Source organism: Schistocerca serialis, chromosome 1 (assembly GCF_023864345.2).
Source record: "Schistocerca serialis cubense isolate TAMUIC-IGC-003099 chromosome 1, iqSchSeri2.2, whole genome shotgun sequence".
In the NCBI taxonomy this organism is placed as follows: domain Eukaryota; kingdom Metazoa; phylum Arthropoda; class Insecta; order Orthoptera; family Acrididae; genus Schistocerca; species Schistocerca serialis.
The window spans coordinates 50,844,783-50,916,871 of record NC_064638.1 but is presented as its reverse complement, the minus strand read 5'-3'; the positions used below and the strand labels follow the sequence as shown (position 1 = coordinate 50,916,871).

Genomic DNA, 72,089 nt, shown 5'->3' with positions numbered 1-72,089 from the left:
CGGCTACTGCCAAAATGGAAGGAGACAAACTCCTAAAGAAACCACACCAAGAATTGTTAAAAATACATCTTCTGTCGGTATAGTGTATTAGGAAACTTCATCAATACTGACTCCAAGGAAAGTTTGCTTCATTACCAGTCAATACACACATCGATAGAGAATGGAATATCAAAACCGGTATCATTGAAGAAGCCCTCGAAGCACTTGGTAGAAGGAAGAAAACCGATGGGGAAAACTACACAATCTGGAACACAGAAATTAAAGATACGGTTAAAGGGCAACACAGACCTTGTCTGAAGTTTCTACAGATGAAAACGTCAGAAAGTTTGCAGACGTACGAACAATTACTGTGCGAAGCACACCAACAGTCATGGGACCCATTTATAAGCGTCTTAGAACACGATGTACATGGCAGACAGCAATGTGCATACGAGGTCATGAAAGCCCTCAACAAGAAAGACGCTGCGACACTGAACATGATACTCAATAAGCAATTGATAAATTATACAGATCTGTGGTGTACACTGAAGGCTGGAAATGACACTCGAGAAAATATGTACAATGAATCAGTAGAAGCAATTACTACGGACCAACTACATCACGGCTTGAAAGGTATGAAATATAGGAAAAAAAAAGAATAGATGGAATACATACAGAGCTAATTAAATATGGGGAGGGTTACCACTAAATAAGACTGTACAATTAATAAATGAATGTTGGCTGAAATCCAGATCCGCAGACCATTGGTATATAGCAGAAGTGATCTCCTTCCATGAAAGGGAAAAACAGTGGTTGTAGAAGCTTTCGCGGCATAAGTCTCCGGAACACTGGCTACAAGCTAGACAGATAGATCAATAACCGCATGCAGAATATTACAGAAACTATTATTTCTGAAAATAGTAAAATAATAAACTCCCTGAAAAGTAAAAGCTCTTACGGAATTGATGGCATTTCCAGCAAGGTACTTTGAGTTTGGTCCCCACAGATAAGTAAGATTATCAGCCATGTATGTAATAGCTCTTTGGAGCAGGGTGTTTTCCGCAATAGACTGAAATATGCCATTGTAAAACCATTACATAAAAAGGGGGATACGTCAGATGTCAACAACTACTGCCCAATCTCTCTTCTGACAGCTCTACCAAAAAATTTTGAGAAAGTAATGTATTCAAGAGTAGCCTCCCATATTTATAAAAATAAAGTACTAACAAAATGTCAGTTTGGTTTTCAGAAAGGCTATTCAACAGAATATGCTATATACGCTTTCACTGATCAAATATTAAATGCTCTGAATAACCGGACGTCACCCACTGGTATTTTTTGTGATCTATCAAAGGCCTTTGATTGTGTAAATCATGGAATTCTATTAGATAAGCTAAATCATTATGGTTTGAGGGGGGCAGTGCACAAATGGTTTAATTCATACTTAACTGGAAGAAAGCAGAAAGTTGAAATAAGTGGTTCAGGTAATGTTACAACAACAGCTGATTCCTCAAACTGGGGGGCTATCAAGTATGTGGTCCGACAGGGTGGAGTCTTAGGTCCTTTACCGTTCTTGATATACATTATTGACTTACCATTCCACATTGATGGAGATGCAAAGTTAGTTCTTTTTGCTGATTAGACAAGTATAGTAATAACATCCAAAAACCAAGAACTAAGTGATGTAATTGTAAATTATGTTTTTCACAAAATTATTAAGTGGTTCTCAGCAAACGGACTCTCTTTGAATTTTGATAGAACACAGTATATACAATTCCGTACAGTAAATGGCACAATTCCAGTAATAAATATATTCTTTGAACAGAAGTCTGTAGCTAAGGTAGAATTTTCAAAATTTTTAAGTGTGTCCATTGATGAGAGGTTAAACTGGAAGCAACACATTGGCGGTCTGCTGAAACGTCTGAGTTCAGCTCCGTATGCTATTAGGATTATTGCAAATTTTGGTGATAAGAATCTCAGTAAATTAGCTTACTATGCCTACTTTCATTCACTGCTTTCGTATGGCATCATATTCTGGGGTAATTCATCGTTGAATAGAAAAGTATTCATTGCTCAAAAACGTGTAATCAGAATAATTGCTGGAGCCCACCCACAGTCATATTGCAGACATCTATTTAAGGATCTAGGGATTCTCACAGTAACCTCACGGTATATACATTCACTTATGAAATTTGTTGTTAATAATCCAACCCAGTTCAAAAGTAAGTGTGCATAGCTATAACACCAGGAGAGAGGATGATCTTCACTATGCAGGTTAAATCTGACTTTGGCACAGAAAGCGGTAAATTATGCTGTCACAAAAGTCTTTGGTCACCTACCAAACAGCATCAAAAGCCTGACAGCCAAATAACATTTAAAAATAAATTAAAAGAATTTGTAGATGACAACTCCTTCTACTCATTGGCTGAATTTTTAGATATAAATTAAGGAAAATCCTTAAACATTAGTATCATGCAATATTTTGTGTAATGTAATATGTTGTACAGACATCTTTTATTAACCTGACACGTTCTACATCATTAGGAAATGTCGTATTCATGATCTATGGAACAAGTATTAATCTAATCATAATGGTTTTATGTCGTTCATGCAAAGTCATTGTGGTTGCAATTGAAGACATGATATGAAAAACACACATAATTTAATGTAGAAACCCATATGGCCTTATCGATGTGCAGAAGGCCTTTGAACGTGTGAGCCGTGATAGCCTATGGAAGATTATGTCGGAACAGTGATACACGTACCACGTGACAGAGGTAGTGGAAAGTCGTTACAGTAGCACGTGCATTGCAACAAACTCAGGAATCTGTTAGAAGAAATAATTACCAACCGAGGCGTTAGGTAAGGATGTGGACCATCACCTACGCTTTTTAATACCACAATGACATTATCGCAAATGCCAATGTTCAAAGTAAACAAAGGAATTAACATAACGAATGTCCAATATCTGAATGTATTTCGGACTCGTCTCCAAAAATCAGTGTACCAGCTAACGAAGTTCAATATACCAGCTGAACGGAAATACATCTTTAGAAAGTCTATTAACAAAACAAAAATAGTATTCTGAGGAAAATCTCCAGTCACATGAAAAATTGTTTAGGATTATTCAGTTTTAGAACAAGTGTCAGCTCTTATTTAGGCTGTGTTGTAAGTTTTGATTTGAACCCTGATATTGAAAATAAAATACACAAATTTGAAGCTGTCTGTGGCACCGCTAGCAGAACACTGGGCTATAAAGCACAAAGAGACACCGTCGTGATATTCTGTAAAGTAACGGCAGTTCCGGTGCTATACCACACAATCGAAAGTTTGATTACCACAAAAAAAAAAATAAATAAATTGAAACAGCAGAGATCGGGTTCTCTAAGAAAGACGAAGAGCTGCACAAGAAGATACGATTAAAAACGAAGAACTAGAAGAGAAATATTTTCAGCATCAATGAAGAAGTTAAATATCGTGAATATTGGAAGCAAACACCTCATGAGAATTCCAGGTCACAGAATTTCTGATGATTGTGAACTACAAGCAGAATGGGAGATATTGGAAGGCCTGGAAAAAGATGTGTATGATTTTGCCTGAGAGGTCGTAAACAGGCGACAGCCTCATTCTTTAAAGAATGATAGTGTGTGTAGGTGGCTTGTGGGATTTTCTTTGCTTAAAACAGCTTGAATACGTGCATAAAAATCACTCGTAGGTGCAGCTCCATCCTGTGATTGTGCAATAAATTTAATTACGTTTGGTAGTTTTATCTTAAAGTAGACCGACGAAGAACGAGCGACCTAGTTTTTACAGGTTCGAAGCCTACGAACATTTCGTATACGTTACCACCTGTTTTAGAAAACACTTTCGCCTCTTCAAACATTAGGACAAAATACTGGGCTCCTTTCACTTCATATGAGACATTCTAGCATATTGCTAAGGTTATAAGAATTTTATTTGGTGTATCGTGAGGCATTTATTTTTCCCTTTTAGATTTACATTTTTCCTAAGACAGATCCTTCCTTAAAAGTTCCAATGAAAGGAAAAGAAAATGATTTGCACTATCTTTCTACTCATTATGAACTCTTCGAACAAGTCCCTTGAGAGCTGTGTATCGAAGTAAATCGGCAGTCGCTTCCATCCCCCCTTCGTTTTCTTGAACCTCTAGAACATGTCTTTGATCTAGTAGAGCAGCAACCATTACATTCACTCCCACCTATTACTTGCAAGTTATAGAACATGAGAGAGTGTAATTCCTGAACTACAATTGCAAAGCTTGTGCTTAAAAGTAACAGGATGTAAATATATTGTCATATACCAGTATAATTTTACTGTACATCAGAACGAAATCAGAATGGATGCAATTCATTGAGTTAGAACACAGCCTGAGTTCAGTAGATGACAAAATGCATAGCACTGTTTACGGGATTACCGAAAGGTTGCGATCCCACCTGTCTGCTTTGACTCCTGACACTATGAATATATCGGAAATCAGTGTTTCAAGCATAAATAATGTGTCCCTCATAGAGCCACTCTTTGCGTCCGCGAACAAACTTAAGTAACATGGGCAATAATGACGTCTAAAAAGTCAAATTAATGGGCCAACCACGAGAAGTAGAAATTCTCGGTGGGTACAAAAGACAGTAAGAATAACACCTTTCCAGACAAGAATTAACCGAAAAATCAAGCACACGAAATACTGCACAGTAAGCACAATCCAAATACGCAATATCTGTATTGCTTCAACGACACCCTTGATGCCAGATACCCACACCCATCTGCGAAACCGATACCGCTTATTTCACTTGGCCTATATGGAAGAAAAAGAAAGCCCATAATGACAATAACACTAAAAGTGTCAAACTCGTTACGTAAACCATAACGTACCATATCAAACACGAAGACCACACTAAAACAAACGAAAACACTCCAGAAATAGTACAAAAATATGACCAACCAACAACGGTAAACCGATGTCGACAACACCTACCAACCATTGTCTAACAACTGCCAAATACTAACAATAAAACACCTTAAATTAATGGAAAGAATCGTCCGCTATTGGTCGAAATAGTGCTGCAAACTAATCACAGACAACTTCTTTTCCCACTGCAGCAAGCATTGACCTGCTCGTAAATTTCCTTATTTCGGACACCGAATTTTATATGCATTCCCTGTCACCTTCCCGAAAATTCTGAAAACTTATTATGAGACGTTTGGTGGGTTTCCAAACTTATCTTCTCACACCCTTCACCCAGAGCTTTTCGAGTTGTATGGATACGAAATCAGAAGTCAAATGACGTAAGCAAAACATCTAATGCGAAAGTAAACAGCACATCCACTGCTGACAAGAAAAAAAAAAAAAAATCAACCATCTATCGAATCGAAACAGGCAATATATTAATGTAAAATATCTGTTTTTGATGTTTACTGTAAAAAAATATTCGCAATGGGCAAGAACGTCAACTAAAACATGAACACTGTAGTTTTCTTAAAACTTAACATACCTGCAAAATACATTTTACAAGAAATATCAGTTAACTTACCATGGCTCTTAACTTGATGAAGAATTCCTCTCTTCCTCTCCAGGCAACAAGAACTTCTCTCTCTCTCTCTCTCTCTCTCTCTCTCTCTCTCTCCAAACAACAAAAACGCCTCTCCCTGTCTCTCCAAACAACAAAAACGCCTCTCCCTCTCTCTCCAAACAACAAAAACGCCTCTCTCTCTCTCTCTTTCTCTCTCTCTCTCTCTCCAAACAACAAACACGCCTCTCTCTCTTCTCTCTCTCTCTCTCTCTCTCTCTCTCTCTCTCTCTCTCTCTCTCTCTCTCCTCTCTCTCTCTAAACAACAAAAACTCCTCCTCTCTCTCCAAACAAACAACAAACACTCCACCTCTCTCTCCAAACAAACAACAAAAACTCCTCCTCTCTCTCCAAACAAACAACAAAAACTCCTCCTCTCTCTCCAAACAAACAACAAAAACTCCTCCTCTCTCTCCAAACAAACAACAAAAACTCCTCCTCTCTCTCGAAACAAACAACAAAAACTCCTCCTCTCTCTCAAAACAAACAACAAAAACTCCTCCTCTCTCTCCAAACAAACAACAAAAACTCCTCCTCTCTCTCCAAACAAACAACAAAAACTACTCCTCTCTCTCCAAACAAACAACAAAAACTCCTCCCCTCTCTCCAAACAAACAACAAAACCTCCTCCTCTCTCTCCAAAACAACAAAACCTCCTCCTCTCTCCAAAACAACACAAACTCCTTCTCCAAACAACAAAAACTACTCCTCTCCCTCCAAACAAACAACAAAAATTCCTCCTCTCTCTCCAAAACAACAAAAACTCCTCCTATCTCTCCAAAACAACAAAAACAAAACAACTCCTGCCAACTCTGTGCACACAACAAAACGCAGTAATACTCGATGCGCGCGAAGCTAACCAAGTAACACCAATAACCCACAGCTGCTAGTTTCACGCCTTGCAGCCATCAGGCAGGTCACGTGACTCGATAGCAGCGCCTCTCGTGGCGCCCCACCAACCGGCCGTCTCATAAATTGGCTGTATGTCGGTGTTTTGACTGACCGACCGACCGACGACCTTTTATTGTCGAGATGTCGGGCGCGTCCAACCACTTGACAACCAACCCAAGAAATTGTGTCGTGTGTAGCGCGATCGTGCCAACCGCATGAGTAAAACTCCTGTTCTGACAGCTCTCTGAATTAAATTCTGTTGTAATTTACATTTAGACATCCGAGGCGGACGAAACTTTAAGGACTGAATTTTTAGAGAAATTCAAAGACTGCAGATGTTTTCGCGACAAATCGTGCGAGGAGTATAAGAATAGAGATGCAAAAAATGAGGTACTTATTTCATTTTTTAACGAATCCATAATGGTTTCTCTATGTGCAACACGAGATTAAGTCTGTCGATCTTCTTTAATTCTGTTTTTAGATTTTAATTTCCCTGTAGACCAAACTGTGGGATCTTTAATTTTTATTTGTTTATTTATTAGAATTCTAACGCCGAGCGAGGTGGAATCGCATTCGAGAGGACGACGGTTCAATCCAGCGTCCGGCCATCCTGATTTAGGTTTTCCGTGATTTCCCTAAATTGCTCCACCCAAATTCCGGGATGGTTCCTTTGAAAGGGCATGGCCGACTTCCTTCACCATCTTCCCCTAATCCGATGAGGCCGATGACCTCGCTGTTTGGGCTCTTCCCCCAAATAACCCAATTCAACAATTCTAACAGCCGCTAAATGTTTCATTTCTTACGTATCTGTTGTATTTACTAGATGATGCGCTCCGCCCTCAAGTGTAATCTTTCTTGTTCAAATATGAAATGAGTTTCTGAAATTTGCAGGTCATCTATTCTACTACATCCGTAAATAAGTTAAAAATATTTTCATGGTAGTCTTTTGTTTTAGTTATTTTACTTCATCATGATTTATTTCCTCTGTCAACTGTTGGTCACGTTGCACGTTTCAGAAATAATTTTAGTTAATAATTGTAGCGGTATGACAGTACTGAATCTTAGGTCTGCCGCCAATGGTGAGAAATTGTAATACAGCTAACAGCCTCTCCTCGGAGTTCATCACTTCTCTCAGGACTGCATTATTTTTCCTTTAAGAATGGTTCTATTACGTCCAGCAGCTTTGAAATGCATGATTCACCCCTTCTTAAATAATCAAGAAAATTATAAGATCTCACCCTGAACATGGGTGAATTTCTTCCCTTGCCACTCCTTTGCCCACAGCTTTGTATCAACTTTTTTCTCTTCTTACCTTCTCTATGAAAAACCAGGCGCGATCTCGTAGAACAAAAACGCAATGAACTGAAGAGAAAACAAACAGGGCGGCACTATAATGACCGTGGGTAGTCGGTTCAGACGTGTGTAGGTTGCGACCAATTTGGTCATTCTGTCATCCGATAAATTGGTGTGTGTATGTAGGAGCCTTGTATACGCAAATATTGTTCATTGAGACCCTAAACCGATGACAAATCCGCATTTCCTGCTTCCCGACGCTGAGCTGCCTCTCTTTCCTTTATGGCGCACAGTTTCTTAGTGACACCAATTTCCGTGGACAAATTGTGGTTCCATAGATCTGGACAAATATTTATTTCAATTTCGTAGCTCGGGGGGTGGAGGTTAGTTTAACGTGCTGTCGACAGCGAGGCCATTAGAGACGGAGCACAAGCTCGGACTATGGAAGAGTGGACTAGGAAATCGGCCATGCCCTTTCACAGGAACCATCCCGGCATTTTCAGTAAGCAATTTAGGGAAATCACGGAAATCCTATACCTAAATGATCGGACGCAGGTTTGCACCGTAAACCTCCCGAATGCGAGTCCAGTGTGCTAACCCCTGCGTTACATCACTCAATAATTTCATAGTTGTTTGAAAGAACTATTCTGAGGTTACAAGCAAACTCCCGCGAGAAATCGTGGTCAGCCACCCAACCGAACTTTCCTCAAGCATTGCCAGTAACTCCCCAGCGTGTGTCGCCAGTGATCTGTCGTAACGTTGCTTCGGTATACTACATACCTGGCAAGATATAGCACTGAAATCCTTCAATACTGAAGTTAGAAGCCTATTATGAGACATCGGAACCTGCTAATGTGAAATCTAGATTTTCGAGCTCTTTCTCTCATTCAGTTACAGTCAGAGTCTCACTGTCAGTAAAGGACCCTATCCTACACATGCGCCGGTTTATCGACCGACCGATAAATTGTGCGTGTGTAGCTTGTTGACCGACCGACCGATTAACTGTACGCCTGTAGGCTTGTTGGTCGAAAGACCGATTTTTCTTTGCGGTGGGTTGGTTAGGTAAGACTAGCAAACAGCCGCACCCGCCTGCCCACGCCCCCATTCGCCGTAAAAATTGTGTAGTCTGTCCTGCAAGCCGCCCGACAACAGTTCCTTTTCAGTCACTATGCGCGGGGTTCAATGCAGTCCAAATGTGGCTAACATGGCGGTGTGCGAGGCAGACGGAATTGTGATGACAGAGTTTCTGGAAAGTTTTCGAGTCTTCAGATATCTGTGGGACATGGCGTGTGAGCAGCACAGCAATAGAGGGGTAAGAAATGAAGTGCTTCTTTCATTTTTAACGAATCCGTAGTAGTATCATGTGGCAAATAGAGAACATAAAAAATACACACTTTTGTGAATAACCGTTAGTCGTCTGTCTGTTTCTCGATTTTGTTTCCAATACTCACCGGAAATGTCAGATAACCTGGGTCGACAGAAGCGTCCGATCCAACGCGTCGGCTTTGACCCGTGACGTAAGGGTGTTGTCCTGTGTGACGTCATGACGGCGCGGAGTTTGGTTTGAGTGTGGCTGTCTCCAGTTCTGTTTTATCTTATTTTATTTACTTTTCTGATCTGTTCGTTCTATCTCGTGAGATTTTTTTAAACATTTAAAAACACTTATTACTTATTTTAATTATATGTTTCCTCGAATTTCTGTTTTAGTTTATTATATTTATCTTTCTGATCTGTTCGTTCTATCCCGTGAGATTTCTTTTTAAAAAAGACAAAAAATACTAATCAGCTACTGAAGCATCTTTATCTTCTATGGGTTGCAGGCGTTATGACCCCTGGGGAGGTGGGTGGGTATTCATGCATGGCTGTCTTCACTTACACGTTGTAGCTACGCAAGGCGTCTAAATTTGTTTATATTTAGTTTGCCCTCCACCCAAAACACCCCATTTCCCGCGCTTGTCCCGTTAGTGTCATTAGGCTTCTTGTGGAAAGTGTGTGTGTTTTTGTTTTCGCCATATTTGTGACGTATTGGGTCAAGGCAGACGGGTGGGATCGGACGCTTCCGTATTTCCGATAACCTTAAATAGAGACAGATTGGATTTTTATTTCGTTTCCGATACGTATCGAAAATAACTAATAACCGAATTATAGACGGTACACGGACTTTTATTCATGAAATCCACTATGTTCATTATTAGAAGTGTTACAAAAATTCAACCTATCGTCACCGCTTCTGCTATGAAGAGCGAAGTGGAGGACTTTTCGTACGTTCTGACAACTGTTAAGTGCTTCATTTCTTATGAATATGTTGCTGAATTTATTACATAATATGCGCCGCCGCCATTTGCTGTCATCCTTCTAATCTGAAATGAGTTTCTTGACCTTACAGGGGATATTATTATTACATACGAACATAAATTCATAAAGTTTACGTGAATATAATTTAATTTTCGTTTCGCTTCTTCATCACGAATATTTCCTCAAGCAACTATGAATCACCTTGCAGAAGTATCATTCTAGATAATTTTGGTGATTATTTGCGCTGAATCTGAGGTCCTCGTAAATTCCGCCAGTGGCTAGAAATGATATGTAGCTATCGTTTGACGACGTTCAGGAGCTCCGAAATGCATTTTCCATCCATTCTTAAATAATTCCGAAAATCTTCGGGTCTCTGCTCCGTAAGTAACAAAGCGTAGGTGCATTTGGTCCATTGCATTAGCCATTTCTTTACCCACAGCTCTATCACGGCTTTTTCTGGCCTTGTTAGTTCCAACGGCCAAGCCAAATCCCAATTCTTTTCCTGGCCATGGCCCAGTCCTAGTTAATGTTTGACTCCAAAAACGCTAAACGTGCCTTCATCCCTGTGCAACTACATCCATCACAGGCTTCTCATTCATCGTGTATTTGTAATAATGCAGAGTGAGGAAGTATTTGCAGTAACAAGTAAAACTGTAACCAATGCGTAAACGCAGAGGAAACGGGAGAGTCCAAAAAGCGAAGTAAGGAATAAATATTTGTAAACTAAAACAAATTCTACGTGTCACACGTAAAGTGATCGTTTCTGTGTTTCCAGTCGCGAACAACTCGTTTAAGGAAATACAGTTGTATGAAATCCCACACAGACACCTCCTTCAGGAATGTAGGTTGTATAAAGAAACAGCGAAGTTTGTTGCAAATTGTGCTAAAGGGGTGACTCCTTTTAGACGTGAGAGGTGCTTCTGATGACAATTGCTAAGAAATTGGATAAGAATTAATTAATCTAGGTGCAAATTATCGAGAAGTCAGCGTTTCAGATGTTATGTCAAATATTTCTACTGTAAGTATACATGCCAAAGAAGCGGCTTCTTGCAGTCCGAAACCGTAGAAGACCTTGTGTTATTAAGTTATTAATAAAAAATTGTCTCCAACGGTTGATATACGTAGACTGATCGTATAAAAGGTGCATTATTTGACACAGCACATTACATCAGCACAGATTGGTGAATAACGTTCTATTTATAACCGAATTCCCGGATTTCTCGGTTAAAATTACTTTCTCCCGGGTGTAAATACTTTTTCCTTGTTAAGTGACAGGATACTTTTCCTTGGAACTGTAAAAATTAACAATCCTTTGAATGGTTATATACATCGGCGTAGTACTTCTCGGCCATTTAGAAAACCAAACTCAGTAAAAAAAATTAAAACATGTACGCTGCATATTTTCGTATTACGAAAGTGTAAATTTATATTCCACCAAACGCAGCATGTCACTTTCCGAAGCATTGAAAGAAAGACTGCAATTCGCGTTTGTAGCCAGTCATAGCTCATGTCACGAGATCTCGCCAGGCGATGACAGCGGATATTCGAACATAGGACACGTGAGAGCAATATCACTGTTAAGCAGCGCGTACACACAGATAGGAAACGTTAATGGTTTAAATTAATATACTTATTATTACTATAAGAAAAGCACAGTTTTCACATATAATCTTGATCTCTATGATTAATAAGCTGCAAGAGAAGCTAAGCTTTCACATATAATGTTGATCTATTTTGTGCGTGTTACACTTAGGACATCGCACAAATGTGCCAGAAATTTTTTTAATACAGACATGACTGTCTGATTTTCTGAGCTCGAAATTTTTCTAAATTTTCGTACTCAGACTTCATTTTTAAATGAGTCGAACTCTCCGTGATTTAAGGAATTTATCGTAAATTCTCGCACATAGTTCATCTTATATATAAGGAAATTTATTTTGAAAGTAACGCTTTTCAAACAAGCGTTCTCAATATTTTCCCGGGACCTGTTAGAAATAGGTTTGTTTCAGAGAGCGCCAGATAACAGGCGTCACCGCGCTTGCGCAGCTACTAGGATACTGGAAGCTCGTATGTTTGTAGACGTAAGACATTAAACGTTCTTACATTGTCATAAAAGAAACAAGACATCAGAGGATACTCCAAAAGCATCGGAATTTCGTGAACCACACCAAAACGCGTAATTCGGCTTGAAGTGCACATTCGTATGTCCAGATTCGGATGTAAATTTTCTTGGAGTGCCTGTAATGTATTATTTCATGTTTGGTTCTTCATTATGACATAATTTCATACGGGCTAAAAGATGAAAACATGCACTTTTAAAATGCAGCGAACAGCTGAAACCAGCCATTAGTGTGGAATTAAACACTTCGTTTCAGATAAATTGACTGCATCAGCGGAAAAGATTGCTAAAAGCCAAATCTATTTAGCAAATCGACAAAAAGAACTTCATTTTTCTGCAAGGCGATTATGCTTGACTGTCAGAAAGGTGGAAATAAAATCTGAAACTGATAACATATTTTAGCCTTCCGTACTCATGTCAATGTATTTTAATTCACTTGATAGCTCCTGGCCACAGAAACCTATTTTGTTTTCACTTGACGTGAGAGCAATAAACGAAGAGAAAACAGCAAAATCACTTAACGTAAGCGTCGGTCACGTGAAGATTATCATCTTTCCCACTAAAACTGAGACTGCTTTGTGCATCAGAAAAAAATCTAACCATCAAAATTGGATGGGGTAATCTGTAACCGGGAGAACAAGAACTCTTCAGAAAATTTGCGTTCTTTATTCCCTATAGCTAAAACTTGCTTTTTTGTAACATAAAATTAAATACAGGATAAATGAAACCAATAGAGGAGACAAGCACGTCAGTACACATTTCTTCAATCCTTAAACCTAGCATTTTTTTCTCTAACTGTTACAGATTTACATGACGTGCTTTCCTTTCTGGGAAAGAATTTATTACCTCATCAAAGATCGTTAAATGTTTTGCTACGCGGAAAGAGATTCTTTGTCTAGGTACTGAAAAAGCCGTTAATACAAACAGTACCCAAGACTTGTGTGGTTTCTGAATCTGATTACGTGTTTTGTCACTGTCTGCTAGATAAAACGAAATAGGCTTGTCTAATATTGTAGCTATTCTAACAAACACCAATCAAACGAGAATGTTTTGGCACAAAGGACATTTTTATAACACGAGAAAATGTAATTCACGAAGTACCAGTTTCAAATGCTTATGAGACCTACTACAAGCAAAAGCTTTGTTCGGAACTAGTTTCAAATTTCATTCATATGCTTCAGCTTCTCAAGCATGAGATCGAAAAGTAGTAGTATGAAAATTTTATATAAATTTGGGATCGTCACTGCTCGGGATTAGCCGAGCGGTCTCAGGCGCTGCAGTCATGGACTGTGCGGCTGGTCCCTGCGCAGATTTGGTGGAATATAAATTTACACTTTCGTAAGACGAAAATATGCAGCGTACATGTTTTCATTTTTTTTACTGAGTTTGGTTTTCTTAATGGCCGAGAAGTACTACGCCGGTGTATATAACCATTCAAAGGATTGTTAATTTTTACAGTTCCAAGGAAAAGTATCCTGTCACTTAACAAGGAAAAAGTATTTACACCCGGGAGAAAGTAATTTTAACCGAGAAATCCGGGAATTCGGTTATAAATAGAACGTTATTCACCAATCTGTGCTGATGTAATGTGCTGTGTCAAATAATGCACCTTTTATACGATCAGTCTACGTATATCAACCGTTGGAGACAATTTTTTATTAATAACTTAATAACACAAGGTCTTCTACGGTTTCGGACTGCAAGAAGCCGCTTCTTTGGCATGTATACTTACAGTAGAAATATTTGACATAACATCTGAAACGCTGACTTCTCGATAATTTGCACCTAGATTAATTAATTCTTATCCAATTTCTTAGCAACTGTCATCAGAAGCACCTCTCACGTCTAAAAGGAGTCACCCCTTTAGCACAATTTGCAACAAACTTCGCTGTTTCTTTATACAACCTACATTCCTGAAGGAGGTGTCTGTGTGGGATTTCATACAACTGTATTTCTTTAAACGAGTTGTTCGCGACTGGAAACACAGAAACGATCACTTTACGTGTGACACGTAGAATTTGTTTTAGTTTACAAATATTTATTCCTTACTTCGCTTTTTGGACTCTCCCGTTTCCTCTGCGTTTACGCATTGGTTTCAGTTTTACTTGTTACTGCACACGTGTGTGTGTGTGTGTGTGTGTGTGTGTGTGTGTGTGTGTGTGTGTGTGTGTGTGTGTGTGTGTCCTTATGCTAATTTAGGTAAATTTAATTAGGCTAAGTAGTGTGTAAGCTTAGGTACTGATGACCTTAGCAGTTAAGCCCCATAAGATTTCACACACATTTCAACATTCTTTTGGAATCGTCTTATTCTTCCATAATTTGTGATTTCCCGTCTCTTCTCCTCCTTCATTCTAATAAACATTATCACTAATTATGTAACTTACTCTACGGTTAACTTCACTACCCCTGCCACAATCAACAGTTTAGTTATCCCGCGTTTATTCACCGATTAGGCATTATTACATGTTCATACTACACGTTTTCCGCATGACTCCCAGAATAGAACTCAGGCGGCTGCTACCGGGGACAGTAGAACTGGTAGAACTGGTTCTACTAGTGCAGCGGTCTGGCCTAATATTTTCTATCAAAATTTCATTTTCTTGGAAACACCAAGTAGAAAATATGTAATCTTTCTTACCTATCGATCCTATTAGTCGTTCACTTCCACTCTGGTAGTCTGAATCTATGGATTCCGCTGGAAATTATAAGAACGCTGATTATTCGCAGCCGGCCGAGATGGCCGAGCGGTTCTAGTCTCTACAGTCTGGAACCGCGCGACAGGTACGGTCGCAGGTTCGAATCCTGCCTCAGGCATGAATGTATGTGTTGTCCTTAGGTTAGTTAGGTTTAAGTAGTTCTACATTTGCTACATGTTGAAGAGGAGTACTGTAATCCAAGAACTGTCAAGAAACTTATTACTTCCTCCCTAAGGTATCTCATGAAATGATCGTCATGTCAGAGCTATCGCAGGTGTCAGTGCAGAATTCGAGCATAGGGCGGTTTTGATGTACCCGAAAGAATCATTCTCAGAAGGTAGCTGATGTCGACGTTTATCGGAAGCTAAGAAGCCCAATAAAGCATCTTCCCTGACAATCACATGCTGAATGGCTGTATTTTTAAGCACACCTCTATACAGACTCACAAGACGAAAAAGTATCGCTATAAACGCTTTGAGGTCTACCTGCATATGTGGATGACGAAGCCGTCGTCGACTCCCCTATCCAGCACGCTCTGGACGGCCCCCCTCGTGCAGACGGACAGCCCCAGGACGTTGACGTCCAGTGTGTGCCTCCACTCGGCTGTCTGTCCATCTGGGAACACAGGATGCTGTCGTCATCAGTCAGCAATAAAGCGAAGGACGAGGACTGCAGTGAAACCCTGTGTACCGACACATCATTCGAAATGCTTATGCTGTTAAAGTTAGTGATCCTGTATACAATGAAGCTACTCAGAACAGCCACTATTTTAAATGTAGTGACAGAGCATCGCCGTTTAAGCCGATTCTGTAATCCTCGTCACAAGAAGTCGAGTGCAAACTGTTGTATCTACATCTTCACAGCCACTTTATGTCACCAGTATTATCAATTTGAGACGCTGAAGACGGGTCCAACCTGTAGAAGTCGGAGGGTGTCACATCTGCACTGTGCGAAGTGTAAGAGATCTTGATACAGTCTAAGAAGGTGCCAGATTAGCTGCCAAAGATTCGTGCGGTTTGGCATTACCATTGTGAATTTGAACCGCTTCCGTGTTCTTTTGTAATCTCTTCGTGGTAGTGACGGCTTTATGCTTGTAAAAGGTGAACGTGTCCCTCGCTATTTACGAACAGCGGCATTACAGAAAATCAATAACTGCGTCCTTATCATTCCAAAATAGTAATTATGAATTTTTTTGCCGATGGCTACCTCTTACATTTGTTTAGTATTCGGAAGGTGATGCGTCGCATGTACCTGGACCTTTCTCATTCTGGATTATATACAGGGTGGTCGGATGCAGTCTGAAAATCTTTTGAGGGTCTTGCAGTGTAGGCTGAGTTGAGAAATAGTTGTTAAGAAAAGAACTCGATACGTTCAGAAATAGTAAGCACTGAAGGTCCTTGAGCGCACAAATTCAAGCGGCCCTCTAGATGCAGCTAGTATCAGTTATTATAGCATGGAAGGCAACATTCGAGACTACTCAGCCTTCGGCTCTGGTTCGATCCTTACTGCCTTCCCATGTCCAATTATTGTGTCGCTCTCTTGCTCGGTATTCGGGAAACAAACGATCATGTTTGGCGACACTGTCTCTGGCGGGCCTCTTGAATTTGCGTGCTCAAGTTGCAACGGCCTGATTTCCTTTTGTCTTTTACTCGGACACGTTGCAACGTATCGAATTAATTCTCAGCACAACTTACCCTGCAACAGCATTACGTGCTATTCGGACTGTTTAGCACAACCCTGTATATTCACGTTTCGTCAAAGGCCAGTAGATGGGATGCAAACATGTCTTTATTGGCTTCCAACACTTGCAACCTTCTCTTTATCGGTCTCAATCCAATATGTTCACACTTTCCGATATTACAAATTTTTTTTCACTCTACGTAATGCTTTTGGAACGCAGACCATGTTTTTAGAAAGCTCTCAGGTTCTTAAACCATTGTATGCGTAAATAGACTCGTCGCCTCGCTGAGGATTTGTGTCAATGATTTTAGTTTAAAGCGTCCCACTTTTGACACTATGAAACAGTACGTAACACTGTAATTCCTTTACTATCAAAAAATTTTATTTCATTATATTTCATTAATCTCATATTTTATTTTTCAATTTTAGTATTGCGTTAATATTTTGAAGGAATCATCATAAATCATTTGTAGCTGATATTTTATCAGAAATGTGCCTAAAATCCAACATCCAATAAATTTATGAATTTAAACTACAAAGAACACAGCTAAAACAAAACAAGTCGCCTCTAGTGAGAAGATCGTAAAATATTTCAATCGTACTGTGCGAATGGAACCTGCTGCGTAATCGAAAAAGACTCAACTTATACAAAAATTAATGAAACTAGTTCTGTAGGTTAAAAATAGCTATAATACCAAAGGTATACATAATTGCTTCGTTACAAAATGGTAAATACTAACAATATTGATGAAGGAAGTTAATGCAAGTCGCATCACAGAGGTGCTCTGCTAGTACACAACCTGACACATCCAGGTCTTTCACCTGCCTTGGTCCACTGTCTAGTAGATGAACGTTCGTTTGTCTCGCTATTTACAAACTGCGTTTGAGAATCAAGGTGGCTGTGCCAAACTTATACTAATGAATGAGGCAGGGAATTATTCCATTGTATAACCCTGGTTAAAAATAGATAAAAGTAGGAGGGTAGATGAACAAGCATTAGCTCGCCCTCTCGGATCAATCCAACAAGTAAAACTGCATTAATTTGGTATGTAGTGTCTCTCTCTATCTCTCTATTTGTTTAGTCGATTCCCACTCTCCATGACCCCATGAACTAGAGCATGTCGATTTCTTCAGTCCTGCATTTTCTCCTGCAGAAGTTCCGAAACCATTACTGATGTGACGCCATCGATTCATCTCATCCTTGCCCGCCCTCTTCTTCTGCCTCCGATCTTGCCCAGCATTACCGTCTTTTCTATCGAATGGTGTCTTCTCGTAATGTCCCTAAAGCAGGTCTGTTTTTTTGCTTCTTTATTATACCGTTTAAGCAGCAGTCTGGTTTTTATTTACTGTATTCATACTCTTTTCAATCCATGGAACTCTTAAGAATTTTCTTCCAATACCACAATTCCACGCCGTTCAGCCTTTCTTGCGATTCAGGTCTTACATCCGTATATCACAACTGACTATACAGATTTTTGTTGTAAAGTTACGTCTCTACTCCTTAAAACACTGACCGTGTTGTAATTCCCCTCTCCTCAAAGCGGTAACGGTCTCTTGATTTCGTAGCTGCATTCAACATCACAGAAATTACCTCCATTTTTGCTCCTCCCGTATGCCATGAAGTGATACGTGCAGTTGCATAATTTTCGTTTTCTTGACGCTCTAACTCAGATCAGCCTCTGTACTTCCTCCTTTCACCTTAAGTAAGAGGATGTTTAACTGTCTTCCACCTTCTGCAACCGGCCGGCCGAAGTGGCCGTACGGTTCTATGCGCTACAGTCTGGAGCCGCGTGACCGCCACGATCGCAGGTTCAAATCCTGCCTCGGGCATGGATGTGTATGATGTCCTTAGGTTAGTTAGGTTTAAGTAGTTGTAAGTTCTAGGGGACTGATGACCACAGCAGTTTAGTCTCATAGTGCTCAGAGCCAAGCCTTCAGCAACCAGTATGCTGTCATCTGCATTTATAAGATATCTATCTCAGCTATTTGAATTCCAGTTTATTCTTCATCTATCCCAGCATTCCTCATAGTGTCCACTGTTGAGCCAACTGACTTTGATCCTTTCCCGTCGCAAGGTTGAACTCACCTTGGTAGAGTTACAGGCATGTAAAGTCGGAGCGGGGACGGATGGAGAATCATTCTGGGGGGGGGGGGGGGTTACTATCGCAAATAGGGTGACTGACGTTTGATATGGGCTGATAGTTATGCCCGATACCTGGGACCGAGATTCATACCAACCACTCCTTAAGAAGGTGCGTATTAACACGTTAACGTTAAAGGCCGGCAGTGTCAATAAGCACCATTCACGTACGTAAGCAATTGACAACAATAACTAAAATCTTACGTCACATTTTAATTATTTCATCTGCCTTATTCTTTACTATGTCATATTCATTTGTTTAGGAATGACTGTACTAATATGAAAGGCAAGAACATAGGAATGCAAAAGCGAATTTTAGATAAATCCTCAAGCATTTCTAATTCCCTGCAGTAGTTATTCCCTAATTCTAGTCGCAAATTCTAGCTGCAAAGGCATCGTGCTACGCAGTTCCCTTCTTTTGTTTGGTGAAAACAATTTTTGGTTTCTTTTCTGTATCCGTGCGACGTTGGGCAGATTTGATGGTCATAGACGAGGGGCGTTCAATAGGTAACGCAGCGTTTCTTTTCTGAAAGCAGGTTGGTTCTATTCAGGATTCTATTAAACCTTATTATTCCCCACTCTTTGGGCACAAATCACAATTTTTCAACATTATTTCCGTTCAATGTGAAGGCCTCGCACCACCTCGCTGGGCTCGCTGGGAGAGGCAGTATGCTGACATGGTACGACTCTACTGGACGACATCGGAGGCATTGGACCCAACAAATGTCGGGAGGTGCGAGATCCTGGCCGTACGGTGGCTGAGGAGCAACAGCCCAACGAAGTTCTGTAGTCTCGGGTGCGCATACTTGTGTGAGGGCTTAGATTGTCTCGGAGAAGGAGCAGTTTGTTTGCATTTTAGTGGCGACGAGCACACTGAATTCATTCAGTTTCCTGAAGGTAACAGAACACAGTTCAAAGTTGATCGTTGCCCCGTGAAGTAGGGCAGCAAACAGAATAACCCCTTGAGAATCCCAAATGGCCGTCGCCATGACTTTATCGTCTGAGGATGCGGCTTTGAATTTCTTCTTCACAGGAGATGTGGTGTGGCGTGACTCCATGGACTGCTGCTGTATTTCCGGCTCGAAGTGATGAACCCGTGTTTCATCGCCTTTGTGGTTGTTCTTACAAGTAATTGCCTCGATCAACCTCTTGACGGGCAAGTAATTCCACGCAGATGGTTCTTCGTAGTTATTTTATGGTCTTCTGTCAGTCGGCAAGGAACCCACATCTTTCAGAACTCCAATTCAAGAACGACTGCGTATTTTATTGCGATCCGTCGATCAGCTCGAATGAGAGTGGCTACTCGTTGCAACAGATGAAGCGTGACAGCTGTGTGCGGCCGCCCAGACCGCGGGAGATCGCAAGGTTTCGCGACCTTATTTGCGATGACAAAGCCTCATCCTACGAATAATCTTACTTTCGTTCAGCGCCAGGTCTTCGTAGACATTTTGCAATCTATTACGAATACCTGTGAGTCTCTGGTTTTCCGACGAAGGAAATTCAACAACAACTCTCTGCTTGCAACGCACCACTTGTTACAGACGCCATTTTGAATTCTACGTATGGCGCCGCCAGATGTTGAAACTTCATAAAACTAGAGGGGTGAAGCGGAAATATTCCACCATGTCCCACAGGAAATTCCGCATTTTGCCAGCCGGAATTGGATGAGATAACGAAGTGTTGCATTACTTGTTGAACGCCCCTTTTATGTATCCTAAAGTTGAAGCCACTGAGTGGTGGGAAAGTAGATTTGATGGAGTCGTCCATCTTTAGTACAAAATATAAGAGACTAGCAATGCACTGGTTGAAGTAAGCGAAGACGAAAATACGAACATAATGGGTGCACGTGAGGATGGCAATTTGGCTGACTTTATCAGTGCTTTCCTTTGTTGTAAGAAGGCCAATATTTGTTCTGTCTCACGGCGAAATAGCTAGCCAAATGCAAACCAGTATTATTGCGGGTCCTATTTCACATGCTATCGTCTGTCCACTTAGTCTTGTTTCTTGAGAGCCACAGTTCTGTTAGGAATTTTTTGACTTAATTCTATACGTTTCGTGCCTTTTGCAACTTCTGCCATAGTCGGCGATCTACCACTGTTCAGCGTTGCAGCGAACAGCCGGTCAGTGCGCGACTAACAGGTGAGCGGGTATTTCTTTATCTTTGTGGTATGCTGTCAATATATACCACACGTGAAGATAACAATCTACGTACATACGCACTGACACAAAACTTTTCTCTCCCGCCTATCATGTGAATTACAGGAAAGCAATCGGTACGAAACGCAAAGCGTGCACATTAGACGTAATGCGAGATCTCTATTCGCCTCTGCTCCCTGCCTGTCACACCCTCCCCCCTCCCACCCCCGTGGCGGTCTTTGTGCTCCTCCCTCCGCACTGCACGCTCGCCTCTGCTCACGGAACGAGAAAGAGGGAACACATTTTAGTTGTACACTCTGCAACTGACATCACTTAATTCTGGTTGACGTATTTAATTTTGGAGTTATAGTTCAAAATAATTTAGACTGTAAATCTTTCACTTCTGTTGTACTCACTTGTTTCCCATATCTGGCTCTGTCTCAAATACGTATTTACATAAAAAAGAGCTATAATTATGTGTGGTATGTGAAAATAAGACGTCAAGGACTAATGACCGCCTGTAAATAGAAGATGGGGCGCTTTCCTGCTTGTTTCTTCGTCACTACTTCTACAGGGTTATCACAAAGTCCCATTAACCCCTATGTATTGCAGGGAAACTACATTGTTCTCTTTTTCTTGTAGGCAGTCACATATATCTAAATCATGGCTGATGTGCGCACTTGCACCATCTAGGAACGGATCGTGATGAGCATGTGTGTTCACGAACGACCTCATACAGCAAAATCAATAAGAAATATTCGTCTAGATTTCAATGCAATGTTTCATAAATATTCCCTACCAAACCTAACAATTTTACGGTGTGAGAAAAACCAATTTCATCTCAATGTATAAAACATGAGATGCGATCAGGAAGACTATAAATACTAATGCAAAATTATATGAAGGATGCAGTGTTTGTCGAACATTCGCTAAAAGAAGTCCATTCGTAAGCGGTCATTGGAATTGGGAGTCCCATACTCTACATAACAAAATCATCTGAGGAATGATTACAAGCTAAAGGCATTCAAACCTTCGTTTGCAAAGGAAATGAATGGTAACGACACCCGAAAAGTCATTGGGCTTGTGTGGGGGTGAATGCTTGATGACTTAGCAACTATTCCTTCAAGGCACAAATTGTTTTTCTCGGACAAGTGTGTAATATATCGCAGTGCAAGAGCCAGAAACGTTTCTGGAGTAATGAAGACCAATATTTTTATGACGAACTTGACCACAACCCACAATATGTCATGACATTGGCTGCAATGTCTGTAACCCACTTGGTTGCTCCATATTTCTTCAACGGTTCTGTGAATCACACTGCGTATCTCACCATGTTACGCGATTTGTTTATTCCGTATTTGCAAGATCGGGGACTGCACGGTCGTATGTGGTTCCAGCAGGATAGGGCACCAGTCCATTCTGTTATCGCCATTAGAGAAAGCTTCAATGATACATTTCATTACAAACGGACTGGATGTCGTTCTGTCCATTCGCGTGTACCTTTGGATTGGCCGCTTCGAAGTCCTGATCTGTCATCCTGTGTGCAATAAGTTTTATGGGGTTCATTAAGCCGAAGGTTTCTGTCACACGTTGCGAGACAGATGAATTCTGTTCGACGTACGTTTACTGCCATCATGCCAGCAATTTGGAGAATTTCACATCTTACATGCTGAGAATATACGAACATGCCATAGGGGGAATGGGACTTTGTGATCACTCATGGTCTTCCGAGTAATCCAAGCTTCAAAATTCTAAGCTGATTGACGGCTCAGCTTTTTTTTTTTTCTTTTTTTTTTTTTTTGTCATCAGTCTACTGACTGGTTTGATCCGGCCCGCCACGAATTCCTTTCCTGTGCTAACCTCTTCATCTCAGAGTAGCACTTGCAACCTACGTCCTCAATTATTTGCTTCACGTATTCCAATCTCTGTCTTCCTCTACAGTTTTTGCCCTCTACAGCTCCCTCTAGTACCATGGAAGTCATTCCCTCATGTCTTAGCAGATGTCATATCATCCTGTCCCTTCTCCTTATCAGTATTTTCCACATATTCCTTTCCTCTCGGATTCTGCGTAGAACCTCCTCATTCCTTACCTTATCAGTCCATCTAATTTTCAACATTCATCTATAGCACCACATCTCTAATGCTTCGATTCTCTTCTGTTCCGGTTTTCCCACAGTCCATGTTTCACTACCATACAATGCTGTACTCCAGACATACATCCTCAGAAATTTATTCCTCAAATTAATGCCGGTATTTGATATTAGTAGACTTCTCTTGGGCAGAAATGCCTTTTTTGCCATAGCGAGTCTGCTTTTGATGTCCTCCTTGCTCCGTCCGTCACTGGTTATTTTACTGCCTAGGTAGCAGATTTCCTTAACTTCATTGACTTCGTGACCATCAATCCTGATGTTAAGTTTCTCGCTGTTCTCATTTCTACTACTTCTCATTGCCTTCGTCTTTCTCCGATTTACTCTCAAACCATACTGTGTACTCATTAGACTGTTCATTCCGTTCAGCAGATCATTTAATTCTTCTTCACTTTCACTCAGGATAGCAATGTCATCAGCGAATCGTATCATTGATATCCTTTCACCTTGTATTTTAATTCCACTCCTGAACCTTTCTTTTATTTCCATCATTGCTTCCTCGATGTAAAGATTGAAGAGTAGGGGCGAAAGGCTACAACCTTGTCTTACACCCTTCTTAATACGAGCACTTCGTTCTTGATCGTCCACTCTTATTATTTCCTCTTGGTTGTTGTACATATTGTATATGACCCGTCCCTCCCTATAGCTTACCCCTACTTTTTTCAGAATCTCGAACAGCTTGCACCATTTTATATTGTCGAACGCTTTTTCCAGGTCGACAAATCCTATGAAAGTATCTTGATTTTTCGTTAGCCTTACTTCCATTATTAGACGTAACGTCAGAATTGATCTCTCGTCCCTTTACTTTTCCTAAAGCGAAACTGATCGTCACCTAGCACATTCTCAATTTTCTTTTCCTTTCTTCTGTATATTATTCTTGTAAGCAGCTTCGATGCATGAGCTGTTAGGCTGATTGTGCGATAATTCTCGCACTTGTCAGCTCTTGCCGTCTTCGGAATTGTGTGGATGATGCTTTTCCGAAAGTCAGATGGTATGTCGCCAGACTCATATATTGCCCCCAGGGGTTCCACAACTCTTTTGTGGATACGTGCGTGGCGAGCACGGGGCCCCGAGCCATTGCAGCCTTCTTTCGCTCCCGGGCTGCATTTCCTTTCCCTTCCCCTCCTTTCCCCTCCATACCCCTTTCCCCTCGCCCTCTCCTCTCCCTCTATTGGTGTCCTTGCTTATGTTGGCCCCCGCTATCCTCCTGGTTCTGTTGGTTTTACACTCCGGCTTTGTTGCGTAATAATCTCCTCCTTTTGGCATTCCTTGGTCCCCCTCTGGGGTTTGACCTCCATTCCAAAATTTCTCTTCCATAGTGTGAGCCATTTGGGGAAGAGCACCTTACCTAGTGTCTCCGACGTGTGCCCTCCTCGTACATTCCACCTTTTCTTTTACGTCGTTGTCTGATGCTAGGGTGCATAGCCAGCACGGTAGCCAGCCCGTGTGGTGGGGTCGCTATGTACCCTTTTGGTTGAGCCCCCTGAACACGCAGGGATCACACTTCTGATACCTGAGCTGTGACCTCCTCATGCATGCCTTGGAGTGGTTGCTCGTCATCCTGGAGCATCGGAACTCCCGGCAATGGCCGCCGTGCCAGACGGCCCTTGCTGTGGCTGGGTGGCGCCCGTGAGGAGAGCCCCTGATCGGAGTGGGTGGTATCAGGGCCGACGCTATGCAGATGAAACGCATACGGGTCCTAAACTCTGGCCGCTCTTCTGCGGCCGTCTCTCTGCGTGGTACTGATTCCTCAAGTACTGCTTCTCTTGCCCCTTCGGCGTTCCCTTCCGTGGCTACCCCCTGGGAGGAGGGTCAGGCCCGTCGTCTAGGGGCAAAACCTTTCCCCCGTTATCTAGTTTGCACCAGGACTGATGGAGATACTTTCACCAGTGTCAAACCTTTATTCTTTGTGGAACACATTGAAGACAAGTTCGGCGAAGTGGACTCCCTGAGCAAGATGCGGTCGGGTTCGTTACTGATAAAAACTGCTTCAGCTGCCCAATTTGAGGCCCTTCGTGCCTGTACCCATCTTGGCACAATTCCCGTGTCCATTACCCCTCACCAGTCTCTAAATATGGTACAAGGTGTGATTTTTCACAGAGACCTCATCCTTTAAACTGATGAGGAACTTCGGGACAATCTCGAACGGCGGGGTGTTCACTTTGTTCGGCGTGTTCAGAAGGGTCCTAAAGATAATCGTATTGATACTGGTGCCTTTATCCTGGCCTTTGAAGGGGATACCCTTCCTGAGAAAGTTAAGATTATGGTCTATCGCTGTGATGTGATGATACATCCCACCTCCTATGCGGTGTTTTAAGTGCTTGCGTTTTGGCCACATGTCTTCTCGCTGTACCCAGGACCCTCTCTGTGGTGACTGTGGACGTCCACTCCATGAGGGGAGTCCCTGTGTTCCCCCTCCTGTATGTGTAAATTGTCATGGTAGTCATTCTCCACGTTCAGCAGATTGCCCAGTCTATAAGAAAGAGAAAAAGATACAGGAGTATAAGTCTCTTGATCGTTTAAGCTACACAGAGGCCCGTAAGAAATATGCACGATTGCACCCTGTGTCCATGACATCTAGTTACGCCTTGGTTACATCTTCATCCCTTCCTCCCCCTTCCTTACCCCCATCCCGGACCCCTCTCCTTCCCCCCTCCCCTGCGGCTCCCACACCTTCTCCTCTGGGCGCTGCTCCCCCTCCCCAGCCGGAGAAGTGTCCCACTCCTTCGGCGTCTGCCGGTCAAGGGCGCCTCTCCCGGGATGCCCCTTCCCGGCACCTTTTCAGGCCAAAGGTCTGCTGCAGCGCGGCGACCGCGAGAGCCGCGGTCTATCGGCCCCCAGGTCGCCCGGTCTCTTTCTGTTCCTGATCTTGCTGCAGCTGGCTCCATTATGCCACACAGCCCTCCTCGATCTCAGCCTGAAAAGAAGAAGAAACATAAGTCCCGGGACAAAGAGCCTCTGGTGTCACCGGAGGTCCCTTCCCCGGCTTCACAACCGGATTCTGACCTGTCGTTTATGGATGTCGCCCCCTCCTTGTCGGTGACGGGTGGGGACCCGGCGGTATGACTGGATTTAGCGTGTTCAGCCCTCATTCAAACCATCGTTCTGTGGTTCTCCAATGGAATTGTAATGGCTACTATCGTCACCTTCCGGAATTGAAATCCCTTCTTTCGTCCTACTCAGCAGCTTGTGTGGTTCTCCAGGAATCTCATTTTACTGATGCTCACTCACCGACCCTCCGTGGGTTCCGTGTTTTCTGTCGAAATCGGGTCGGACCCTTGCGGGCTTCTGGTGGCGTTTGTACATTGGTCCGTACAGACATTGCTAGCACGTGGATTCCTCTCCAAACTACATTGGAAGCGGTTGCTGTTAGGGTCCACTTAGACTCTGCAGTCACAGTATGCAATCTTTATCTCCCTCCTGACAGGACTCTTACACCTGCTGCCTTAACCACCCTTCTTCAGCAACTTCCTCCTCCCTTCCTCCTCCTTGGGGATTTTAATGCTCATCATCCTTTGTGGGGCAGTGCCTTTCCATCTAGACGAGGTCTTCTTATAGACCAATTTATTGCAGACCACGACCTGTGCCTTCTTAATGATGGCTCCCCTACTCATTTCAGTGCTGGTCATGGTACCTTTTCTGCCATTGATCTTTCTCTTTCTTCTCCCTCTCTCCTCCCTTCATTACACAGGTCGCCACACGACGACCTTTGTGATAGTGACCATTTCCCGTTGATTATCACGCTCCCTTCCCACTCCCCGATGGACAGGTTATCTCGTTGGTCTTTCCACCGCGCCGATTGGCCTCTATATACTGCACAGGTCGAGTTTTCTCCCTCTTTGTCGGGTTGTATTGATGACGTTCTACGTGACGTGTCTGACGCGATTGTTCGCGCTGCTAACCTTGCTGTCCCGCCCTCATCTGGACAATTTCGTCGTCGGCAAGTCCCGTGGTGGAGTACGGCCATTGCCATTGCCATCCGTGATCGCCGTCGAGCTTTGCAACACTTTAAGAGGCACCCATCTGTAGCCAGCCTTTCTACCTTTAAGCGCCTTCGCGCTAAAGCCCATTATTTAATCAAACAGAGCAAGCGGATATGTTGGGAACGATTCGTTTCTTCCCTTGGTTCCACTGTCCCTCTGTCACGGGTATGGGCTACACTTCGCTCTCTCCAAGGTTGCCATCGGCAGTCCACCCTCCCAGGCCTTCACCTCCCAGATGGCATTTGTACGGACCCATTAGTTCTCGCAGAACATCTTGCGACCCATTTTGCAGTGGTATCAGCGTCGGCCTCCTATCCAGCTGCTTTCCTTCATCAAAAACAGCAGGCTGAAGCTGTCACCTTCTGTTTCACCACTTGTGAGTCAGAATCTTACAACGAACCTTTCACTGAATGGGAATTTCTGTCTGCTCTATCTTCTTCTCATGATACGGCCCCTGGCCCAGATTCCATTCATAACCAGCTGCTTCAACATCTCAGTGCTCCACAACGGCACCATCTTCTTCGGGTGTTTAACCGTATCTGGCTCCAGGGTGACTTCCCTTCTCAGTGGAGGGATAGCATTGTGGTTCCTGTCCTTAAGCCTGGTCAGAACCCCCTATCTGTTGACAGCTATCGGCCAATTAGTTTGACCAATGTTGGTTGTAAGTTACTTGAACGGCTGGTAGCCCGTCGGCTCACTTGGGTCCTCGAATCTCGGGATCTATTGTCCCCTTACCAGTGTGGCTTTCGAGAGGGACGATCCCCAATCGATCATTTGCTTCGCTTGGAATCCGCAGTTCGGCAGGCTTTTTCCCAGCGCCGCCATTTGGTTGCAATGTTTTTTGACCTTCGCAAGGCCTATGACACGGCCTGGCGCCATCACATCTTACAAACCCTTCATCAGTGGGGTCTTCGGGGCCCACTCCCGATTTTTATCCACCAGTTCCTGATCCATCGGTCATTCAGAGTTCGAGTTGGTACTGCTTTTAGTTCTCCACGGACCCAGGAGACGGGCATCCCACAGGGTTCTGTCTTGAGTGTCCTTCTTTTCCTCATTGCTATCGATGGACTTGTGGCCTCTGTCGGTCCCTTGGTCGCCCCTGCCCTGTATGTGGATGATTTCTGCATTTGGGTTAGTTCCTCCTCGATGCCATCTGCAGAACGGCAGCTCCAGGTGGCTATACGGCGTGCCTCTGCATGGACCCTCTCACACGGGTTTCAATTCTCTCCTTTAAAATCGCGGGTGGTCCACTTCTGTCGCCGTACTACGATCCACCCTGATCCAGAGCTCTATCTTGCTGCACAAAGATTGCCTGTGGTTCCACAGTTTCGTTTCCTAGGTCTTCTTTTCGACAACAAGCTCACTTGGCTGCCCCATATCAGACTCCTGAAGGTAGGATGTTTCCGTAAACTCAATGTCCTTCGCTTCCTTGCCCACTCCTCTTGGGGTGCGGACCGTTCCATCCTCCTCCGTCTTTATCGTGCTCTAGTTCTGTCACGTTTGGACTATGGTTGTCAAGTTTATGGTTCAGCTGCTCCTTCCACGCTGCACGTGCTGGATCCAGTCCACCATCGTGGTATCCGTTTGGCCACTGATGCCTTCCCTACTAGCCCTGTTGATAGTCTCCTGGTTGAAGCTGGGATCCCCCCCCCTTTCTGTTCGGCGGTCCCAGCTTCTGGTGTCTTATGCCCTTACTATCCGTTCTTCTCCCGCTCATCCTTCCTATTCTATCCTATTCCCAGGCCATGGACGTCGCCCGCCTGACTCCCGCCCTCGGGCGGGTTTACCGGTTGGGCTGCGCCTTGCGTCTCTTAACCGTGATTTTCGGCTTCCTTCTTTGTCCTGTCTTCCTCGCTCCCTCCCCTCCACCCCTCCTTGGTTAGTTCCTCGGCCTCGAATTCGGATGGATCTCCGCCGCGGTCCGAAAGATTCCATCCCCCCGGTCGTGTTCCGTTCCTTTTTCCGCCAAATTTTATGGGAGTTTCGGGATGCTGTTGTTTTTTACACTGATGGCTCTAAATCTGCTGATCATGTTGGGTATGCCTTCACGTCCTTTGTTGGAACGGAAAATCATCTACTGCCACCCTCATGTGGGGTGTTTACTGCGGAATTGATGGCAATTTCCCGGGCCCTTACCTTTATTAAACAATCCCAACACAACCGCGTTTTGTTATGTACGGACTCGATGAGTGGCCTTCTTGCTATTGACCGGTGTTTTTCGCGCCATCCCTTGGTCTCGCTGATCTTCACCGTGCTGCTTGTTCCATTGACTTCCTATGGGTCCCGGGCCATGTGGGTATCCCAGGTAATGAGCTCGCTGATCGTTTGGCTGGGGGAGCAGTTACTTACCCCCCGTTTTCTGTAACCCCTCCTGCAGCGGATTTACGGCTTCACATCAAATCCCACTTTGCACAGTCATGGGCCAATTCTTGGGAGGCTACTCCACTGTCTAATAAACTTCGTGCCATTAAGGTGAATCCAGGCCCATGGCGTTCTTCCTTTAGCCTCTCCCGCAAGGACTCGACCACACTGTGTCGTCTCCGCATTGACCATACCAGGCTGACCCATGGTTTCCTTTTGCGTGATGAGCCACCCCCGCTATGTGGTTGTGGAGCCTTCCAGTCAGTGGCCCACATTTTGGTTGAATGCCCCCTTCTTTTGGCTCTGCGTGCTAAGTACAGACTCCCCCACACTTTACCTTTGATGTTGGCTGACGATTCCCGGATGGTCTCTCTGGTTCTAGGTTTCCTCCGGGAGAGTGGTTTTTATTGTCAGTTTTAAAGTTTTTAATCTCCCTCTGGTGTTGGGGCAGGGCGGTGAGTGTTTGGGTGTCTCCCACTGTAGGCAGTGTTCAGAGATTCCCGATTCACCTCCCTGACTGGAATCCTCTTTTCTTTCCCTTTTACTCTGTTTTTACCCTTTCTTTTTAAGGCTTGGTTAGTTTTTCTATTCCCATACGTACTTTCTGCATTATAGCATTTGTACCTTTTAAGTCACAGGTGGTCTTGCCTATGCTGCTTCAGCATAGTGTTGGGTTCGTTCTCTTGCCAACTTCCCTCATTTGCTTTTACTAAAGACAACGTGACTGCCCTTTTAACGTTTCCCCTTTTTCCGTTTTATTTTTCTGACTATACTGAGATGTCCCGTTAGCAGAATGGGGTCTATTTGAAACAAGGGACTGATGACCTTGCTGTCTGGTCCCTTTAACCTCAAACAACCAACCAACCAACCAGACTCATATATTCTACACACCAACGTGAATAGTCGTTTTGTGGCCACTTCCCCCAATGATTTTAGAAATTCTGATGGAATATTATCTATCCTTTCTGCCTTATTTGACCGTAAGTCCTCCAAAGCTCTTTTAAATTCCGATTCTAATACTGCATCCCCTATCTCTTCTAAATCGACTCCTGTTTCTTCTTCTATCACATCAGAAAAATCTTCACCCTCATAGAGGCTTTCAATGTATTCTTTCCACCTATCTGCTCTCTCCTCTGCATTTAACAGTGGAATTCCAGTTGCACCCTTAATGTTACCACCGTTGCTTTTAATGTCACCAAAGGTTGTTTTGACTTTCCTGTATGCTGAGTCTGCCCTTCCGACAATCATATCTTTCTCGATGTCTTCACATTTTTCCTGCAGCCATTTCTTCTTAGCTTCCCTGCACTTCCTATTTATTTCATTCCTCAGTGACTTGTATTTCTGTATTCCTGATTTTCCTGGAACATGTTTGTACTTCCTCCTTTCATCAATCAACTGAAGTATTTCTTCTTTTACCCATGGTTTCTTCGCAGCTACCTTCTCTGTACCTTTGTTTTCCTTCCCAACTTCTGTGATGGCCCTTTTTAGAGATGTCCATTCCTCTTCAATTGCAGTGCCTACTGCGCTATTCCTTATTGCTGTATCTATAGCGTTAGACAATTTCAAACGTATCTCGTCATTCCTTAGTACTTCCGTATCCCACTTCTTTGCGTATTGATTCTTCCTGACTAATGTCTTGAACTTCAGCCTACTCTTCATCACTACTATATTGTGATCTGAGTCTATATCTGCTCCTGGGTACGCCTTACAATCCAGTATCTGATTTCGGAATCTCTGTCTGACCATGGTGTAATCTAATTGAAATCTTATCGTATCTTCCGGCCTTTTCCAAGTATACCTCCTCCTCTTGTGATTCTTGAACAGGGTATTCGCTATTACTAGCTGAAACTTGTTACAGAACTCCTCTTTCATTCCTTGTCCCAAGTCCATTTTCTCCTGTAACCTTTTCTTCTACTCCTTCTCCTACAACTGCATTCCAGTCGCCCATGACTGTTAGATTTTCGTCCCCCTTTACATACTGCATTACCCTTTCAATATCCTCATACACTTTCTCTATCTGTTCATCTTCAGCTTGCGACGTCGGCATGTATACCTGAACTATCGTTGTCGGTGTTGGTCTACTGTCGATTCTGATTAGAACAACCCGGTCACAGAACTGTTCACAGTAACACACTCTCTGCCCTACCTTCCTATTCATAACGAATCCTACACCTGTTATACCATTTTCTGCTGCTGTTGGTATTACCCGATGCTCATCTGACCAGAAATCCTTGTCTTCCTTCCACTTCACTTCACTGACCCCTGCTATATCTAGATTGAGCATTTACCTTTTCAGATTTTCTAGTTTCCCTACCACGTTCAAGCTTCTGACATTCCACGCCCCGACTCGTAGAACGTTATCCTTTCGTTGATTATTCAATCTTTTTCTCATGGTAACCTCCCCCTTGACAGTCCCCTCCCGGAGATCCGAATGGGGGACTATTCCGGAATCTTTTGCCAATGGTGAGATCATCATGACACTTCTTGAATTACAGGCCACATGTCCTGTGGATACACGTTACGTGTCTTTAATGCAGTGGTTTCCATTGCCTTCTGCATCCTCACGTCGTTGATCATTGCTGATTCTTCCGCCTTTAGGGGGAATTTCCCACCCCTAGGACAAGAAAGTGCCCTGAACCTCTATCCGCTCCTCCGCACTCTTCGACAAGGCCGTTGGCAGAATGAGGCTGACTTCTTATGCCGGAAGTCTTCGGCCGCCAATGCTGATTATTTATCAAAATTTAGTCAGTGGCGGGGATCGAACCCGGGACCGTAGACGTTTTGATTATGAATCAAAGACGCTACCCCTAGAGCATGAAACGAATTTTTTCAACGAATTATTAATATAAAAGATTTTTCTTCACTTGCGAAGATTTCCAATCACAAAGTAACCATAACATTTTTCCTCACGTACGCTTAAAAATAATATTTGACCGGGGAAAACATCTGAAAACCTATCACGAGCTTCTAGAATCCATTGCACGGAGAGTCGCCTCTCATTTGTTTTCCAAATGTGGACCAACAGACTTTTAAGTAATTGATCATTATGTTTTGGCTCATCAGTGTGTATAAAATAATAAGATTTTACCAATTGTTGGGAAGGCTTCGAGGAAAGCAATAGCTATCTGAGATCAGAGATAATAAAGCCGAATGGCAGTTTATTCTAGCCATAGTAACGCTATATTAATCTGTGTCGTCTACCAGGATAACTGTCTAGGCCTGTACAGCACACGCCTTGGAGACTCATTCAAACCCCAGACAGGTCAGCCCAATGTTGCGCCGCTACTGCCGCTGTTCATCAACGGACGACAGCCTTCAGTGACATGAAATGTATTCGCAGTTGCGATTATGGGCAACCATCAGCTGTGTAATGGAATGATTGTAACTGTCGTTGTACGGATATTACTACAGATCAGAACGATACAGAGTAGCAGATGGACGTTTTCTGAAGCTAATTCCACAGATTCGAATACTGTAATACGCTGATATCTCTCTCATACCGCAGCACTACAGTTACTGTAATTGTCAGCCTGTGTTCCAGTTCGAGGTAGTTCCTGCTTATACGTATATAGGACGAAATTAGGCCTCCCTCGTGTGTGTGTGTGTGTGTGTGTGTGTGTTTGTGTGTGTGTGTGTGTGTGTGTGCTAAGAGATTCTTCCTGTTTATTTTTCGTTCAGATTCCATTAGCTGTGAACAACAGCTACGTGTCCTATCTCTAGTCTCAACAACTGGTTTATGTCGCAGTGTGTTTGCTATTTCAATATGGCACTGCCTTATCTGCCCGACTGTGAACGCCTAATACTATTAGTTTTCTTTGGCTACGTAGTCTAAAGCTGGGCTCATGATAGGGCTTACCGCCACACACTGTCTTTGCTATTTCATCATGGAACTGCCTCATCTGCCATCTTGGAACGTCGTAGACGGCTGGTTTGCTTTCAGCATTTTCCCAGAGTAGCGTATGATTCTTTTCTTTGTTGTACCTGCTGCCTCTTTTCCTCTTTCATTGACTAGGCGTATCAAACTTAGTGAACTGAACAATGCTTTATCGAAAATTGTGTCAATATTATGTGACAGCTTTACTTCTTATGCTACACGCAATTTGTACAGCAAAAATGAGTAGTGGCTTCTGTGAAGGTGCGCTAGGGCGATCGTACTGGCGCCATTTCTGCTCGCGTTCCATCGATTCTGGCCCTCGTCGTATCATCCTTGCTTTGTTAAGTGTTACCTCTGGAGCTTTGAAGTAAGGAGTGGTGTATGGGAGTCACATCTGGACGGGTGTGTCTGAGTAGCTGGCGTACTGACGAATGCAGAGAGTTGAAACCGTTGACCGTTGGTTCGTAGGTCCCGCCTTTTCATGTAGCGTTTACCGTTGGTGCCGGTGAGCTGAGGGGGCAAGGAGCGGCTCTCGTCACGAAATGCATCAGTTAACTGTGGTGGACTAAATACGCCGAGATGTACTGAGCCTCTTGTTAGCAGCTACGAGCAGGAGGTCAGTATTATCCAGTCCCTACTTGGAGTCCTGAAGCTATTGGTCTCCTTCGCATGAAATCATGTACGAAGACTATTCAGTAACTACTGTACGTAAAGACTGTTAATTGTCCTACGATGCTAGCTGGCCACGAATCCGGTTCTTTTATGCCTTTCAGTGACACCTTTCGGGCCTGTGTGTGTCAGTCTGGAGGTTTCTTCAAGCGCCAAGCTTGTATTGTGCAATGTCAATCTGGTACCTGAAGTCACTGTTATCATTGATTATTTGATACTACTGAGTGTGATTTTTGTTTGTTGTAGACCTTATGGCCGAAAATTCAAAAATGGCGCTGAGCACTATGGGACTTAACTTCTGAAGTCATCAGTCCCCTAGAACTTAGAACTACTTAAACCTAACTAACCTAAGGACATCACACACATCCATGCCCGAGGCAGGATTCGAACCTGCGACCGCAGCGGTCGCGCGGTTCCAGACTGTAGCGCCTAGAACCGCTCGGCCACTCCGGGCGGCCCTTATGGCCGACCATCTGACATTTGGTGCGTAGCGAATTACAGTGTCATTCAGTCACCAAGACGCCCCAGTAAAGGTAAAAGATTGACTTTTTTTGTCTTGCTTCAATTATTATGTAATTATTCTTTTAAATGACTTTCTACATTGTTCCTTGTTATTTGTAGGAAGGTTAACTTCCAATGTTTATGAACGGGATGCCCCTATACTGAAGTTTTAATAGTTGGTTTCCTTGGAAATAATTTTAAATGTCAGCTTAAATACTACTGTGTATTTTAATTTCTGTCAAACTTGTCTGCTGTTTGTCCTTTGATATATGTTGACAGCTATGTATCGGCAGCGGTTGACGCGTTGCTGTTCTGCTGGTCCGATGCAGGGACGCGTCTTCCTTCTGCTTCGGCGGCTTTCCCGTCATCGCACGAGGTCTAGGTGTTGGCAGGTCACACACGCTTCTGCGGATCTCCCATCTCAACCTCAAGCTGAGCAGTTTATTGCCATTCTTTTGGTATCATGGCTTTGGTCATTTTGAGAAAGTAATTTTGTCAGTGTTTCTGTTATTGCAAGATTCTTGTGGGAATGTGATGAAAGCCTTTGGGCAAACTGAGCAGAATTTTTTGATTTCTTTAAAGATATTATGGGTTTAATTGTCATTACCATTTTAGTAGGGGCCCGGTAGTTTATTTTGTTTTAGGGGCCCAGTAGCTTATTAAGGACTTGATTTGTGTGTAACAGCGTTGTAGCCAATTAGTCAAGTATTACAGTTTGCACAGTTTCTACACGACGATTGCGTTTGGCCAGCTTGTCCTTTTCTTGTTTATATGGGACGAGAATAACAATGTCTTATGGCACCAAAGTGTTGTCGTTTTTCTTACGCTCCCCATTATTGTTAGTAAAAGGAATATTTAATATGACTGTGTACCACCTAGCGTGAGGTGGCTAATAGACTTTGGACACCAACATTAGATGTACTTGTGTCCAATGTTTGCCTCGGAGCAGGTCTGGAGCTTACTGATGCACTGGAGATGTACGCATTTTAACGTCCTTTACTTGTCGTTTGTTCAACTTAAATTCAAGTCCTGTTGTGGGGTTAGCCCACAGTTGTGCTAGTAGATGCGCGGACTCAGTCCTGCCGCCCGTTTATTTCATCAATTATTTGTAATCGGTGTGTGTGAATCTCTAAGGAACCAAACCGCTTATGTCATCGCCCCCTAGACTTAAACTCTACTTAAACTAACTTTAGCTAAGAACAACACACTCACCCATGCCCGAGGGAGGTCTCGAACCGCCGGTGGGAGGGGCCACGCACTCCGTGACATGACGCCTCACACCGCGCGGCCACTCCACGCGCCTTTGTAATCGGGCCATGACTGTGTTGCACCGTTGACATGTTCTTATACTACCACTTGTAATTTTAAGTATAGTACAAATGTCATTATGCAATGCGATATTACTTTAAAAACCTCAGTTATCTGTATTAATTTAGCAAGATTCTTGGTAACTGTTAGTTGGCTTACGATAGAATGACTATTAAATAAAAATGTTTTTTGAGGGGAATGATAGATGACTCACGAAGTTGGTCCACCTGATCCTTGCTCTGGGTCTCAAACATATGACACGATATAAACAAGACATCCAGCCGTGGTCAGAGAGAAACAGTAAGCGTACAAGAAGCCTTTTCAGCACCGGCTCTGTGCGTAATTTACCACCTGTTCGTATAAACTATAAATCTCTTTCCAGATCCTTTGCAGCATCATGATGTCTCAAAGTTCTTACTTGAACGGAGACGAACTGTGGCTCACTTACTTGTTGGAAGGTTTTCTCTGCAAATGCCGGCGCTGTTGGTAAGAACATCGACCCCTCCTAAATTCTCTTTGATCCATTTGAAGGCCCGTAGAACATTCTCCTCGCAGCTGACGTCACATTGCAATGGATAGAGCCTACCCGGAGCGTCCTTCAGTTCTCGAGCCTGCAAGATATAAACGACAGATTTGTGGAATCTGCACGCGACAGAAGAAAAAAAAATCATTAGGCGATAGATCAAGTTTGCCATTTAACGAATTCTACACAAGTGAGTGCCGTAATTACACGAAGAAAGAAGCTGTTGCCACTAAGGATGATAATATTCATGTTTCCCCAGAACCTGGGAATTCGTGAACACAGGTAGCCTCACTTAACTTGATCATGTATGTGAAGAAACCTAACATAGTCATTCAGTGTTAAGCTTTCGCCACAAACTAATCGAATTAAAGCACCAAGCAAGTAACAACCAAAAACTTACATTTTCAGAATTCTTCAAAGAACTTATAGCAAATCAGTATGAGAAATAAACAATTTTTAGGACTTCAGTTGGTGTTCGGCTCGTTGTTGTAATTTACTCAGTGCACCAAAATCTAAAAAACCACCTCTTCAACTGTCAGTAACCACAATTCAGATAGGATACCGTCTACGTCAGGTGCGCCGTTCTATTGGAGGCCACATGGCCAGCTATTAACCTATTGTGAAAATCTTCCGCATTAGACTAGAACTGTTGGGAAGTAGGGCTGATGTGATTTGCGCTGTTAGATAGTTCGGTACCCAGTTTCTTTGAAGCCGACGTCGTAACATAATGTTGACCATTCTGCCGTTGCCTCAGCTAAATGTGGTTGATAATTGTCATGGTGAAGAAGGAATATTAAAGTGTGTACCAATTGTTGTTCCTGTCGGGCAATCTGAGCAGCGCGTTATTCAACGAAACATGGATTTGTGGAGTTCTTGCGATGTAGCAAGTCATCTTAGGACGACCTGCACTATATAATTTGCAGTTTTTTCTCCAAGCAGCCCTCGCAACGGGCAAGAAAGTATTCATGGAATCGGTACATATCAAGAGTCCGCCGACTTGTTTCATATTGTATGATCTGTCAGAAAGGAGGTAACATAGATGTTAGCCCGGATTTTTCTGTGGGTCCCAGACAGAAGCGGCTCATATTTATCTTTGCAAAGTACACAGCTTCTGCAAGGATGCCTCATGTCATCGAGCCACCTGTGAACAACTATTTGCCAGGCTTTCCAAAAGCAGTATCATTTGGACATTGTTGAGTCTCAAGTCGCTCGTATATATCGCTGCTTTTCTGACTTCATTATCTTGTACTGAATAACGAACGCGAACTGGAATATCTATTGCTTGACATCAAATTACCCCAGTTTAGGTATATTCATATTAGATATATGTATACCACGAACGTACAGTACAAGACTATGTAAAGCCCGAGCATGTTGCTATGAACTGGAGCCAAGTGGACTGTCCAAAGCAGAAACTTTGTCACTTCGGTACAGGGCTTACCTGAAGAATCCACGAGCTACGGAGACTCGTACAGTTACCCCAGTGTCCTCCAAAGACCAGAAGCGGCCAAGAGGGAAGAGAGGGCATGTGGAACACATTTTGTTGAGTGTGACTCGAAATTCCCAAAGATCTCCCGATAAAAATTCGTAATCTGAAAACCCAATAACTGAAACCGATGTAATATCAAATAGGGGACGTGAGGTTCTTGAAGTGTTAGTTGTCATCTGCCGGAGCGAGAGCTTCAAATAACTCTCACATAACACTAGACACGCCGTTCACCAGTAAAGGGAATATGCATCGCAAAGTTGGGACAGAAACTCTCCTCGTGGTTGGGCGAGCAAAATTATTAGGTTAGGCGAAATTCAAATAAAACGTAACTGCTGGTACACCCAGACGAAAGTAACTAGCGGTGGTCCAGTTAGCCTGGTAACAGCATGCTTGAACATGATGCCAGAATTAGAAGCGCCGGTCGTAAAGTCATTCAACATAGCATAAATTGAATTACACGGATGTAGCTCAAATATACATTAGGAGAAAGGGGCTACTTTCATGTAGCTAATACAAACCAGGAAATTTTCACTTACATTATCGACAGTAAGAACAAACAATCTTGTAAACTAATATTAAATCCGTCATCAGATAACTGCTCCGAAAAACGAGTTTCAAAACAATCGCGTGAGAGAAACTCTTTAGCCCTGCTGACAACAAGAAAAGTAGAAGTTGTTGAATCCGCCGACAAAGAGAGAGTGATTGGCGAACATGGTTAGCGATGTTGGTCACCAAGAGAAAACATTTATAAAGAAATCAAGGGGATCGTTGGCAAATATTGGAACTGATAGACAGTTCTACCTAAAAGACGCAATAGAGCCCTTACTCCAAATTCCAAAATCATAGACGAGTTGTGGCTGATGTTCAGACTTACTATAGATCTCTGTGTAGGTAATAAAAAGACAAGGATGCCCTGTTTTGGTTAAATAGTAAGACTACATTTTGAAATTGGTGCAAATTAAATTTTGTTACACTCTTGCTAAGGAACAAATACCGTATCTCTTACTACTGTCTCTGACTCAATTGCTCTCCATGCTCTCGCACTGTTTTGCATGATACAGCCGTAGGTCTTCTCAATAGTAGAGAGTTCTCGACAAAGGTTACAGTATACTGATCACGTAAACTTTACCGATTAAGATGTTTCGGTTTGGAGGGAAATAATCGACTCAGTAATTCAAGTTGTAGTAATTGCACAGGTCACTCTTGTTTTCACATCATGCACGGGCTCTTGACGTAAATGCTGAATATACTACTGGCCATTAAAATTGCTACACCAAGAAGAAATGCAGATGATAAACGGGTATTCATTGGACAAATATATTATACTAGAACTGACATGTCATTACATTTTCACGCAATTTGGGTACGTAGATCCTGAGAAATCAGTACCCAGAACAACCACCTCTGGCCGTAAGAACGCCCGTGATACGCCTGGACATTGAGTCAAACAGAACTTGGATGGCGTGTACAGGTACAGCTGCCTCTGCAGCTACAACACGATATCACAGTTCATCAAGAGTAGTGACTGGCGTATTGTGACGAGCCAGTTGCTCGGCCACCTTTGAACAGACGTTTTCAATTGGCGAGAGATCTGGAGAATGTGCTGGCCTGGGCAGCAGTCGAACATTTTCAGTATCCAGAGAGGCCCGTACAGAACCTGCAACATGCGGTCGTGCATTATCCCGCTCAAATGTAGGGTTTCGCAGGGATCGAATGAAGGGAAGAGCCACGAAGAGTATCGATTTAATTAATTATACAATCGATATTATGGAGTGAGGGAGTAATTCCAAGACATCCACAGTTGCGGGTTTATCAGGTATCCAGTACTTCGTTCATATCAAACAAGGGAATAGTGGGGTACACCACACACTCTGCCTACTTCTTCCTGAATGTATTAATGTCTTTGTTCCATCTGCTACAGGCTTCCATAGCAGCGGAAGTGTGAGAACAAAGGTACATAGCCACTAACAGAGTTTCATCTGCGTGAGTGTTGAGGGGAACAGGTGCGTTTGGAAGGGAGGAAGTGTGGGGAGGATATCTTGGTGTGTGTATTTGCATACGTTGGTACACACAGACAGGAAGTATTCTCTTGAGAGAGAGAGAAGGACGGGAAGTGAGCCTGGTATCTATCTGGGACGGACGCCACTACCAGATTCTTTGTCTGTGGAGCATTATCGCGATCTCGCAGCTGGGGCAGTCCCTGGCCAGTGGCGAGCGCTGTGCAGTGTGGTCAGTCTGGCAGTCAGTGAGATGATCAACAGTTTAGTTTCGCCAGATATGTTCAGGGCGATCTGTGACAGAGTAATTACATGTGGTTAGTGTTCGATGACAGCATTCCTTGCATGATTGGAATAAAGAAGCACCACAATAATTTAAAATTTCCATACTGCATCGTCAACCACAAATATTGAATAAACAATATTCCACACATTGCCTTGTCCAGCAGAAATTGTTTAAACAATATTTCATATGGAGCAATCGATATCTCGCCAATTAGCTAATCAACTGAGTTATTTCCTACAAATTTCTAGTTTGGGGAGGGGAGGGAGAGTGAGGGAGGTGTGGCTAGAACATTCCCCAGATGGCATGGATTTAACCAGTTAATAAATTTAATTAGTCAATTAATTTGACATTAAATGTGAGTTTCTATGGGCGAAGAGAATTCGTAGACGGGTGGAGAAAGAGGCAGATGAGGGGGATGTTGAGGGGTTTTTCTCAGGAGGGCAGAGTATCCTCAGGGGATCATAAATGAACCCCAAGGATGTCATAAATCAATTTAAAGAACAATATGTTAAGGCGAGGTGGAGGGGGTGGCGTTACATGAAAAATCTCTTAGCAGTATAATATGTTAACGTCATAAATCAATCAACTGCCACAATTTAATTATGTTGCATATCAATTTGGTATCGAAATAGAACCAGAACCAAGGCTGCCGTATTACTGCTGTAACCTGTAACATCACCTGTTCACGCGCAGTATACTTCCTTCTGGTGTTTCACGTGGGTCTTTTCTATGAACACTCCAAATTTTACGTTGAATGTTTACACATTTGTTCCCTCCCTAGTTACAAGTCCACTCGAGTGTGCAGCACACGGTTATTATATGACGGAATGTTCAAGCAAATACTCTCCTGAAGTGTTAAATTGATTCCAAGATCAATGATTCAGGCTGTGGGAAAATCAATTTTGTATAATATCCTTTTTTCCGGGAGTTCTGAACCTATAAGGTATGCCGATCTATGAAGTGTAGAAACTGTGATAGAACTATAGATTTGTAGGTGGGTCGTGAGTCGCGACCGGCGACTGGATATTTCAGTGAGTAGAGTATTTACCAGTTAGGGGAAAGGATCTTGGTTCGAGTCCTAGTCTGGTACAAAGGGCGTTTCAGATCATCACGTATTCTGTTGCAGACTAAAATTCTTTTTGGACGTCAGGAAGACACTGCAAAAGTCGTTAGCTTCCCTGAAATTGAACGCTGAAACTGCTTGGGGGTGGGGGGAGGGAGGCGAGATGGACGGCTGCTATATCCTATCCATGAGGTTCAGAAGTGCATGCATGCGTGTTTGAAAGGACAGTGTATCGTCCTTCTTATCACGACAGGCACTGCACTATCGAGCCGGCCGTGGTGGCCGAGCAGTTCTAGGCGTTTCAGTCCGGAACCGCGCGACTGCTACGGTCGCAAGTTCCAATCCTGCCTCGGGCATGGATGTGTGTGATGTCCTTAGGTTAGTTAGGTTTAAGTAGTTCTAAGTTCTAGGGGACTGATGACCTTAGATGTTAAGTCCCATAGTGCTCAGAGCCATTTGAACCATCCTTACAGGCTTAAGTAGTTCTACGTGACTAATGACCTCAGACGTTAAGTCCCATAGTGCTTAGAGCCATTTGAACCAACTGCACTATCGAATTTATTTGGCAACGCTGGACAGCGACTTTCAGTTAAACTTTCCTCCCCTGTACGGGAATTACACAATGTGTGTACGAGTACAGGTTGTGTTGCAGGAAAGACGACATATGGAAGTTTAGGTCCGGCCATGAGTCGTTCACGGATAGCGAAAGTGGTAAACGTGAATGCTCATATAAAGTTGGAAGTCCAGGTTTGAATCTCGGGTGGGCACAAATTTTCACTGTCGTCATTCACTTAAGCTGATGGTTCTTCGCATTCGCTAATGTGAATAAATTTTATGTATTTCATAACGGCTGTAGTCACCACAATGCCAGGCATGCATGCATGTCCGAAAGCACATTGCATCGTTCTTCTTAACAACAGAGGCACTGCAGTATCATAAAACTGGAAAGGAAGGTACCCATCTAGGCTGAGGCACAAATTTCTTGTCACACTCAATAGCTACAATCCTGTGCTGACAGATCGAAACTTTCATCGGAATCAAGAACCGAAAATTCAACTCTTCTATGCTTGCACTGCTGCTCTTTGCATTGATTGCAGGAACAGTGTACAATACCATAGCTAGGACAGGTAAAGTGGGATATAAAAAATTACTTGTCCTTATTATGATCAGTTTTATATTGGCCAATCAGGCAGAGGGGTAGCAATTTTGCTGGCAGAACATGAAATCAACAGGTGGTCGCAGAATGATTACCCCACATTCGCTGAACATGTACTGAGAAGACCCCAGCTACCAGTTATTGTCCCATTTTACTTAGCAGACTAAGGCCAGAAACTCGGTGTATTGGAAGCCCTGGAAATCAACATACATCTGGCCCACAATTATAATTTAATATCAAATGATGAAAGACCGCTCGATACTTCTCCTCCTCTAAACTTCTCTTAATCCTTTCAGTTTTCCATTCCATCTAACGCTGCCTAGTTTATTAACATTCTTCCAGTTTCCTGTATTTACTTTTATTTCATTGTAATCATGTAAGTACTTCATAAATTCTATTGTTATAGTTGTCTAATTTATCTTTTACTCTGTTTCTGTCTCACTTTTCGTACGTAATACCTCCTCAAGCTACTTTTTGTTAGTCTTGTTAAATACCAATTTTATTGGGGTTGTTAATTTGATGTAAATTGTATATACGCAGTCTGAAGCGACGAATGGAAGTTTGTACATGCGTCTCTCCACTGTTCGAGTTTAGAGGCTGTGCCAAGTGGGCTGAGAAGTGAATGGGAGGTTGGTTGAGGATGGAGACTTGCTAGGGTAGGCCCTGCAGTTGTGCAAAGCCACTCCGCCCGTGCGGTGTAGTGGTTAGCACGTCTGCCTAACTAGCAGGACACTCGCGTTTGAATCCCGGCCTTGGTACAAATTTTCGTCCGTTACGTCTGTCTCCATACATACACAATAGATGTTTCAGACTTGAAAAAATTGTTTTGGAACGATGAAGTTTCATTTGATTGATATAAATTGTTACATAGGCAGTGTTCGTGAGTTTATTGTTAATGCTTTTCCTTGTTTGCTCATTTTGTATCTGTTCACTGTTAAAATTTTTACCTTTTTAATTGCGTTGCTACCGCACTGTCAAAGATGATATGTATTATGTGTTTTTGCCTCAGTCTAGATGAGTAACATCTTTTCGAATATTGTTTACAAATATTTTAACTCGTTAGATGATGATAGTGTTTTAAAGTCTAATGATGGCCTTCTACACCGGCCAACTAAACAAATTAATCCTGTAGAACATACACAACATTGTGTTTTTCATGCATTACATTGCACTACTAGGAAACGACAAGAAACAGTTAACAAAAGAGGCCACCGATTAATGTGAAGCTTACACTTTTCAGTTTTGGTATTTTGAAATATTTTTCGTGTTCGTGTTAATGTCGACGTTCGTTCGTTATTTCCTGCTACTGAAAATTTCACCATTTTAATAAGATCGTCGTTGTAACAACACGATCTAAGCCACATCGACTAGAACGAAAAGACACTTTGTCAACAAAACACATGAACGACATCTACAACTGAGACTTAGAAACAAAATCATCTGAAACATCAATTATGCAACACGCTGCATCACACTTAAAAGTTATTTATTGTTGGCCCCCGCTGTTCACTAGACAGCACATATCTCACCTTACAACCTTAACCGAGACCTTGGGGCGCGCTACAGATCCGTCTGTCACCACAACCCAGCTAGCCACGTATTAAGTGGATTAAGGGCTGCCAAGACCCACCGTCGTTTAATAAGAAAATTCGAAATGTTGCACTACGTTCAAAACAGAAACGGAACTGACGACAGGCAAAAGTTAGTAGAAATTCTTGCATCTGTAAGAAGAAGCAAGAAGCACACAAATTCCACTTCCATACCTTAGCAGATCTTGACGAGGCCTGGAGAAATTTCTGGCCGTACATAAAATCAGCAACTGAGTCGAAGGCTTCTGTCCAGTCACTCATCGAACAGTCCAGTCTGGTGTGACACCAGAAGACAGTAATGGAAACAGTAATTTTAATTTTAAGTTTAAAAAATCATTCACGGCGGAATATAGTACAGACATCATCGGTTGACCGTCACACAAACTCCAGTACAGGAAACATAGTCATAGTCATCTCTGGTATAGATAAGCATCTGAAAAAGCTGAAAAGAAATCAGTCGCCGGGTCCGTACGGAATGCGGTATTCGGTGTTACGGGGAGTACTCTTTGACACTGGTCTCTTACCTAGCTTGCATAATCTCCCACCCACAGTGAAGTCTCAACTGAATGGAAAAAAAGCGCAGGTGACTCGTGCTTGTAAGAAGAGTAAATGAACGGATCCGTAACGCTATCGAGCAAAATAATAAATCTCCTTTGGACAGAAAAGTTTCTGTCCGCAAATCAGCACAGATTGAGAATGCACCGATCGTGAAATATTCAACTTGTCCTTTTCTTGTATGAAAACCTGCAAACCATTCATGAAAGGCAACAGGCAAATTCAACTTTTTTAGATTTCCAGAATGCATTCCACGCAATGCTTTATTGTGTTTTAATGAAGGTCCGACAATATACAACACTACCTTGTACGTTGCTCCAGAGGGCAAATGAGACGAGGTTATTACCTGGAGTATGTCAGGGACGAGTGATGGAACCTGTCTTATTCTCTATATATGGATAAACGATGTGATGGATAAGGCAACTGTTTGCTGACTACACTGCAGTGTAAGGGACAGTGTTTTCGTAGTGTGTGTTAGAGGCTACAGGATGAGTCGGAGATAATATCAATTAGGTATGATGAATGACAGCATGCTAGAAATGTAGAAAAGTGTCAATTAATGCAGATGAGTAGGGATAACACTGCTGTCTTGTTCGGTACACTATTAGTGTTGTGCTGAAGGACACAGACACGGCGATCATACAAGCTGTAACAGGTGTAGTTGCGGATATTCTCATACAAAGGACCTTGATGTGTACACACATCAGCGTGCTGGTTGTTGTTTCTCTGCTTGGAACAGTCTTCCCACAAACACATGAGAAACTTTACGACCTGAGGCTTACTGCATGATCATACTGCACCATTAAGAGTGTTATGCCTGTCAGTATACACTAAGCCTTTTGCGTCTACACGTCCACACTTCACACCTGCAAATATATGACTTGTACTGACTATGACTTTTAGTCTGCAGTGACATGAATAAAGATATAATATTGTTCAGTACGCTGTCCTCAGCCAGCAGTAGAAATATCAGCACGTACTTAAAGCAAGTCCCTCTAACTAAGGGCTCACCTTCAGAGGACGTCATGTTTCCAAGTAGAGAGGGAATTAGCATATTTTATCAAAATATAAGAGGTATTAGAGGCAAAGTTAGTGAACTGCTTATAGATTATTGGTATATCGGAGCACCACTTAAATAATTTGACACTTCAGAGGCTTCCTTTACCAGAATACAGATTAGCTGGCTGTTTTTCATCCCTTGCGGGATGGGGGAGTGGCTATGTACGTAAAAACAGAATTCCGTGTGAGTGTATACACGTATCACAGCACTGCACTGAACACATATTTGAATGTTGAGCAGGGGCAGTTGAATTTAGTGAAACTAAACTGCTAATTAATGTTGTTTGAGGTCCCCTAACTCTGACTTCAGATCATTTCTGCACAAGCTAGAGAGGGTTCCTGATTCACTTTGTAGGAAGTAGTAGAAATTAATTATATGTGGTGACTTCAATATAAATTTTCTGAATGATGGTGCCAGAAAAAGGATGTTGGTAGATCTTCTAAATTCATATGATCTGATACAGGCGGTGTTCTTTACAACTAGGGTGTAGGGAAACAGTAGCACAGCCATAGGCAATATTTTTATTCATTCTTCATTACTAGATGGGCACTCTGTTAGTAAAAGGGTGAATGGCTTTTTAGACCATGATGCACAGATTTTAACACTAAAAGGCTTTTGTACTCAAACAAACGTCACTATAATTACAAACTATGTAGGAACGTTAATCGAACAGCAATAGTCAGTTTCTTAAACGTCGTTAAGGAACAAGAGTTGCAGGATATTTACAGTGCTGATAACATAGATGACAAATATGATGCTTTCCTTAACACATTTCTCATACTCTTTGAGATTTGCTTTCCATTAGAACGTTTTAAACTGGGTACTAGCAGTAAAAGGCAGCCCGCGTGGCTGACAAGTGGAGTAAGGATATCATGTAGAACAAAGCGGGAATTATATCAAAATGCTAGAAGTAGTCACAATCAAGCTGCAGTAGCCAATTACAAACAGTACTGTAAGTTGCTTAAAAATGTTATTAGGAAGGCAAAAAGTATGTGTTATGCAAACAGAATTTGTAACTCACAGGATAAAATTAAAGCCATATGGTCAGTTGTGAGGTAAGTGTGTCGTCAGCAGCATGAGGTCGGCGATATAAAGTCAGTTCCTGGAAAAAATATTTCTGTTACTGATAAATCAGATGTATGTACAGTGTTTAACAATCATTTTCTGAGCATTACTGGTGAATTAAATAAAAATGAAATTGCTACAGGGAATCATATAACTTTCTTGACAAATGCCTTTCCGAGAATGATGTCTGAAATACTCGTCTGTGATACAGAAAAGGGAGAGATTGAGTCAATAATTAAATCATTAAATCACTGAAGACTATGGACTCTATGGATATGATGGAGTGTCTGGCAGAATATTCAAGTACTGTGCTGCACATGTTAGCCCTGTATTTAGCCATATTTGTAACTTTCCCTTTAGGAATGGTCAGTTTCCTGAACGATTAAGTACTCAGTAGTAAAGCCGCTTTATAAAAAGGGGAAAGGGATAATGTAGACTATTTTAGACCTGTTTCTATGCCATCCGTGTTTGCCAAAGTAAATTAGGGAAGTTAATGACATAAGTTCATGGCTTGTAGTAAAAGAACTAACGCTAAATCACAGTAAGACTCAATTTTTAGTGTTTGTAACATGCAATTCAACAAAACCCGACGTTTCAATTTAAAAAAATGGGCATATGATTAGTGAAACTGTGCAGTTCAAATTTATAGGTGTTCAGATAAATGAAAAGCCCACGTTAAGGATCTTGTTCAGAGACTTAATGCTGCCATTTTTACTATTCGAACGGTAACTGAAGTGAGTGATCGTTCGACACGAAAATTTGTCTACTTTGCTTATGTTCATTCGCTTATGCCGTATGGAATTACATTTTAGGGTAACTCTTCCCATTCCAAAAGGATAATTTTGGCTGAGAAACGGGCGGTTCGGGCAATAAGTGATGAAAGTTCACGAACCTCTGGTCGACGCCTGTTCGCGAGTCAGGTTATTTTGACATTGGCCTCTTAGTATATATAGATATATCTATTCCTTACTGTCATTTCTTGTTAACAATATTAGTTTATTTGATCGCGATTGTTTACGGACTGGCATTTTTCTGGTTAACAAACATTTGATTTTCATCTGCTATTACCTTTATGTTATAATTTCATGTACTGACCCATTCCATGACCTTGGACATTTGCTCCTCAGTTTGGTCCTGCGGAACTTGACGTGTGTATAAAATTAAAATAAATTGCACCTGTTACGCTCTGTATGTCTACGTGTAACACTGCAAAGTCATATGAAATGAAACGGGCAACTAGTGTCGGCTGTAGGGAAGGCGATTTATCTATTTAAATTTGTTGGAAGAATTCTGATTAAAATTTAGCACAGCTGCAGTATTTTTGATCACCATAAGTACGGATTAAAGGAGGATGTCGAAGAAATTCAGAGACGGTCTGCCTAATTTGTTACTACAGCTCGAGCAACAGGCGGGTATCACCAAGATGCTTCGTGAAAATAAATGGGAATCCACGTAGGGACGACGCTTTCATTACGGTTAACAGTATTGAGAAAATCTGGACTCTATTGAAAGATTTCACTAATGTGCATATAGAGGCCAAACACAACATTATGGTAAGACTTGGTTTGTTTGTTTACCGACATTAGATAGCGAGTTTTGAGTCTCTGTGAATATGACAAGTTCAGGGAATAGTGTTTAGAGTGTTACAGTCCTACAGTCGGACTCACTTGTTAGCAGAAAGAACTGTTAATACATTTTGGAAGAAACAACATCCCGTTTGGGGAGACGGTGATGAGCACTCGTCCATAAAATGCCGCTCATATCTATGAAACCATATACATTGTTATAGCACATTAATAAGCTCACAAGTAAACCAAGTGAAAAAAATAGCACTTGTTTCAGGTCCTACTGTAACCTTTCGTATTGTCCATAGCAGCATTGGTGATGCACAAGTGGTCGAGGGGTATCGCCTTTGATTATTCATTTGATTGACGTCTTCGGTCCCAAGTTCGAAACACGAAACTACATAAATATTGATTAATAACCAGCATTGGCGGGCGAAGACTTCCGACATAAGAATCACCCTGTTCCTGCCAACGGCCTTGTCAAAGAGGGCGATGGAGCGGACGGAGGTTAAAGTCACTCTCTTGTCCTCGGTTTAGGAAACTGCCCCTAAGGGCGGAAGAATCAACAATATCAAATGTCCAAGGTCATGGAACGTGTCAGTACATGAAATTACAACATAAAAGTAATAACAGATAAAGATAAAATGTTTATGAACCAGAAAAAAGTCAGCCCATAAGTTTAAGTAAACGCGATCAAGAATACAGAAGGCAATGGAAATCACTGCATTAAAGAAACATTACCTGTACCCCCAAGATATGTAGCCTGTAACTGAAAAAGTTTCATGATGAACTCTCCATTGGTAAAAGATTCCGGAATAGTCCCCCATTCGGATCTCTGGGAGGGGACTGCGAAAGGGGAGGTGACCATGACAAAAAGGTTAAATAACCAACGAAAGCATAGCGTTCTACGAGTCGGGACGTGGATTTGTCAGGAGCTTGAACGTGGTCGAGAAGCTAGAAAATCTGAAAAGAGAAATTCAAAGGCTCATTATAGGCATAGTAGAGGTCAGTGAAGTGGAATGGAAAGAAGACAGGGATTTATGGTCAGATGAGTGTAGGGTAATATCGACAGCAGCAATAAATGGTGTAGCAGGAGTAGGATTCATTAAAAATAGAAGGAAGGGCAGAGAGTGTGTTACTGTGAACAGTTCTCTGATGGTGTTGTTTCTATCAGAATCGACAGCAAACCAACACCAACGATAGTTCATGTGTAAATGTCGACGGCGCGAACTGAATATTAAGAGACAAAGAAAGTATATGAGGATAATGAGCGGGTAATACAGCCCGAATAGGGAGATAAACATCTAATAGTAATCGGGGACTGGAGTACAGTTGTAAGGGAAGGAGAATATTGGCGTGAGACAAGGAATGAGAGAGGAGAAAGACTGATTCAGTTCTGTAATAAATTTCAGCTAGTAATAGTGAAAACTCTGTACAAGAATCGCAAGAGCACGGGGTATACTTGGAAAAGTCTGGGAGATACGGCAATGTTTCAGTTAGATTACGTCATACACATGCAGAGATTCCGAAATCAGATACTCGATTGTAAGGCGTAACCAGGAGCAGATCAGAATGCAGTAGTGATGAAGAGCAGGCTGAAGTGTAAGAGATTAGTCGGGAAGAATCAATACGCAAAGAAGTAGGATACGCAAGTTCGAAATTCTGATAAAAATAGGTGTAAGCTGTAGGGAGAGACGGGTCATATACTGTATGTACAAGAGCCAGGAGGGAATAATAAGAGTGGACGACCAGGAACCAAGTGCTCAGATTAAGAAGGGTGTAAGACAGGAATGCAGTCTTTCGACCCTACTGTACCATCGAAGGAGCAATGAGGGAAAAAAAAAGAAATGTTCAGGAGAGGGATTAAAATTCATGGTGGAAGGATATCAATTATACCATTCACTGATGACATTGCTATCCTGAGTGAAAGCGAAGAATAACTACATGATCCGCTGAACTGAATGAACAGTGTAATGAGTACAAATCTAAGAAAGACGAAAGTAATGAGATGCAGCAGAAATGAGAACAGTGAGAAAGTTAACGTCAGGACCGATTACGAAGTAGATGAAGTAGGTGGATTCTGCTTCCTAGGCAAGAACATAACTTGTGTCGGACGGGACAAGGTGGACATTAAAAGCAGACTAGCACCGGTAAAAAGGGCCTTAACTTGAGGAAGGAATTTCTGAGAAAGTACATTTGGAGCACAACATTGTGTGGTAGTAAAGAATGGGCTGTGAGAAACCTGGAACCGAAGAGAATCGAAGTATTTGAGATCTGGTGCTACGGACGAATGTTGAAAATTAGATTGAATGGTAAGGTAATAAAGAGGGGTTTCTGGACAGAATCGGAGAGGAAAGGAAAATATTCACATGGAGAAGGGACAGCAAGATAGGACATCTGTTTAAGACATCAGGGAATGACGTCCATGGTACTACAGGCAGATGTAAAGGGGACAAACTGTAGCGGAGGACAGATATGGAAATACGTTCAGCAAATAATTGAAGACGTCAGTTGCAAGTGCTACTCTGAGATAAAGAGTTTGTCACAGGAGAGGAATTCGTGGCCGGCGCATCAAAAGTCGTGTGAAGTTAGCATCCCTTTTTCGAGAAATATACATTTTTTTCAGAGTTCTTGATAGATATGGCATAGTTCTAGAGTTCTTTGTACAAAATTTCAATAGTTCTGCAGAATTTAGCGAAGAAAACAACAATATTCGAAAAAACTTTCGTATCGAAAACGTTCTTTGGCAATTTCCGCAAAATGTAAATAAGGACAAGAGTTCTGAGCACAGTTCTGAATAGAGCTCCAAGAGTTCTTTCGAAAATCCAAGTAACATTTTTTTGTGCAGCTAATAGTTTACGAGATAATTGCATTTTAATGAGAAAATCTTTTCACTTACTGTGAAGTTGGCAACCTTTTTTTTTAGAAATATATATTTTTTTCAGAGTTCTTGATAGATATGGCATAGTTCTAGAGTTCTTTGTACAAAATTTCAATAGTTCTGCAGAATTTAGCGAAGAAAACAACAAAAATCGAAAAAATTTTCGTATCGAAAACATTTTTTGTCAATTTTCGAAAAAATTAAACTTGTACAACAATTCTGAGGACAGTTCTGAACAGAACCCCAAGAGCTCTATCGAAAATCCCAACAACATTTTTCTATGGCGATAATGGTTTGAGATAAATTGATTTAATATGGGACACACTTTCTTTACGGAAAATGTAAATATATTCGTACAACAGTTCTGATGACAGTTCTGGACACCACGTGAAGAGTTCTATCGAAAATCCTAGTGAAATTTTTTTGTGCAGGTAATAGCTTAAGAGGTAATTGCAACTTAATTAAGAATTCCATAAGAGCTCCTACTGTGAAGCTGGCACCCTTTTTATCACAAATGTATACTTTTTTCAGATTTCTTGATAGATATGCCATAGTTCTAGAGTTCTTTGTACAAAATTTCAATAGTTCTGCAGAATTTAGCGACGAAAACAATATTGGAAAAAATTTTCGTATCGAAAATATTCTTTGTCAATTTTCGCAAATTGTAAATAAGTACAACAGTTCTGAGCACAGTTCTGAACAGAACTCCAAGAGTTCTATCGAAAACCCAAGTAACGTTTTTTTGCGCAGCTAATAGTTTACGAGATAATTGCAATTTAAGGAGAAAATCTTTTCACTTACTGTGAAGTTGGCACCCTTTTTTTCACAAATGTATACTTTTTTCAGATTTCTTGATAGATATGCCATAGTTCTAGAGTTCTTTGTACAAAATATCAATAGTTCTGCAGAATTTAACGAAGAAAACAACAATACTCAAAAAAATTTCGTATAGCAAACATTCGTTATTAATTTTCGCAAAAAGTAAATTCGGACAACAGTTCTGAGGGCAGTTCTGAACAAAACCCCAATAGTTCTATAGAATATCCTAATTACAATTTTTTGTGCAGCTAACACGTTACGATATAATTGCAATTTAATTAGGGAACCTCTTCACTTACTGTGAAGTTGGAATCCTTTTCTTCAGAAATATATATATATTTTCAGAGTTCTTGATAGAAATGTCATAGTTCTAGAGTTATTTGTACAAAATTTGAATAGTCTTGCATAATTTTGCGAAAAAAACAACAATACTCGAAAAATTTTTCGTATCGAATACATTCTTTGTCAATTTTCGCAAAAAGTAAATTCGTACAACAGTTCTGAACAGAACACCAAGAGCTCTATCGAAAATCCTAATAACATCTTTTTGTGGCGATGATAGTTTATACGGCAACTGCTTTGATGTTAGACCCACTTTCTCCACAGAAAAAGTAAATTCGTTCAACAGTTTTGATGAACAGTTCTGGTTAACACGTCAAGACTTCTATCTATAATCATAATAACATTTTTTGTGGTTGTAATAGTTTGTATGGTAATTGATTAATTGTGGGGCACTCTTACTCAAAAAAAAAAAAAAATTATGTCTGTTCGTATGCTCTGATGCCAGCTCTGGATAGCATTGTAAGAGTTCTATCGAAAAAACTAGTAACATATTCTGTGCAGGTAATTGTTTACGTAGTAACTGCCATTATTAAGGAATGCTTATGAGCATTTCCCGTGAAGTTTGAACCCCTTTTACGATAAATATAAATTTTTTTCACAGTTCTTGATATATATGCAATAGTTCTAGATTTCCCTGCTCAAAACACGAATAGTTCTACAGAATTTCGGGAAGAAAACAATAACACGGCAAAATTTTGGTATGGTAAACAATTATTTGTCAGTTTGGAAAAAATAAATTTGTATAACAGTTCTGTTGGCAGTTCTGGATAGCACTGGAAGAGTTGCATTGAAAATGATGAGAACATTTTTGTGGCGATAATAGTTTATACAATAATTGTTTTAATCTGATACTCACTTTATCTAATATAGCAAAATTCGTAGAATAGTTCTGATGACAGTTCTGAATATCACCCACAGAGCTCTACCAAAAACTATAATAACATTATTTGTGACGATGACATTATATGAGATAATTAATGTGGGACTCACTTTTGTCATGTAAAAGTAATAAATTCGTACAAAAGATCTGACGGCATTTCTTAATACGACCCTAAGAGTTCTACCGACAACTGTATTAACATTTTTTGTGGGGATAACAGTTAATGAGATAATAGCATTTTCGAGAGACCCACTTGGTCTACATTATAATAAATTGGCACAACCCTTTTGCTGCCAGTTCTGGATAGCACCGAAAGAGTTCTTTTAAAAACCCTCATAACATTTTTATGGTGCCAGTAGATTATGAAATAGATTGTGTGTTCACTCTGCAGTGGGTGTGCGCCGATGTGAAACTTACTGGCAGATAAAAACTGTGTGCCGGATCGGGTCTCTAACCCCAGGCTGTGACCAAAGAATATCGTCACAATATCCTTTCGTCCAGGAGTGCTTCTTCTGCAATTTTCGTAGGACAACTTCTACGAAATTGGGAACGCAGGAGATGAAGTACTGCTGGAAGTACAGCTATGAGTACGATCGTAAATTCTCACTTTTATTTTGGAAAACCGAAAATCGAAAACCGGATGTATATTCTACTAAATACAAAAAGTCTAAATGTTCAACACTATACAAATGCCAGTACACCTTCTTAAGACTGACTGTAGTAACTGTAGGTGGAAGCGTGGGATGTGCACGCTTAGATGATTCAAGGAGAGAAGGCTCGTCAGTGCAAAACAAACAGATGGCTGAGAGAGCAGATACATTCACACGCGCCACTAACCAGATGGTGTCACACCTGTCGAGAATCGCACCAGAGGTACAATGAGCTGTGGTGGAGTGCTGTTGGCGTGGTTACTATGCAACTTACTTCATGGGCATCAATACACCGTTATATTAATGTACAATACTTGAGAAACAATGTCATTCACACACTCCGAGTTCCTTATCACTCAGTACTAGACTAAATTACCAGCCTGGTGATAAGCAGCCTATGTACCTCACCGACTACACATCTTCGTGTTATAAGAAAAAAAAAGAGAAAAATACCAAGGGACACAAAATATGAATCCGGATAAACCGGAAATCCGGATTATTGAGGACCAAATAAACGAGGTTCTTATTTACAAATTTCGAACTTCTTATTAACTTTAATACTGTATCCCCTCAACATTATAACACCTCTATCAGTCATGTATTGAATTAGGATTTAAACATACTACTTAGTTCGTTTGTACGATATATCCAGTAAATATACTTACATTTCTATACATTGTAAAGACTTTTAACTCTCGCTGTAGTGTAACTCATCAAACTTCCACACTTCCTTTCTAACTAGAACAAATGTTTGCAACAATATTAACGACATCAATTTCAAATTTATTCGTTACACACAGCACATGTTTTTATGTATCCTAGCGGCTGGTGATGTTGCAATATAACTTTCATCCATGAGGGTCCTGGGCATATTTTTAGCTGTTAGTGGGTCCTGGATGTCATGAGAGTTCAAAACAATTACTGTTTTACGTGATAAAATTCATCTGGTTCTTCCTGATTCTAAAAATATACACTTCATGTGTGCCTTTCATTGTTGTATGTATGATTCAGTATCGACGCTAATGCTCTCTTGATGAGATATGAGCCGATTGCTCGTTTTTATCCACTGTGCCCTTTCGTATTTCATTTCAGCGATTAGTTTATTTGTTTATCAACGTAGTAAGTAGTACAAAGCTAATCCAGAATGTAAACTGCACTTAAATTCTGTTTGAACCGTTTAATAGTCAGTGTCCTCTGTCTGAACGTCAAATATCAGATTAATACACTGCGCCTGGTTGCGTTATTTTATAGGAATTTTATTATTTTAAGTGGGAAGTACTAGATAATGTTGAAGAAATTCGAAGCATATTGTTCGAAGAGCATAATATTATTCGAAATTTACCTGTACCAATAGGTGCAGCCAAAGCAGCATTTGTGATGCTGTAATTACCTCATAGATAACGATATTTGTCTATTGTAGTTTTGTATTCCAATCAGAATATTGAGAGCATCAAAGCCACATTTCAGCGTGGGAGAGGGGTAAAATCAATAGATGATATTGAATTGAAAGCCTTCATCAGTCTCTTGTTTTTAATTGTTGTTAACAAAAGTAACAGATAAAGCCTGGAAGATCTGTGTGGAACTGATGGTGATGGCATTGAAAAGTTTCACCTCGCAAACGAACATAAAACGTTTCAAATTTATTCTGGAGAGCCTTAGATTTTACAGTCGCGCTATTCGTGATGAAAGGAGACAATTAGACAAGCTAACAGCTATTCGGGAAATATTTACTGTGTTTGTACGCAACTACCACAAATCTTACACCCTTGGAGAAAATGTTACAGTAGGCAAGAAGCTGGAAGGATTCTGTGGAAGGTACAGTTTTCGCCAATATGTATCAATCAAAACAAACGAGTATGGATTCTTAAGTGTGGATTCTTAAGTATTTTACCTGTACAATTTGGAAATATACGCTGTGTTGCAACCAGAAGGATTTACCAACTGAGCAATAAACAATTTGATGTTGTTCTGTGACTGTGTAAACCTATATATCAGTCAGGTCGAAATGTGAAAGCGGACAACTGGTTTACTAGTACTGGAATGATAATAGAGCTATGAAGGGAGAGTTTTTCTTTTGTTGGCATGATGAAGAAAAACAAGTGTGGAGATTTCTCTAGAGTTTGCTATCAGTAAAAGAAGGGCTGCCCACATTTCCTTTTCTGACTTCCACAAGACTGAACTCTAGTTTCCTCCGTACCTAAAAGGGGAAGTGAGTGATCCAGGCATCACGTTTGCATGAAGATAATTCGATAGATGCTGACATTGTAGATAAACGGAAGCCATCCACCATACATTTTAAAATAGCGTTAAGTGTAGTATTTTCACAGCGGATAAGCCGAATGCTTTGTACAACGCTGCAAGAAATGTGCGCCGCTGGTCAATGGTTGTATTTTTGTAATGATCAGTACAGTTGGAATCTATGCACAAGTGATTTATTGTGGCAACAGGAAGAATTGTATCAAAAGGAAAGGGTTCCTGAATCAGCTTTGTTATACAATGTTGTTTTCTTCGCTAAATTTTGCATAACTATTGAAATTTTGTACCGAGAACTCTATAACTATGACTTATCTATCAAGAACTCTGAAAAAAAAATATATTTCTGAAAAAAGGGTGCCAACTTCACAGTAGGAGCTCTTATGGGGTTCTTAATTAAGTTGCGATTACCTCTTAAACTATTACCTGCACTAAAAAATTCTACTAGGAATTTCGATAGAACTCTTCACGTAGTGTCCAGAACTGTCATCAGAACTGTTGTACGAATATATTTATATTTTCTGTAGAGAAAGTGTGTCCCACATTAAATCAATTTATCACAAACTATTATCGCCATAGAAAAATGTTATTAGGATTTTCGATAGAGCTCTTGGGGTTCTGTTCACAACTGTCCTTAGAACTGTTGTACCAGTTTAATTTTTGCGAAAATTGACAAAAAATGATTTCGATAGAAAATTTTTTTCGAGTATTGTTGTTTTCTTCCCTAAATTCTGCAGAACTATTGAAATTTTGTACAAAGAACTCTAGAACTATGGCATACCTGTCAAGAACTGTGAAAGAAATATACATTTCTGAAGAAAAGGGTGCCAACTTCACAGTAAATGAAAAGATTTTCTCCTTAAATTGCAATTATTTCGTAAACTATTAGCTGCACAAAAAAATGTTAATTGGGTTTTCGGTAGAACTCTTGGAGTTCTGTTCATAACTGTGCTCAGAACTGTTGTACTTATTTACAATTTGCGAAAATAGACGAAGAATGTTTTCGATACGAAAATTTTTTCGAATATTGTTTACGTCGCTAAATTTTGCAGAACTATTGAAATTTTGTACAAAGAACTCTAGAACTATGGCATATCTATCAAGAAATGTGAAAAAAGTACACATTTGTGAAAAAAAGGGTGCCAACTTCACAGTAAGTGAAAAGATTTTCTCATTAAAATGCAATTATCTCATAAACTATTAGCTGCACAAAAAAACGTTACTTGGATTTTCGAAAGAACTCTTGGAGCTCTGTTCAGAACTGTGCTCAGAACTCTTGTACTTATTTACATTTTGCGGAAATTGCCAAAGAACGTTTTCGATACGTAAGTTTTTTCGAATATTGTTGTTTTCTTCGCTAAGTTCTGCAGAACTATTGAAATTTTGTGCAAAGAACTCTAGAACTATGCCATATCTATCAAGAACTCTGAAAAAAATGTATATTTCTCGAAAAAGGGGTGCTAACTTCACACGACTCGCATCAAACCAGTCAGAAGACTGATGACTCAAAAAAAGTAGCATCTGAGGATGGGCTTTGAAGACTAAAAACCTGTTACGATTGTGTCATAAAAAAGTGACTGAGCTAAAAATAGAAAAAAGTTATATCTTACTCTTAATACATTACATTCATTTCTCTATTGCTCTGAAATCCATGCTGCTTCTGTGGCAGTTAGCTAAATAACACTTCGAACTGAAGTACTGGCACAATTTTTTGAACCTGTCCACTTTTGAGAGACTGTACCGAGGGTGCTGGTTAGTTAACTACCTGGACCCTGTCGATCCTCTTGTCGAGGCCGACGACCTCGAGCCCCCTCCTGAGCAGCGCCCGTGCGGTGGCGGCGCCGATGCCGGAGTTGGCGCCCGTCACCAGGGCGACGCGACCTGCGTACCGCTCCATCCTGACGGCAAGTGGCGCGCCTCAGCGGCTGTTCGCCTCCAGAGGACAGGCGGCCCGCGTAGCTCCGGCAGGGCAGCTCGTTATCGCCCGATCGCAGTCCTTACTCCTCTCCGCCGGCGGGCAAACAGATCTGTCTCTCCGATGGACGACTTCAGTGGAACGCCTTAACGAGTAGCTTCTAGAACCTGGAACAGGTACAAGAGCAGTTTTTGCCTTATTCAAACCGACATTCGGTTTGACCGCAGCTGTATGTAAATAAATAAAAACGTAGCAGCATTTGTTCCAAACAATTTGTTTGCAGACGACCGTTTTGTTAAGCTACTTAACGTCGACGGAGTAAACTCCACATTTGAAATGAAGGTATTGTTCTACGAGAGTTCAATAAGTAATATAACACATTTTTTCTCTGTCCCTTTCTGTTGAAAACATGAAGATTTGTTGGCGGACATCGTGGAATACCATGCGTCAGCTACTGTAGTTTTATGAAGCTTCGATATGTGGCGGCTCTATACATAGCCTTAAAAATGGCATCAGCAATGCAAATGCTTTCAAAGAGCGGAGTGCTGTCATTATGTTCCTTTTGGTGGAAACCTGACCGATGTCCCACGTGCCGGTTCGCTGTACACGTTTGTGACTCTTGCACTTTTGGGACGTGTGGACGTTTTCATTCGAGGTGAGTGACGGATCACAGACAGACACCTCGCTGCAGTGCTGGACATCTCTGTTCGTAGTGTGGACACTTTGATGTACCCCTCATAATGTAATGACCAACTCTGAAGTTTACTCTGGTGCACTCATGAAACTGAAGGAACGACTTCAGTCTGTTCGTTGCCACAAAAATGTAAATGACTGTCTCCCTCTCCATAACAACACAACACCTCACATGTCTGCGTATCCAAGAGGAGCTTACAAAACTCCACTCCTCATTTACCCTTTAGGCTGGATCTCGCACTTTCCGAGGTCCATCTCTCCAGTCCAATGAATAATGCACTCCGCAAGAACCAGTGCGTGGAAGATGGGGAGGTTATTGACGTTGGCTCCGACGTCGGCCAGTAGGTGGTACCATGCGGGCATAGAAGCCAGCGTGGTAGGGAGGGGTAAGGCCCTCTCATTGTACGAGGATTATGCTAAAAAGTAGAGTTTCGTATCCAAATGAGAGGGAAACAATATCCTGCACTGGAATGCTAAATCAAACCAACCTGCCTTCAGAAATATTTGTTGCATTACACACTGAACGTCCCTTACACTATTATTTCACTTCAAATAGCTTCAGGCACTGGTTCACACAACCAAGTATTAAATGTGTAAACACGAAAACAATTAAACTGCAAACCCTTAATGTACAGGGTTTCTCGGCAGGTGTGGGCACTTTTCAGGCATATAAAAAGAACGATCATTTGAGGGCAAAATCATCATATGGACATACGCCATATTCGGAATAGTTTCCGAGATAGTAGAGTTTAATGTACAGTGTTATTCAGCTGCAGTACTGATCAATAAAATATCAAGTTTACACGTGCATACACATACAACAGTTTGTAAACCGTACAACATTTTTTATGGAGTGACTATTCCAAAATATATTTTTTGAAGGAATCCCCTTAAGCCTTATTGTACATTTCACATTACAAGTGTTTTATAGTTGACAATAAATTCTAGAATATCCCACCGTCAGCTTCATTGCATATGCGCACTCTTGGGAGGACATGTACTGTTGGTTGTCCGAGTGCTTCTGTACGTTCCATAATGAGAGCAGCATCTTCAGTCAAGCGAACAAGCATCTCATTTCTCGTATTCACCCTCCGTTTGCACACTTCACCTGACGCCATGAACAAAGAAAATTCCCAATATGCCTGAATCTTTACGATTCCGTATGGGTCACTAAAATCTGGTTCCTTTTAAACTAATCTCTGCATACTTTCCTTCATTTTCAGCTTCGTCTTCTACTTCTTCTTCGTCCTTGTCGTTTCCTATTTCTACATATTGTAGGTTTAGGCAACAATGCTTTTTGTTCGTCATTCCTGTCGCATGCTCGTGACAGTTGTTTTAAATAGTAAATGTTATAATTCTTACACTAGAAACATCATGTCAGGGAGGCATTTTCAAAGCTTTTTTTTTTCCTTAATAAATGAGTGTCTCCTCAATGTCTGTTCAGCGAATGTTGCTGCGTATGCGCCTCCGCAGTAGGCGCCTGCTTCCTGCACCCATGCTGACTGCTGTTCATCGCCGACGGAGGCTGGAATTCGCACGCCAGAACCGCAACTGAACGTGCTCTGAGCGGCGATAGGTGGATCATGTTTTATGCTGCATCGTACAGATTTACGTTGGCGCGTACGGCCCTGCGACATTCGTCGCAAGCTTCCACGCTTGCACCATGGTTCAAAATGGTTCAAATGGCTCTGAGCACCATGGGACTTAACATCTGTGGTCATCAGACCCCTAGAACGTAGAACTACGTAAACCTAACTAACCTAAGGACGTCACACAACACCCAGTCATCACAAGGCAGAGAAAATCCCTGACCCCGCCGGGAATCGAACCCTGGAACCCGGGCGCGGGAAGCGAGAACGCTACCGCACGACCACGAGCTGCGGACTGCACCATGGTCTGGAGTACATTTTCGTGGCATTCCCTGGGTGACATTATTCTCGTGCATCTACGAGCAGGACAATGCAAAGCATCCCACAGTTCGCAGTGTACACGTGAGATTCGAAGAGTACCAGGATGAGTTTTCTGGACTCCCCTAATCAGCAAACTGCCCCTATATAAGATCTGGCTAATTATATGGGACCACCTCGATCCGGCTGTTCACGCCATTGATCTTGAGGTTCAAAATCCATAGAGCAGCTGGCCACGCCACGTCCTTGTCGGTACCATCCAGAGCCTCACTGACTCTCTACCTGCAAGTGTGCATTATAAAAGGCGGTTGTTGAGCGTTTTGACAGGTGGTCACATAAATGGGACTGGACCGTCTGCAGTCATGAATATAAAGACTATGAAAACAGTGTCATTCAGAGTTAGGCTTTACGATAATAAAATGAAAGAACAAGGTAATAAGCATAAGCATATATTATCGTGAAAGATACCTTTGGCGATAACTAATTTACTGATTCGATGAATCAGATAAATTAGAACTTAATGGAGTGAGAGGTAAGAAATGAAGATGTAGGTTTCTGTGATTTCCCGAAATCGCTCCAGAGAAATGTCGGGATGGTTCCTTTGAAAGGGCACGGCCGATTTCCTTCCCCACCCTTAACATAATGCGAGCTTGTGCTCCATCTGTAATGACGTCGATATCTACTGGTTGTTAAACCCAATCTTCCATTTTCCCTTCTGTTTTACCTTTTTTTTATGTTTTACACACTTCAATAAAATGCAGAGTGTCATCTTCAACTGCAAATTGCATTTGCCTTAACTGCAAGCCTTTGACACTATTCTCAGTACGGAAGGCATATTAGTGTGCGTGTGTGTTGTTGTACGGAAGTTGAGTAACAATAAGGAAACACCGCGAAAAACGCATGGTTGGACATAAATTCAGCTCCTAGCCAAGGCGGCAAGTTGCGCCATCTATTTGGCCACGAACGCCATCTGTGCAACGTTCACAGTACGTTGAAAATGCCAGTCGTGGTCAAAACACTGTTCTGTGTGGTTGTGCGAGCATTATGTCCGAGTGAAGTATATTCTGCGGCGGTCGCGCATAATAGTGTATCTAACAGACTGTGTGTGTCACTTGTTCACATTTCTTTTGGTTATACTCGTCGTATACTCACTGGTTATTGTAGCAGTTACGCGGACCGATTAAATCCACAATCCACAATCGCTCCAGATGTCCTTCAAGATACTTCTATATTAATTATCTCTTCTATGTACAGTTTGAAGAAATCGACTTGCGTTCCAATATGCAAGCTGCTGGCTCATTACTGACTGCAATAAAAGTTCGTTTCAGCGTGCTCTCCTGCAGAGATGTGCTGCCACATGTTTTCAAAGTTCAAGCGTAATTGGCCATTGTCGATTACTACATTCGCTATGATATCGCCCCATGATAGAAGAACAGTACTCATCTTCTACAGCAGCGGAATAGATACCCTTCAGTCTCACAATCAGCTTCATCCCATTAAACTATAGGTATGTTTAATAATCTCTATTGTGTCCCTGCATATCATATGACAATACAGGCGCGTGACTTCCAGGCCAAGAGTCTTACCAAACAGAATGTGGTGCTCTCCTGATCGCAGAACATATTTCGGAACAGCTGATATATGCGTGTTTCTCCACTTTAAAGTTTGGTTTCTTCACAAAAATTCAGCTAACAACCCTAGTAATAACCCAGAATATTTTAAAAAGTGTGATACTTTCGGCTATGGAAGCCACATCCACAAACTGATCAAAAAGACAGAAACTCATTAAAAAACCATCGAGAGTATTTGTATTTGTCCAAAATAGAAAACAGTCACTGTCATCCTGTCTCAAGAAAGACCTGCGAAGTTACATCCTCACAACATAACACAATCTCGGGAGAAAGATGAAAACTATCACATTTCATGTATCGGTGACGAAAATAATACATCTTTCAATGAGAGAACATATCGAAAGATATGCCAAGAAATTTTAGGTCGTACAGATCAGATGAGGTTCAGATCCACATCCGTGGATGGTCTTGCATTGAAATTCAGTGCAACAGGAAGTAAGTCAGAATATCAAATTGGGTCTGACGGTTATCCAAAAAATTTGCTTCAAGTACTGAGGACAACAGAGAAAACAAAGAATTCATCCTTTATTTTGCTAGATTTTGCGAAGAATGCTTTTCTCAATTATCGGCTTTCTTAGCTGATTACCATCTGTAAATAATTTAGCGTTACACATTTCAGTGTCGTTGTGGAGATCAGTCGAAGGCTGCTTCGTGCCGTCCTCTGCAGTAGTCTGTTCTGTGTAAAGCTCTTCAGCTCTGAGTAACTACCGAAATTTACATAACTTTTAACCACAATTTACATCAATTTGAACCTGATTACTGTACTCTAGCCCTGGTCTCCTACTGTACTTTTAATTCTCCACTCTTCCTCCATTTCGAAACTGGGATTCCTCGATTCCTTTTCGCGTGTCTTATCAAAATGAAATTTGCTTGTTATATTTGCACATTGCTAACCTTCAGTTACTTACGTGTCGCTTATTCGCGACGAACTTCTGTTGTTATCGCAGAACCCACTGATAAACTTTCACTGCAATGTCTGTTAAGGTAGATTCTCTGCTTGAGTTGACAATATGACAATTCAGTAAGTAACACAACCATTTTTTCCCCTGAGAGCGTATTATGGATTCAAATACGCCATACTATTCCCCACAGGCTTTGCCTACAAAATCCTATTTTTCAACATCACCTCCGTTCAGTGTGACAGCCTTACGCCACCCTACCGGGAGGGCCTGTAGTCTCGCATGGTACCATTCTACTGGCCAACGTCTGAGCCATCGTCTAGCTGTATCAGTAAGCTCTCCATCACCCACGTACTACTTCCCGGAGACTGCATCCTTTACTGGACAAACAGATGGAAGTCGGAATGTGCGAAATCTTAGCCCAAGACTTTGAGTAAGTCAGCACTACCAACGGAGACACACAGCTGTGCAGCACTGCGTTTGATTGTGACTCATCGATCACTTCGAAAGACAGAGTCCACACATTCCAACACTGCAGGAGTGACAACTGTGTACGGCCGGTCGGCAGGCTGGCTATCATATCGACTTACGCGACCTCGTTGTTATGATGACAGACACATCGCCCAGTTAGTCATCGTGATTTTGTTAACCGCCATATATCCGTAGATATTCTGCAAGCAGCTTGAATATCTGCGACACTCCAGTTGTCCACCAAAAGAAACTCAGTGACGGCTCTCTGCTTGTAACGCACGTCCGCTACAGGCGCCATTTTGAAGGCCACGTATAGCGCCACCACCTATCGGAATTCCATGAAACTGGAGGGTGTGAAGCAGGAATATGCCACGATGTCTCACAACAAAATATGTATTTTTTTAACCAAAATGGTGGAGCAAATAAATGCCTTTCATTACTTATTGACCGCCCCTCGTACATGATGAGAAGTCTGTGAGAGTTGTAATACCCACGGCTACATTTTACTCACAATAATATTCACGACAGCACTGTGTGTGGAAAGTGAATGAACGTTCTTGCGATATTAATAAAAACGACTACATCGTTAGTAAGAAACAAATAATTATTGTAAATGACATAATTCAATATTTTGTAAGAAACTATATCTCAGACAATACCTATGGAGAAAGGTAATGGCAATCTCAGTCTTTTGTTTTCTTATGATTCTTCTAGAATAATCCTTCTTGTTTTTCGAACTGTTCTACTGATAGGATGTGATTGATGTCTGGTAACACAGATGTCCGTAAGAAAGTGTATTATGTTGTTAATTTAATAGTTGATAAATATAGTTTATGTGTAACTGAAATAAATCTTCTTTGATTGGAGTTTTACTTCATTTTGACTCTCGTCATATGTAAATGTTAAGTTTTCTGAGCAGCTACAAAGAAGCGCAGCCATTGGAACTATTGATCTACGGTGCAGTTTATTGGGAAATGCTGAATAATAAGTGATTAACACTAAGAAATATTATCAAATGTTAATACATATAGTAAAGATACCAAAAGATTTAATATATATTATTTGTTAATAGTGAAACAGGGGTTGGAGCAGAATCGATAAGACACTGTCTTACGTTAGCCGCCATCTTAGTGATATACTGCAGCGGTAGTTTTAAATTAACTTTCTATACAGACATAAACGTTGTTGCTCACAATAGTGATAATAATTGTGTATTGCTGGCCCAGAACCCAATCTTACGTAATAAATTCCAGTTAGACTGTGAGTAATCCCTAAATATTGTGAACTTCTATAAATGGAAACAGCATCTTATGTGATACAAATTCTTATATGCTGATGTATGAAGCCTGGTTATTTCGTAAAGACTTTTATGAAATATTTTGACGCGAAAAAATACATTAGTGTTGTGTGAGTGTGGTATTGTGTGATAAAACTGTTCATTTTGCTGAAAGAAAAGTGTTTCTACCTCGAATAACAGTAGCGTTAAATTCGATAAACGAACTGCAACTAGTAAAGAGACCTATGCAATAGCATCGAAAATTAATAAAATCATTACTCTTGTTTAGTTCATATTACGTATCATACATTTAGCTTGTTTGCTGGCATATATATCATTCCTGTTTTCAGTTAACTTCGTTCCATTTACACTGCTTGACAGACAACATTGCTAACCCTTCCCATGTGGAGATTTCTTTAACAAAATAATAATCATTAATCGGAAAAGCAGTGACTAAATAATACCACTTCCTACATTAATAACAAGTAAGTAGTTTTATTGTAATCTTGCTGAAATTGTACAACACACAATCAAACCACAATACAGCATGCCACAGAGTCAGCAATATATGAAAGCATTAGTACGTTTGTATGTGTGAAGTACTTGTGTGAAATTAATAATCCTCTTGTACGACTATTCTGCATCAGAGATAACCATTTTTTCTTTACTAAGTATTTGGTGAGAAATGTTGGGTTGTCGAAATATATCTGTGTCAGACACAGAATGCCATGGGAGAGGGTCTTCCTGCGATTACAGTTCAGTTCTGCATTTTCCGTTTATAAACTGCGTTTGATTCTCCCTGTGGTTAAGCAATTCGGTATTTCATTCACCACATACGTTTTGATGTATTCTTTCGAAACCTTTATGAAAGTACTGGTCTTTATATGCTCCGCTGAGACCAGGAACTGTTTCAACTAACCTTAATTAGGTTCGTCTAGGTTAAAACATGCCAATTGCTTTAAAAAATACTGATATCGTCTAAATTTTGATAACTGAGTATATTGTGGGACGGGCTTTCAGCATGTAACGTGGACATTGTCGAAGTTTCATGTTTCCTTTTGCACAATGTTGTTCTGGCGAAACCAAAAGTGCCAGAACGAAGCTGAAGAGCCCAAGAGAAGAGAAGGCGGTGAGACGACGTCGGCCAGTGGTGCGCTGATTAGGACCGCACCACGACAGCAGCGGCCTCTACAAGAGGAGAATATAAGCGCCGCTCCTGCCTGCCTCGGCCGCTCAGTATTCGGACAGCATCAGCACGGCCCGGCAGAGAGTGCTACGGTAGCAGTGACGTGTCATCCATATCAATTGCTTGTAATAACACTGTATATAGCAAGGGACACTTATATGCATGTCGCCCATCACTTGCGACCACCAAGAAAAACTATTAATGTGATTTTGCTTGAATTGTTGTACAGCATTCCGAGAACGCATCATCCTTTAGGCATTCTATACGAGACGAATGGGCAGGACCCCACAAATGTCCATCATTCTCGGACACCCACTGCGCCGAACTGGTTGAAGTCATACGATACCTTAATTGAATTTGGTCGTAATTACTTTTTTTGTTTTTAGTAAAGATTGCAATGGGAATTGGAACTCAAACTTGAGAACGGCCGATGAGGAATAAATTTTAAATATATGTCTTCTCATAGATTTTAATTACAAGGCAGTTGGGGTTAATCAGCACAGGAATATTTGATGGTGTGCTGGAATGCACGTTAGGGAGAAGTTTGGGTTAGTAGTTCACTCCAAGCTACATTTATTCACGAAACAGACTGAAATACTCAATTTCTGTAAACACTTATAATTTAAAAAGTCCTTTCACTATCGATCCTTCAGGGGTGTCTGCTTTAACAATTTTAGTCAACAGTATTCCGTAAGGATTAGGTTAAGTGAAAAATTCGAAGTGGACACTTAAGTGAAACAACAATCGAGACACTTAAAGAGAGCAGGCGACTAGGTCACCATCTCTAGGGCAGACGAGCTGTGAAAACTGGCTTGAAGCCGACAATGGAAAGACACCAAGAAACTTAATAAGGATCGCGATGCAAGAAGTAAATCATGACTGGATGAGGAACAAGGCCTTCCCTAACTGAATCTAGATACACGATCAGATATTTATCACTCACGAAGTGTCCAAAAAGTGCTTCTGACAAATTAATTAAAATCATAGATACTTCCTAACATTGTAATACTTACTATCTGACAACTAAAATCACATTTCTAGTGAGCACAGCAGTGGCAGTCACACTAAACAGATCCCGAACAGCGTTTGCTGCATCTGAACAACTTTCAGTCTGTAGCAACTCCGACGAAAGAGACAGATAAAAACTTGGAAGTGGCGAACTGACCAGTCGACAAAGTGATTTTTCAGTGGTTCCGAGAGGCTCCTCCAGTCAGGAGACAGCAGACACAGCAGCTGGTTTCTCATTTAAGTATTTCCTAAGCATAAAAAATTGAAGCAATCGTTTTTCTTGCGCAGCGTTCTTCAAGGAACCAATCGTGAAGCCACTCGTTAAGAATGAACAAGCAGACCGAGCTTCCCCCATCTGCTCGCACCCGCTAGACTGCCGACACAACGTAGCCTCCGGGAAAAGATCCTACGGCCATTCCAAGGCCCAAAGACGGGACCGAAGAGGCCCATCTAAATTTATCGATGTGCGTGCGTTCGTATTTATACAGACGTTCACACAACCAAGCAATCATCCACGTTTAGGAAAGGTGGGTAAAGGTACGTAATATGTTGAATATCGAGCGTAATAAAATGCGAATAAAAGTCAAATCCATTCAAAAAATGGTTCAAATGACTCTGAACACTATGGGACTTAACTTCTGCAATCATCAGTCCCCTACTTAAACCTAGATAACCTAAGGACATCACAGACATCCATTCCCGAGGCAGGATTCGAACCTGCCACCGTAGCGGTCGCGGGATTCCAGACTGTAGCGCCTAGAACCGCTCGGCCACCCCGGCCGGCGCCAAATCCGTTCGCAGTGTGAACTTTTCCCCTGGTACGATAAAAAAATCTAAGAAAACGCAAGCAGAAAAGAGACAATCTGCAGAACATAACAAAGTTACTGCGCCCTTCCAACGTAAAACATTTGTCTGCCCGAGATACAACAATAATATTATAAAGGTAACGGAAATCTAAAATCTTTATTTCTGATTCGCACCTTTCATCAATTAAATTCAGTACAAATTATGTAGTTAAGCAGAAGTACACAACCCTGATAGTAATGAAACGAAATATTGTCACTGTAGTATATACTTAAATACTTTTCGTATACTTGATGCGCCAAAGATAACGATTAGCGTCCTGTCTTTGAGCACGCGCCATACATCTAAATCATACTCCTAAAGCCACCAAACGGCATGGAAGGTAATTCTGGAGCCTCTAAGAGATCAGCCATTCCTTGTTACACTAACGAATAATGTGTATGTCTGCTACTTCAAGTTTATAAATACAAGCTCATTTCTTATTGTGGTGTGCATACTGTAAGACCTTTGGTACGCACACCATCAGATTATTTGACTTGTCGCTCTAAGGAAGTAGGCAAGTGTCAGCAATATGTTTCGTGGTCTTATCGTGGCGTGTTTATCTTCTGCCGTTATGTCAGACGATAGAAATGCCACTTGCACACTTACAGTAGCAGATTGACGGTGACCAACTTTAAACAGAACTGGATTAATGTTCACACACATTTATTAAAATAATAAAAAGCACAGACATAATGTAACTTCATTCTTGATGCTGTTTACAACTGACAGTCTGATGTTTCTTTGGTCTTGGGACGTTAATCTTATTCTCACATATCTCTGATACCTGACAAAGTGTCTATTCATTTATCTTCATGGCTACATAAAAGGATATGGTAATCTTATTAGGCGCAGACTGAAACTTGACTATAGACTGGTACAGACAAATTCAGACTAATGCAGACAAATGCAGACTGACTAATCAGAGGTCTGTACACTCGTTATAATACCTCGAGCGTTCAGATATCACTGCACGAGTGTGATCCACGCGGAGAAAAGGTTCTACGTTAGCAGCAATCTCATTGGCTGCGAGACATATTAATATGCGGGTCGGCGGAAGCAGAATTTGGTCCGTCTCTAAGACAGCGCCATCTCGTAGTGCAGAGATGGACGAAAGCTGCGCCTGCACTGTTGTGCTTACTGGGGAGCGCTCTATTGGGAAAGTTGTATACGTGCTGACTACGCAGAACTATGTACACAACACTTATCCTTCTATGTTTCACAGATGGCGAACTATTATGTGTTGCATGACACTTGTAACTTCATCTACATTAATTTAACAGGACAAGGACCAATTCTCTAGCACTGTGGACCATCTTCATTCATTAATGCTCTCACGTACTGAGCCATGGTAATTACAACATTAGCTAAGTAACTGCACATGCCACCTGAGGCAAATTTTGTGTATCACTAGGCTATACTGGAAGCCACTTCATAATGCTTTGCAGTAATATCGTTGGTGTGATAAATAATCGGGTCTCGAGCATTAAGAGTTGTTTGATCTTTTCTGTATAGATTATCTCCATCGACTTAGTGATTTTACACATTTAATGTGTCCTTCATGCGACCATGATGAAGTTGCCAAAACAATAGTCCTCCGTTTTTTGGTATATACAATTCTACCCCAAAGAAGAGCATGAATGAGATGGGTGCTCAGATTTATAGAATAGTTAAGATAGTACACGTAAATTACATACCTGTAAGTTCGCTATTGAGAGCAACCTTAAGCTTAAGCTTCTTACAGTAATTCAATTGATATGCTAGCTACGTATGTTTCATTTACATCACATCCACAGCGAGATTTTGAGTTAACATTTTACACTATTTAGTATCATATTTTTGTATTTTGTATTACTTTCACATTTTAGCTGTTGATGTTCACTTACATCACGACAACAGTGAGGCCATAGCTTTGACTAAGTCATTTCGTTTTTGTGAGGATTTACATTTGTCTCTTATGCAAGAGCTTTTTCAATCTAAGTATTTTGCACAACTTCTACTGTTAATTGTAAATAATTTAAATCATATTACAATCATGTCTTCGATATGGGTAGCATCTTTCAGGTATCATTCCTGGGAACTTCTCACATTTTACTAGATCAGTGTTGCACATATAAAATTATTACTAATGTTGTTAATCAATATCATACAATAAAATTACCCTCACAGTCATTGAAGATAATTGTAGGAGGAACATGTTGAAATTTATCAAGACTATTTATAAAAGAAATTTTCTGCTATTTAGTCGTTATTGAAATATTTTATTTCTGATTGTACTTGCAAATAAGTACGACTTCCTACCAGTAGAGGTTATGAAAAGCGGTCACCTTGGAATGTGTTCTTCTTTTTAGTTCATAAAAAAGTTTATAGCCTGTTCTCCCATTTTAAGAGACTCTTATGAAAGTTGTCCATTATATTTGGATATTTGCAAAATTCTATAGATTCGGTTTGTTTCATCTCAGTTATCTTCAATTGATTTTATCTCTCACCTATGAACCCACTGATTGACTTTCGTTATGTGATCTGCTGCAATAGTGTACATAATAAGGTTAATAAGAGCAAGAGGGCCCCAGCCAACGAGGTAATCAGGGCCAAAGTCTATTGCTGCTTTCACATACACACAAACAGGTGTGTGTCTTTACACACACACACACACACACACACACACACACACACACACACACACACACACACGAACATTATTTATATATATACTATTGGCTGTTAATATTGCTACACCAAGAGGATATGCAGATGATAAACGGATATTCATTGGACAAATATACAGGGTGATTCAAAAAGAATACCACAACTTTAAAAATGTGTATTTAATGAAAGAAACATAATGTAACCTTCTGTTATACATCATTACAAAGAGTATTTAAAAAGGTTTTTTTTTCACTCAAAAACAAGTTCAGAGATGTTCAATATGGCCCCCTCCAGACACTCGAGCAATATCAACCCGATACTCCAACTCGTTCCACACTCTCTGTAGCATATCAGGCGTAACAGTTTGGATAGCTGCTGTTATTTCTCGTTTCAAATCATCAATGGTGGCTGGGAGAGGTGGCCGAAACACCATATCTTTAACATACCCCCATAAGAAAAAATCGCATGGGGTAAGATCAGGGCTTCTGGGAGGCCAGTGATGAAGTGCTCTGTCACGGGCTGCCTGGCGGCCGATCCATCGCCTCGGGTAGTTGACGTTCAAGTAGTTACGGACAGATAAGTGAAAATGTGGTGGCGCTCCATCCTGCTGAAATATGAATTGTTGTGCTTCTTGTTCGAGCTGAGGGAACAGCCAATTCTCTAACATCTCCAGATACTGTAGTCCAGTTACAGTAGCACCTTCGAAGAAAAAGGGACCAAAAACTTTATTGGCTGAAATGGCACAGAAAACGTTCACCTTAGGCGAGTCACGTTCATACTAAATGAAACTTTATAGCTCCCTTAATTCGCCGACAGATAGTGCTTAGCTCTGCCTTTTGTCGTTGCAGAGTTTTAAATTCCTAAAGTTGTGGTATTCTTTTTGAATCACCCTGTATTACACGTGAACTGACTAGTGATTACATTTTCACGCAATTTGGGTGCATAGATCCTGAGAAATCAGTACCCAGAACAGCCACCTCTGGCAGTAATAACGGCCTTGATAAGCCTGGGCGTTGAGTCAAACAGAGCTTGGATGGCGTGAACAGGTACAGCTGCCCATCCAGGTTCAACACGATACCACAGGTCATCAAGAGTAGTAACTGGCGTATTGTGACGAGCCAGTTGCTCGGCCACCATTGATCAGACGTTTTCGGTTGGTGAGAGATCGGGAGAATGTGCTGGCCAGGGCAGCAGTCGAACATTCTCTGTATCCAGGAAGGCCCGTACAGGACCTGCAACATGCGGGCGTGCATTATCTTGTTGAAATGTAGGGTTTCGCAGGGATCGTAACGCATCTGAAATGTAACGTCCACTGTTCAAAGTGCCGTCAATGCGAACAAGAGGTGACCGAGACGCGTAACCAATGGTACCCCATACCACCACGCCGGGTGATCCGCCAGTATGGCGATGACGAATACACGCTTCCAATGTACGTTCACCGCGATGTCCCCAAACACGGATGCGACCATCATGATACTGTAAACAGAACCTGGATTCATCCGAAAAAATGACGTTTTGACATTCGTGCACCCAGGTTCGTCGTTAAGTACACCATCGCAGGCGCTCCTGTCCGTGATGTAGCGTGAAGGGTAATGGCAGCCATGGTCTCCGAGCTGATACTCCATGCTGCTATAAACGTCGTCGAACTGTTCCTGCAGATGGTTGTTGTCTTGCAAACGTCCACATCTGTTTACTCAGGGATCGAGACGTGGCTGCCCGATCCGTTACAGCCATGTGGATAAGATGCTTGTCATCTCGACTGCTAGTGATACGAGGCCGCTGGG

The 72,089-nt window shown here is 41.6% G+C and overlaps 1 protein-coding gene across 1 annotated transcript; it reads right to left on the bottom strand.

Annotated features, from left to right (window-relative positions):
- Positions 1-15,336: 15,336 nt before the first annotated feature.
- Positions 15,337-57,724, bottom strand: LOC126456944 (dehydrogenase/reductase SDR family member 11-like). The gene is made up of 4 exons (XM_050093291.1): positions 57,593-57,724; positions 46,154-46,166; positions 36,103-36,258; positions 15,337-15,470 (listed from the first exon to the last, which is right to left on the bottom strand). Exons 1-4 carry the CDS (start codon positions 57,722-57,724, stop codon positions 15,337-15,339), a joined length of 435 nt encoding a protein of 144 aa, XP_049949248.1.
- Positions 57,725-72,089: the final 14,365 nt, after the last annotated feature.

Bases quoted from the DNA above. Each gene is read 5' to 3' on its own strand.
- LOC126456944 (XM_050093291.1), bottom strand. From the start codon at position 57,724: ATGGAGCGGTACGCAGGTCGCGTCGCCCTGGTGACGGGCGCCAACTCC. The intron at 15,471-36,102 runs GTAAGTGAGCCA...CTGTGTTCCCAG, and splicing joins CAGAGAAAACCTTCCAACAA to ATGGACAGACAGCCGAGTGG.